Source organism: Triticum aestivum, chromosome 6B (genome assembly GCF_018294505.1).
Source record: "Triticum aestivum cultivar Chinese Spring chromosome 6B, IWGSC CS RefSeq v2.1, whole genome shotgun sequence".
In the NCBI taxonomy this organism is placed as follows: Eukaryota; Viridiplantae; Streptophyta; class Magnoliopsida; order Poales; family Poaceae; genus Triticum; species Triticum aestivum.
The window spans coordinates 387,165,443-387,237,531 of NC_057810.1; positions in this window are offsets into that span (position 1 = coordinate 387,165,443).

Sequence of the window (72,089 nt, forward strand, 5' to 3'; positions counted from 1 at the left end):
TCTACTTGTTTCCCTTGCGAATTTGTGAATCTCTTTCAACATTATTGACTCTTGCTAACATTTTGCATCAAATTTTTTATGCCACTATCCTCACCGAGCTCTACCATAAGCTTTACTTGATAGGTGTGAGTGAACAAGTCCGGTACCAATTCCACTATTCTTTCATCTCACATTGAGTGAAACGGGATACATCCTCAACTTTGGGAAAAGGTAACTTGGTATTGTTTATCTCATTTCCTACTCACCTTTACTCGAGTCTTGTGATGGATAGACAAGACATTTCACCTTAAGTCCACAACAACAACAACGAGTTCGATGCCATGAACAACTCCAACGACGCCAAGATGAAAGCTCAAATGGAGGAGATCAAAGCCCTCATCAAGTCCTACAAGCGATCTTCCTCATCTTTGAGAAGACGCTCAAGAGCACATGCTTCCGAGCTACTATCTCCGGCAAGATCACATCGGCATCGACACCATCACCACCAAGAACGTGAAGGTCAAGAGCTCAACACCAACAACCGCTCAACGACTTCACCATCTCCCTTGGCATCTTCGCCAAGTGACTTCAAGGCATCTTCGCCAAGCGACTTCAAGGCATCTTCGCCTACGGACATACGACATCTTCGCCAACAAGCACCCCAAGACTACGCTCAAGAGAAGCTCCCCAACCTGAAGTCCATGACTTCACTGAGCTACTACGACCTCGACATCGACCATGCGATTTCTTTCTATGGGACTCAAGAACCCGAGGAGTATCTCGAGTGGGAGCATTTGATGGACGACTACCTCAAGCTACATCAAGTTCATCCCGAAGATCAAGTGAAGTGCGCCACAAGAAACTTCCACGACTACGCATTGCCATGGTGGCTTCACACACCTTCGGAGTACTACGACATGGGTTGGCCCAAGACGAAGAGAGCATTGCGGCAAGAGTTTGTGCCTCCAACATACACGGAACAACTTCGACGCCAATTGGAGAACACCATCCAAGGATCCAAGTCCATCGACAAGTACTTCAAGGAGATGAAGATTGCCTTGCGACGAGCCACGTGGATGACCCCATGTCAATGAAGTTCCACTTCATGATGGGATTGAACAACGACATCTCCAAGACTATCTTCCTCGAGAACTACAAGTCCATTGACGACTACTACATTGGTGCTCTCAAGGCGGAACAAGAACTCATGAAGGCCAAGGCTTCTCGACCCCAAGCAAACTTCGCGGCGACCAAGCTCTATGACAAGCATGAGGCTAGTACCACCACGATGTGCAAGCCCGATGAGCTCCAAGACGATGCTCCCAAGTTTGACTTCACCGCCATCCCTCTTTGTGGCATTGATGGTGCTGAGTCTACTTTGACTCTTTTTCAAGACGGTGCGGCGACGAGTACAACTACGGAGACCTTCAATGACCAAGCTTTGGAGGCGAGCGACAAGGTGGCGCACACGGATGATGCTTCCATCTTAGGAGGTGAGAGTGATGATGTGCCATCTTTGGCCTTCATCCATGGCGACGATGATGAGATGATTGAGCATGGGATTTTCCCTTCGGTCATGGAGGAGAGATGATGTGCCATCTTCGGCCTTCATCCATGGCGACAGCGATGAGATGGTTGAGTATTTCACCTTGACCACGGCGATGTATGATGACTTGAGTGACTTGTGCCACCATATTGAGAGTGAGAGTGCCTTCACCACTAGCCCTATATATGATGTGTTGCCACAAATCCCATGTGAGGAGAGCCACAACCCCACCACTTGAGTGAGATGAGTGACTTCACCATACGTGAGTTTGAGTGCACCTATTTTGAGGGGTGAGTGAACCACCACATAGAGAGAGTGAGAGAGTTGATAGGTCATGTGAGGCCACTTTCAACACTAACGACTTGACCTCTACCTCAATTGTGTCTTCCCATTTGGTGCTAGGTCCCATTTATGATTGTGGGGACCCCGACTCATAAGTCGTGATCACCGAATCCACGTGTACAGTGATCCCAGAGATCAATGCAAACTGAACACACAGAAGCTGAATAACAAGAGTCTTACATCCATACATACCGTATTACACAAGTAAGACCATTATGGTCGAGTCTTGAGTATAACATCGCAGCGGAAATCTTCGTCGATAACTTGGACCCATGTCATCTGCCTTAACCCTACAGGCATTCTGACTGTGAAACGACCTAGCTCGCATGTTCGTCGCTGAAGTATTCATCATCATATCCTGTTCTTTCATGCCTGGCCAATAAAATAACTAGTGGCAAGCCAATGAGTACTTTGAATGTACTCGCAAGCAACCCATGCTTTGGTTCAAGATACAACAATGCATGATATAGGTAAATTTTTGCAGAAAGCTAGTTTTGAGTGCAATGACATGTTCAACAACTTGTAAGACATGCATCAAGAGAATTCAAGTAACCATGAGGATAGGTTACATGTATCAACATAAATAGAGTGGGCACCAACCCATCTCAATCACGTCAAGTCCTTTGACTTGACCCAAGTAGTTATCCAAACACACACACACTGGTTTGTAAACTCTGGACATAGTTTAAGCAGCACCGCCCAACTGTCCTTGACAGTGGACACGACAATTCGAATAGTTTTACACTCTGCAGAGGTTGCACACTGTACCCACAAGACCCGGGGAACTTCCATGTCATCCACGACCCGCGATACCTCAAGTACCCGGGGTAAGCACCCGATCACTACCTTTCCCTAGACGACACTAACATGGAGTCCACTCGTTGTTTCATATCCTCACGATGTACATCATACGAGACTCACTCGAGATCGTAACATCCGAGAGGGGACACAACGGTGTATCCGGTGCCCTGTAAAGACAGTCATGGCCACCCTACCTGGCACGACCCAGTCCCGAGAGAGAGCACCAACTCTTCCCCGTCAATAGTAATGCGGGCTCCAAGCTAGTATCGACCTAGGTAATCAATAATGCCCTTTCCCATATAAGGGTAGAGTGGTTGCGCATATAACGTTGGGACAGTCGACAAATCTTAAATCTAATCCGTTTTCGAAAACAACACACACTTTCCTTGGTACACCACTTCGTCATCAAGTGGTTACCCATCTCGTCATCTCCCTCGGGCATAAGTGGCACCCGACGGGGTTTTCGAAAAGTCCTTTGAAAATACTTTGTCTCCTTCATCATGCATATACTCGTCCCTTTTGCCTAGCATCTACTGTAGCATCCTATCTACTCCCACCGGCATAACCCTCATAAGAAGGTAGGGTCATGCATAATGCAAGTATCAACGAGGAAGTAACGGTGGCAACCATCAAAGTGGATACCACCTCATCATGATTCCATTGCAACAACAATATGGTGCTATATGACATGCATAAAAAGAGTTTCATAGACATGGTCAAAGGGCTGCTTGCCTGTTTTAACAAAGTCTTCGAGGTCTTCAAATATCTCTGGTCCAACTTCGGGCATTTCGTCTACTTCGTCAACTATCGTCGAAAACAACCATAATAAGCAACACGACAAGGGAAGAATAAAAGTGCTCTAAAAAATGTGAGTTGGACTTCTAGGATACCTCTGGTCATATGAGGATTGACCAAGGTGATTTCATTGGAAGTGGATCAATGGATATTTCTAAACATTTCAATATGATGGAATCAATGGATTTGATGGATCCACAAGTTGTACACAGAATGCCATTTTATAAAAATGAGTAAAAGTACCGATTAATTCAGGCATGATTTTAGAAACATTTAGAAATTGGTTTCACTGGATTTGGAGTTGAAATGAATATAATATGGATTTTTGAAGTGGACTCATGTGGATAAATGACCTTTTTAAATCCACTGGGGCCTATTAAATAGGACTTGATTTATGGAGTCTCTGGAAATTTGAATCATCAAATTTGGAGTTCATTTGATTTTTTTCTGGATTTTACAAATTTACAGAAAAAGAAAAAGAAAAAGGAAAGGGAAAGGGTTTTACCCTTATCCAGCGCACTGGGCGCAGTTTAGCAGTGGGCCGGCCCAGTGGCTCGGCTGGACGGGCAAAGGAGGCGACGTCGGAGGCGGGTTCACGGAGTGCGCCAACACTCGAGGAAAGCGAATCCGGCCGTAGCCGTCTCCACTTAAACGGGCGGGGCCCAGCCGCTGGGTCGCTGACGCACGGGGCCCACCTGTCGGGTTCATCCCCAACCTCCCGCTCGAACAGAGCAGAGGCAAGGGGCGGCGTCAGCGGCCACTTGCCGGCGCCACAGGGCGTCTCCGGCGATGCTCTGCCCACCGGCGTGCCCAGGGGACCCTACCACGTCCAATCGTGGGTGGCACGATCTCCCCGGGGCACCGGGCTGAGCAGGGTGTTGGCCGCGGCGGACGAGGCCGGCGGTGATGGTGGGCACGACACTAAGCCACCGGGAGAAGTAACCGGAGTGCGGGAAAGCTTCGGAGGGTCGTGGAAGATGGATTGGGATGCATAGGTGGAGGGGATGGTGCTCGGGCGTCGCGAATTTAGGCGATGGACGTCGGCTCGGCTTCGGCCTTGGAGGTGGATGGGGGGCACGGGAGGAAGAATGGCGCGGTCCAGGGGGTCCAGGGGAGGGACAGAGGGCAGTTGGAGACGAGATAGGGCTCGGGGGTGGCCTTTAAATAGCGGGCGACGGTCCACCGAGGGCTCGTGCACCGGCGAGCTCGTTGCCATCGCCACGGGTCACGGGAGCTCGTCGTGGTGTGTCTGGGGCATTCCTAGATTCGATCCAGAGCTAGGGGAGAGAATAGAGAGAGTAGGGGGGCCAGGGGCACCGCGCGTGTGAGTTTGCTCATTGGAGCTCTCGGGTGGCCGACGCGCGTGTGAGCAGAGGCAGCAGGAGGGAGAAGGAGGAGGGGGACCAGGCTGTGGCGTGTTGCGAACATCGTGGAGCATCGTCAGGCGTGCTGGGGAGGCCCGAGGTGGCCGGAGGTGCTTGGCAGGGGGCGGCTACAGTGCGGGAGCGCACTGTAGCATGCTCCAGAGCGTGCCTTTGGCTGCCATGGCATTGTTTAAGGGGCAGGGGCGTGCCCACTCATGTCTGGTAGCGCTAGGGAGAAGTAAACAAGTCGGGTGGGGCATTGGATGCCCTGGAGATCCACTGGAGTGAGGAGGGAGGTGAGGAAGGAGAAGAATGCTGCTGTCCAGGAAGGTAAATGGGGTGTTTCACCCCTCAATCATTGAGCAATGGCCAGGGGGAGGTTACTGGTGGGTAGAAGAGGTCTAGGTGGGGTTGTGGTAAAAAGTTGAGGCCATGGAGAAGAGTTGAAGTGGTCAAAACAGGGGTTTTAGTAAAATGGCAGAAGGTGTTTGTTGCTAGTTTGGGCAAGAAGATGAACTCCTATTGTCATGAGGCTTGACAGGGTCAAATGGCATGAGATAATAAGGGGTTTCACCAATATTGAGTTCATTTGGGCAAAGTTGCCAATGCAACTTTTGTAAACCCTAGAAATCAACAGAAATGGACTTGTGTAGAGCTAGTTGAGCAAATCACTTCTCCTTGATGCACCACTTGGTGTAGTGGCCTCATTTGGTCATGTGAATATGCTCACCAAAGTTGGGGTCAAGGAGAGAAAGTTGGTAGTACAAAGTTGTTCAAATTAGATTCTGGTCAGAGAGGGTTTTGGGGCACTTTGATCAATATAACATTTTCTCCAACTTGTGCCATTTGGTCTAGATGAATGATTAGACCATTTGAGCATGTTCACAAGGGTTGAGAACATTTGGACATGTTTGGCAATGTAAAGTTGCTCAAACTTCAAAATGGACAGAAATGGTTTTGAGGGGATTTCATGGGGTTATACTATTCTCCATGACATGATACTTGTCCATATCATCAAACATGTCATATGTGACATGCTAGAATTTTCTTGGAATTTTTGGAGAATATTTCCTTTGTAAATATTTCAAAAACTTGAAATATCCAGAAAGGGGTTTTGAGGGATGTGACCAATATTTTGAACATGACCATGTGTTGAAACTCTTATATATGGACAATATATGTCCACTGAGTTTCCCTAATTTTTGCAAATATTTTTAAAATAATAAAATAATTTTTCCCTATTAAAGACCATTTCTGGCCCTAAGAAATAGCTTTTAAATAAAATAGGAAAATAACTTCTAAAATTATATTTTTGTGGTTTATGGGAATCCTACATCTAATAGGATTCAAATATATTTTTGGAAAGATTTTTACTGCCCTTAATTAAGTACTTGCAGTGCAAATCTCAATTCAGGGGGTTTTGGAAAACTAAATTTTGAAAATACTATTTTGCCAAATTATTTTTGTAAGAAATTATTTTACGTCTTATACACATGGCATGATCATTGGTCAAGGTTTTTGGATCAAGGGGAAGGAGTATAAGGGTTGGAGAATTTATTTGATTTTTAGAGCACTTGCAAACAACAGTCAAACATTCAATCAAAGCAAAGACAAAACACTCAAAAGTTTTTGTCAAACCACATTTTATCATGATTTATCATCTTAAGTGTTGTGCCATGAAAATTAGGGTGTGACAGACCTACCCCCCTTAGAAGAATCTCGTCCCCGAGATTCCCAAACTAGGCGCGGAAAGGGATACATAAACTTGGATCTGGGGTAGCCTTCAAGTCCTCATGTTGCTTCTGCTTCCGTGTAGTGCTCCATTGAGCTTGAAGTACTTGATGGTGTGGCTTCGTGTATGGCGCTCTTCTTGATCCAGGTTGCTAATGTGTAGCTCGCGGTAGGTTAGATTGGGCTAGGGGTCGATGGCTCGGTGGTCAATGTCCTTATTAGTGCTCGGGCTAGCTAGGAAGTTGGAAACACTTCCGGGGTTGTGTCATGGGGAAACATTACACACAATGGGTAACTCAGGTGGTAACTCTAGCTGGTAACTGTCTTCTCTTCACCTTGTAGTGATCTCAGAGGGGGTTGTTAAACCTTGGAGTGATCTCGAAGGGGGCCGATGAATCTTGGTGTGGGTCTCCTTGTTATGGAAATGCTTGGTTCCTTAGAGAGGAGTGGCTTGCAGATACACATGGTCTTCGACGAGGAAGTTCAGTTCTTGACGATGGGGTTGGTATAGTTCTTCCTCCTTGACTTGGCGGTCTTCGGATGTTCCCTAACCAGCTGAATGGTTCTTCTTTGGTCTTCGGGTAGACAAGTGGGTCACCAATCCAAGTTCTTCGTGAAGTCTCCGTTCATGGGGTACATAAGGTAGGCTGAGGCATTGGTGGTGGTCACGGTTGAGTATTGGCCAAGGTCTTCTCGACCTAGAGCCAAGGCCCAGGGTCATGACCCAACCACGTTGTGGCTTGGTGGGTCTTAGGGGTTTCAAGGATTCTAGTGTGTGGGTGAACGTTTATCATCTTATCCTTAAGCACAGTTTCTGAGATGCCAATTGTTCTATCTAGTCTTCCAAACAATCACTTTATATCACCGAAAGCATCATCTCATATAGATAAACCCCAATCGCCACTCAGGTTATTCATGTCCTCCTGACCCTCGAGGAGGTAACAAAAATCATACGCGTCAACTGTCCCCAAACTCATGTGTGTGGCTACCCCTAAAAATCCATGGGTAGAGCATACAAGCTTCCAAGCTGGAATAAAACAGGACAATCCAAGTGCTCATCCTATTCTTCCAAGGTCCAAGATAGTGCATCTCTATCCTAAGGAAGCACGTCGTATGCCACTCCAGATCTTGTTTCCTTCCTATGAATCAACTCCAACAGCCCATTAATTTCCATCAATTACTACATAATCTATTAATTCCAAAAATCCAATGTCTATGGTGTTCCCCATGATCTCCTAATGTTCCTATAATCCCCAGATACTTGAAAGGGCTATTTTTGCTATAGTCAGTCCACTGATTCCCATTATTATGATCTAGTAATACTCCAAGGTCAAGCTCATAAAGATGCCTAAATAAACTCTGACAATTAGTCCAATCTCCTAGCTTATCGTCCACCGAGAAACATGGTATCATGATCGAGATCATCAGTCTAAATCCAATTTACTCCGAACCATGTAGACATACTCAACATCTATATTCAACTAGAATCAACTACTTAAATCCAAATCTCTTGTCCAACGAGAATTCCTACATGTTCCCCAAGTCATTTACGTAATATCAACTGTCTCCTAACAATATCCCATGGCTAAGTTAAATCCAAATACTTCCAAGAATTCTAGCTTGCGAACACAATTATCCTACTAAATCCAATTTACTCAGGGGTAATGAAAGTTATGCTAATCTATACTCATGGTCCCACCAAGTTCACCTACCAACATCAAAGCCTCATAATCCACCAAATAGTCTCGGACGATTCCTCAAAGTCATTGATATAAACTCACCAAGTCATTTGTCCACTGTTCCTATATCCTTAAATTGGTCTCCCCCATGGCATCGTCAGTTTTGGTGCTATCTTAGGATGATAATGTGCTCGTTCACTATGTCCACTAGTTTCCTAATGAACCCAGTGATAAGCAAGGTTACGGAGGCTTAACAGGTTCTCTTGCAATTCTGTGGGTTAAGCACATGGTTAAGGATTCGAGCTGGGGTATCTTATGAAGTCTCGAAGGGTCTAGGAATGGGTTTCTAATCTTGAGGTGTAAACATACGGGGTTGTACTTGGTCGAGGAGGTTGTAGCAAAAGTCTTCAGTGCTTGTTGGTCGCCGAGGTGGAATCCTTGGTGCATATTGTCTTGCTTGTCTTCAGTTGAGGAGAGAGATGAGAGGGAAAAGTAGCATAGAGGAGGCGGGATGCCTAAAGGGGGTTCTATAGTGCAAGTGCAAACAATCAGGTGCAAAAGGGGCCAAATACAAGCATTAAGATAAGGAAGGTGATATAGACGCGTACTTGCTGCCTAGGGCAAAAGTCCGACCTATATCAAAACCCAAACAAATAAAAACAAGCAACACACAATCATGGTTCTATTCGAACTATCATACGAACTCGATTGCACATAGGGGGTACATGACTCATCCTACCCTAGGGGTTCTCGGACTTAGTAGTCGTGCCTTGTGCCTCATGCAGTCTTCTGAGTTTTCCTCAGGTGTTGCTACGTCTCTTGTAGTTGTTCGATGAAACAATCTGGGTTGAGCCTGAAGAATCTTCAACAACTTCTCTCCTGATGAGGTGATGGGGTGAAGGTGGCTCCTCGTGGCTGGCATTGACTTGATCTTCTCTTGTCTTCTTAATCATGACGATCACTTTTGCCTTTTTAAGGTGTTGGCGGTTCCAGGTGGCACTCCTTTATGCAATGACATTAACAAGGCATAATAGAGGCCCAATCTGTCAGACACATTGTTGACAATATCGTCACAGAGAGCGGGGGATGAAGAGAACCGTTTTCCTGCTCACTATAGTGAGGCGGACCAAATGGCTAGGTTCTCATCCACCGGTGGTTGCCGATACAACAACGGCAGTGACAGGGTTACTCTATTAGCGATGTATATCATGATCTTGCATATCCTATGCCCTGATCATTGTAGGCTAAGGTTGCATCATCTTGGGGTAGTGTCAAGGGTGTCACCATATCCTGGGTCTTCAGGTCCTCATTCCTTGAGGATGTATCTTCTGTTGGTATCGTCTTGTTGTGATGTCGCCAATCTTGTGTTCAGGAGATGTGGGTGAACGTCTGGCAAGGCATCTTCCTTCTAATTATCCGCAAGGATTACAAGGAATCCAGTGGTCAGGGGCATAAGGGTTCTAGCGACCAAAGGTTTTGAAGGGGAAGAGATTAATAAGGAAAGTATACCTCAGTTTTCGAAAAACTGAGAAGGGAAGAGAAGTATAGATAGTTTTGAAAACCAGTAGTTGTTTTGGAAATAGTTTTACCCTAACTAACGACCATGCTAATTAAGGCTTCCTAAAGTCAGGATGGCTCTGATACCAGCTCTGTGGGGACCCCGACTCATAAGTCATGATCATCGAATGCATGTGTACAGTGATCCCAGAGATTAATGCTCACTGAACACACAGAAGCTGAATAACAAGAGTCTTACATCCATATATACCGTATTACACAAGTAAGACCATTATGGTCGAGTCTTGAGTATAACATCGCAGCGGAAATCTTCGTCGATAACTTGGACCCATGTCATCTGCCTTAACCCTACATGCATTCTGACTATGAAACGTCCTAGCTCGCATGTTCGTCGCTGAAGTATTCATCATCATATCCTGTTCTTTCATGCCTGGCCAATAAAATAACCAATGGCAAGATAATGAGTACTTTGAATGTACTTGCAAGCAACCCATGCTTTGGTTCAAGATACAACAATGCATGATATAGGTAAATTTTTGCAGAAAGCTAGTTTTCAGTGCAATGACATGTTTAACAACTTGTAAGACATGCATCAAGAGAATTCAAGTAACAATGAGGACAGGTTACAGGTATCAACATAAATAGAGTGGGCACCAACCCATCTCAATCACGTCAAGTCCTTTGACTTGACCCAAGTAGTTATCCAAACACACACTGGTTTGTAAACTCTGGACATAGTTTAAGCAGCACCGCCCAACTGTCCTTGACCGTGGACACAGCTATTCGAATAGTTTTACACTCAGCAGAGGTTGCACACTGTACCCACAAGACCCGGGGAACTTCCATGTCATCCACGACCGCGATACCTCAAGTACCCGGGGTAAGCACCCGATCACTACCTTTCCCTAGACAACACTAACATGGAGTCCACTCGTTGTTCCATATCCTCACGATGTACATCATACGAGACTCACTCGAGATCGTAACATCCGAGAGGGGACACAACGGTATATCCGGTGCCCTGTAAAGACAGTCATGGCCGCCCTACCTGGCACGACCCCGTCCCGAGAGAGAGCACCAACTCTCCCTCGTCACTAGTAATGCGGGCTCCAAGCTAGTATCGACCTAGGTAATCAATAATGCCCTTTCCCTTATAAGGGTAGAGTGGTTGCGCATGTAAGGTTGGGACAGTCGACAAATCTTAAATCTAATCCGTTTTCGAAAACAACACACACTTTCCTTGGTACACCACTTCGTCATCAAGTGGTTACCCATCTCGTCATCTCCCTCGGGCATAAGTGGCACCCGACGGGGTTTTCGAAAAGTCCTTTGAAAATACTTTGTCTCCTTCATCATGCATATACTCGTCCCTTTTGCGTAGCATCTACTGTAGCATCATATCTACTCCCACCGGCATAACCCTCATAAGAAGGTAGGGTCATGCATAATGCAAGTATCAATGAGGAAGTAACAGTGGCAACCATCAAAGTGGATACCACCTCATCATGATTCCGTTGTAACAACAATATGGTGCTATATGACATGCATAAAAAGGGTTTCATAGACATGGTCAAAGGGCTGCTTGCCCGTTTTAACAAAGTCTTCGAGGTCTTCAAATATCTCTGGTCCAACTTCGGGCATTTCGTCTACTTCGTCAACTATCGTCGAAAACAACCATAATAAGCAACACGACAAGGCAAGAATAAAAGTGCTCTAAAAATGTGAGTTGGACTTTTCTAGGATACCTCTGGTCATATGAGGAATGACCAAGGTGATTTCATTGGAAGTGGATCAATGGATATTTCTAAACATTTCAATATGATGGAATCAATGGATTTGATGGATCCACAAGTTGTACACAGAATGCCATTTTATAAAAATGAGTGAAAGTACCGATTAATTCAGGCATGATTTTAGAAACATTTAGAAATTGGTTTCACTGGATTTGGAGTTGAAATGAATATAATATGGATTTTTGAAGTGGACTGATGTGGATAAATGACCTTTTTAAAAGGTTCAGTGAAAACCAAGGACAACAAAAATGTCCACTGGGGCCTATTAAATAGGACTTGATTTATGGAGTCTCTGGAAATTGGAATCATCAAATTTGGAGTTCATTTGATTTTTTTGTGGATTTTACAAATTACAGAAAAAGAAAAAGAAAAAGGAAAGGGAAAGGGTTTTACCCTTATCCAGCGCACTGGCGCAGTTTAGGAGTGGGCCGGCCCAGTGGCTTGGCTGGACGGGCAGAGGAGGCGACGTCAGAGGCGGGTTCACGGAGTGCGCCAACGCTTGAGGAAAGCGGATCCGGCCGAAGCCGTCTCCACTTAAACAGGTGGGGCCCAGCCGCTGGGTCGCCGACGCGCGGGGCCCACCTGTCGGGTTCATCCCCAACCTCCCACTCGAATAGAGCAGAGGCAAGGGGCGGCGTCAGCGGTGACTTGCCGGCGCCACAGGGCGTCTCCGGTGATGCTCTGCCCACCGGCGTGCCCAGGGGACCCTGCCGCGTCCAACCGTGCGTGGCACGATCTCCCCGGGGCACCGGGCTGAGAAGGGTGTTGGCCGTGGCGGACGAGGCCGGCGGTGATGGTTGGCACGGCACTACAGCCACCGGGAGAAGTAACCGGAGTGCGGGGAAGCTTCGGGGGGTCGTGGAAGATGGATTGGGACGCATAGGTGGAGGGGATGGTGCTCGGGCGTCGCGAATTTAGGCGATGGACGGTGGCTCGACTTCGGCCTTGGAGGTGGATGGGGGGCACGGGAGGAAGAATGGCGCGGTCTGGGGGGTCCAGGGGAGGGAGAGAGGGCAGTTGGAGACGAGATAGGGCTCGGGGGTGGCCTTTAAATAGGTGGGCAACGGTCCACCGAGGGCTCGTGCGTCGGCGAGCTTGTTGCCGTCGCCACGGGTCATGGGAGCTCGTCGCGGTGTGTCTGGGGTGTTCCTGGATTCGGTCCAGAGCTAGGGGAGAGAATAGAGAGAGCAGGGGGGCCAGGGGCACCGCGCGTGTGAGTTTGCTCATTGGAGCTCTCGGGCGGCCGGCGCGCGTGTGAGCAGAGGTAGCAGGAGGGAGAAGGAGGAGGGGGACCAGGCTGTGGCGTGTTGCGGATGTCGAGGAGCATTGTCGGGCACGCTGGGGAGGCCCGAGGTGGCCGGAGGTGCTTGGCAGGGGGCGGCTACACACTCATGTCTGGTAGTTCTAGGGAGAAGTAAACAAGTGGGGAGGGGCATTGGATGCCCTGGAGATCCACTGGAGTGAGGAGGGAAGTGAGAAAGGAGAAGAATGATGTTGTCCAGGAAGGTAAATGGGGTGTTTCACCCCTCAATCATTGAGCAATGGCCAGGGGGAGGTTACTGGTGGGTAGAAGAGGTCTAGGTGGGGCTGTGGTAAAAAGTTGAGGCCATGGAGAAGAGTTGAAGTGGTCAAAACAGGGGTTTTAGTAAAATGGCAGAAGATGTTTGTTGCTGGTTTGGGCAAGAAGATGAACTCCTATTGTCATGAGGCTTGACAGGGTCAAATAGCAAGAGATAATAAGGGGTTTCACCAATATTGAGTTCATTTGGGCAAAGTTGCCAATGCAACTTTTGTAAACCCTAGAAATCAACAGAAATGGACTTGTGTTGATCTAGTTGAGCAAATCACTTCTCCTTGATGCACCACTTGGTGTAGTGGCCTCATTTGGTCATGTGAATATGCTCACCAAAGTTGGGGTCAAGGAGAGAAAGTTGGTAGTACAAAGTTGTTCAAATTAGATTCTGGTCAGAGAGGGTTTTGGGGCACTTTGATCAATATAACATTTTCTCCAACTTGTGCCATTTGGTCTAGATGAATGATTAGACCATTTGAGCATGTTCACAAGGGTTGAGAACATTTGGACATGTTTGGCGTCAATGTAAAGTTGCTCAAACTTCAAAATGGACAGAAATGGTTTTGAGGGGATTTCATGGGGTTATACTATTCTCCATGACATGATACTTGTCCAGATCATCAAACATGTCATATGTGACATGCTAGAATTTTCTTGAAATTTTTGGAGAATACTTCCTTTGTAAATATTTCAAAAGCTTGAAATATCCAGAAAGGGTTTTGAGGGATGTGACCAATATTTTGAACATGACCATGTGTTGAAACTCTTATATATGGACAATATATGTCCACTGAGTTTCCCTAATTCTTGCAAATATTTTTAAAACAATAAAATAATTTTCCCTATTAAAGACCATTTCTGGCCCTCAGAAATAGCTTTTAAATAAAATAGGAAAATAACTTTTAAAATTATATTTTTGTGGTTTATGGGAATCCTACATCTAATAGGATTCAAATATATTTTTGGAAAGATTTTTACTGCCCTTAATTAAGTACTTGCAGTGCAAATCTCAATTCAGGGGGTTTTGGAAAACTAAATTTTGAAAATACTATTTGGCCAAATTATTTTTGTAAGAAATTATTTTACGTCCTATACACATGGCATGATCATTGGTCAAGGTTTTTGGATCAAGGGGAAGGAGTATAAGGGTTGGAGAATTTATTTGATTTTTAGAGCACTTGCAAACAACAGTCAAACATTCAATCAAAGCAAAGACAAAACACTCAAAAGTTTTTGTCAAACCACATTTTATCATGATTTATCATCTTAAGTGTTGTGCCATGAAAATCAGGGTGTGACAATGATGACGCGCCGATCCTCGACGACTTCGTCCTCCCTTTGGACAAGACGATGGCCATGGTGGAATATGATGCACTCCCCACATGGTTCCATCAAGATGAAGATGACCACCATTTGGTCTTTCCCACCTCACCTGCACCACTTGAGTGGAATGACAAAGGTAACATAGGTGACGATGATGCTCTAGTCCCACTACTGGACATTCTTGACATTGCTTGCTTGCATGATGTTGATCCACCTAGTACCTTGCTTCATGCTACTATGATTTCCCCATGTGATGATTTGCCCATTTATGATGAATATGATGATTCTCATGTGGAGTCTATTAGTAGTGATGCCATGTTACATATGATTTCTTGTGACAATTCTTTAGGTCACATCATGTTTGATAATCCGCTTGACTTGTCATATGCTATGCATGAGATACACCGTATGTCTTATTTGCAATCTCTTCATAGTGACTATGCATATGCCATTAAAATAAACCCAATTTGCACATATGGCATAGATGACAAGCCCATGGTTATTGGCATTTGTTTTTCTTGTGATGATATTGATATGCTCCCTTCGCATCATTTATCTAATATGCCATGCCATGACCACCTAGCTTCGGATATGCATTGTTTTGGATGTTTTCCATTTTCTCCATATGATATTTTCGCTATTGCTCATGAGGAGGGCCCCATAGTTTCCTCGTACATTTTAGGAGATTTTGATCCATCCCATTCATTGCATGATCCCCATACTTGTGTGCACCATATGCTCCCCACGAAGAAACATGCTATTGATGTGCCATATACTTGCATTCTCAATTTGTGTCCCCATCGTGTCATACACAATAACTATTCTTTCATGATGGATGACATGTTCTTATACCATGCATCAAATTTCTTTGAGCGATGCTTATCTTGTGCTAACTCACATGTGCACATACACCTCATGATGGATGATGTGTACATTTACCACACGCACAATTTCTTTGGTTTGTGTCTCTTTTGTGTAGGTACCCATGAATACTTGTCAACCTCGCAATCCCACGAGTTGACAAAACGAGCTCTAGAGAGCAACGATGACTTGGGATCCCATGGATTGTGTTTCCCACCGCTCTCTTTGTGCAAAGACTTCACGCATTTCTTCTGCATGGCCCTCACTTGGCTATGGGTTGTTGTTCATTACATATTATATGCCCATCTTGCCATGTTCACTTTGCATGATATGCCCATTCCTATGCCTTTGCCATGCATTTGTGACCCATGCTTTGCTTTACACATGATGATTGACTCTAGTACTTGTATGTGTATTTGCAAGCTTGGTGGAGATATCACTTGTTATTGCCATGTTCTATTCATGACCCATTCCTATGATGATACTTTCATCTTGCTTTGTATCCGTGCTTGCGATATGTCATGTGCATTGTCTATGCCTAATATTTCCTCACATGACATGATTGCCATGATTTACTCTAGTGTGTTGCATCTTTGCTCCACTAGTTTGCACGACTTGATCTCTATGCTTGCTCATGTTGCATCACCCATGATTCATACTTGCTCATCTCATGCGGTTGATGACAAACATTTATATGCTTTGCACATGATTCATATTGCTTCTTGTCATATATCTCCATGCGTTGCCTCTCCCATGCTAAATGACTTGCCATGTATGGAGTGCAACAATGCTCTTAATATTGCTCATGAGATTGCCCCCATAGCATTCTCGCATATATTTGGAGATTTTGACATATTCCTTGTGAAGCATGCTTGTCTTCCCTCTTTGCACCATATACCTAGTGCCAGGAATATAGCCATTGTTGCATCATATTATTCATGCACTTGTGCTTCTAATGGTTATGTGCAAGAGAAGAGAACCATCATGATGGATGATGTGTTTATCTACCATGCGCATACGTTCTTTGCCTTGTTTTGTGCATGTGTAGGATACTTGGACTTCGTGTCGACTTCCACTTGACGTGAGTTGACCATTCGAGCTCTTGAGAGCGAGCCTCATACATTCTACCACGACTCGCTTCTACACCGCGTTTGCTTGCGCTTCGGCATTGTGAAGAATGCACAAGGACATGCCTTCAAGGTGACATCTTTCTTGAGCATGGATATTGCGGATCATACTACTTGTGTTGCTTGCACCGTGAGACTTATTGGTCATCTTGGACCACTTGATTGCGCACTTGCTAGAGATCTTGCTTTGACATGCCATTATCACATTCCCATGCATCATGATATATATGCCTTGTGTGTTGCATCCAATTCTTGGATTACTTGCCCCTATGACATGCTTGGTTGCACCAATGTCATTTCTTCACATATGCCATGTCCCATTGCTTGTCTCATGCTTGACTTGACTGCCTCACACATGATGAACATTCGCTCTTTCTATTGTGTTGAGTGCCACACTATATTCACTACACCCTATGCACGTTATGCTTGGATTGTCTTGCACTTGACCCATGTGTTTAGACACTTCATTTTATTTGGTGTTGTGAATCTTTCCTATGCCTACCATAGACCTTTCGTTGAGAAATTTGCGAATGCTTGCTATGACCTCAAGGTAGATGCTTATGCTCTTGTCACACATATTTGCATCTCTACTTCACATTTACATGCTTGTTCCCATGATATTTTTGCTTGTGCTTGATTGATATGCTTACATGCCATGTCACAATCCTTTGTCACACCCTATGCTATGCTTGATGACAACACTTGTTTGGTGAATCACCTCTTGAATGCTTGGTTTTGCACTAACACTAACCACATTTGTTTTTCCAGGTGTTTGCTCTATTTTCTCCTTTTGAAGGAATCACAAGATGGTGTGACATTAGAGAGTGCCCATTTCGAGCTTCAAGATGATGAGAACTTGGTGATTGACCACTCCTACACGGCGACGCCATCTCTTTCCCATGGTGATTTGGTTTTCGATCTGAGGTCGGATCTTTCCCAAGGGGGAGGGGATGATGCGGAGCATCCTACGAACATCACCATGTAAGGAGTTCGTTTGGCAAGTGACACGTGCGACCTCTACTTCTCATACATAAAGGTGAATCTTCTCCTTTACACGTGTTCACTTGACCCCTTCGAGGATGGTATACTACTTGACACTCCACTCGTGTGCATGCATAGGTATTGTCGGAGCTTAACGAATGACGAGGAGGAGTGTAAGCGCCAAGGAACGCCTACACCATCCGCGAGGGAAGCATGGAAGCGAAGACGGAAGAAGAAGGACCTGTCCAGTCCAAAAAGGGCGGTACTACCGCCCAAAGGAAGCGGTACTACCACTCAAGCGGTACTACTGCCTATGTGTCCGGTACTACTGTCCTGCCTGTGCACAGCCGCGGGCCTTTGGCCTTGTATCCCTCTCCCACTTACCCCTTCGTGGCTTAGACTATAAATAGACCACCTCCACCTCCTTTCTAGGGAAGCAAATATGATAGCTCATTCTTAGGTGAGCTTTGCTCCTACCTCTACTCTTGAGAGAGAGAGAGACTACCACTCCATTGGAGGCCAAGACCTCCATCTAGGAGAAGATCCCACGGGATATCATCAAGACCCCCTCGTGGGAAGATCCGTCTAGGATATCATCAAGACCTCCTCTTGGAGATGAACCTTACCTTGTATCTTTCCCTTTGTTGTTCATGTACCTTGTGATCTTGTGTGTTTGATTGTCTAGTGGATGTGTGATTAGACTTGTTCTTGAGTGTTACCCCTTGTGATTTCTCTCTGTTCTTCCCCACGTTCATCGTGTTCTTCGAGGGATCCCACTCCAAACGTGAAATATCGGCCTACACCGGGTTAGCCCCGTATCACTTCTTGAGCTAGTTCATCAAGCGACCAAGGCCGAGCGACAAGTGCAGGATGACTTCAAATACACCAAGTACTCGTCCAAGACCTACGGCTCCTACTCTCAAGCTCCCGCGACTTCGGCACCTCCTACATCAACTCGAGCATCACCAAATACCGGCAACAAGTCAAGTTCCAAGCAAGTGACACCTTCCTCGATTCGTCCTCCGGCAAGCACCTACAAATCCAAGACTCCTTCATCTTCGACGCCTCTTGATGATCCCATCAAGACAAGTTCAATCAAGTGCTTCACATGTGGCGGCCGAGGCCACAAGTCCTTCCAATGCACCAACAAGCGAACGATGATCTTCAACGATGACGGCACATATGACTCAATGAGTGAAGAAGAAATGGAAGCCATTGAGCACGTGGCCATGCACCGACGCGTGAATGAAGATGAATATGACCAAGTCTTTTGTGACAATGATTCAAGTCCCTCTCTCGTGGTCTCCAAGGTCTTGACGCTCCAACACCATCAAGAAGAAGACTAACGGTGCCACATCTTCCACACCAAGGCTGGCATAAATGGACGGTCCGTCAAGGTCATCATCGATGGAGGTAGTTGCCACAATTTGGCGAGTGAAGAACTATGCTCCAAGCTTCAATTGGTCAAGAGGAAGGAAGCATCCGCACCCTTACAAGGTTCAATGGCTAAGTGACTCCGGCACTATCTGAGTTGAGCATACGGTCCAAGTCTATTTCAAAATTGGTGCATATGAGGACACTTTGGAGTGTGATGTGGTCCCAATGACCGTTTGACACCTCCTTCTTGGTCGACCATGGCAATTCGACCGTGGTGTTATCCACAATGGGCGTACCAACCACTATAGTTTCAAGATGAAAGGAAAGGAATATGTGCTACGACCTATGTCTCCTAGTCAAGTGATAGCTAACAAGCAAGCCACCCACCATGGAGAGAAGAGTGAGAAAGTGAGCCACCCAAACGTGAGTGAGAGCCACAAGCCAAACTTGAGCGCCTCTTCGCCTAGAGAGAAAAACCTCATACTATTTGCCACAAAACGTGAGATGAGAGAAGTGTGTGAGAACCCATCGAGTGTGATGCACTTTGTCCTTGTGTGCAAGGATGGAGAACCAAATACTAACACCGCTCACGAGCTACCTTTGGTGTTTTCAATCTCTTTTGCAGGAATTTCAAGATGTTTTCCCCGATGAGCTACCTCTGGGTCTCCCTTCTCTTCGAGGCATTGCGCATCAAATCGACCTCATCCCCGGATCTCCTCTTCCAAACAAGGCTCCCTACTGCGTCAACCCCGAAGAGACAAAGGAGATTCAACGGCAAGTACAACAACTAATCGACAACGGTCATGTACATGAAAGCTTAAGCCCTTGTGCCGTTCCCGTTATACTTGTGCCCAAGCAAGATGGTAGTTTTCGCTTGTGTTCCGATTGTAGACCCATAAATGCTATTACCGTTCGCTATAGGCATCCCATTCCTCGCTTAGATGACATGCTTGATGAACTTAGTGGAGCCAACTTTTTCTCAAAAATTGATCTTAAAAGTGGCTATTATCAAATCCGTATACAAGAGGGTGATGAATGGAAAACTGCTTTCAAAACCAAATTTGGCTTATATCAATGGTTAGTCATGCCTATGGGTTTATCGGAAGCTCCCGGTACTTTCGTGCGTCTCATGCATCATGTACTTCGCCCTTATATTGGAGTCTTTGTTGTGGTTTACTTCGATGATATTCTTGTGTTTAGCAAAACCATGAAAGAGCATCTTAATCATGTTAGGGATGTTTTGCAAACACTTCGCAAGGAAAGTCTTTATGCCAACATGAAAAAGTGCACATCTGGTTCTGACAAAGTGGTTTTCTTGGGTTTTGTTGTCTCTTCCAAGGGTGTCCATGTTGATGAAACTAAAATTGAAGCAATTAAAAATTGGCCCCAACCCACCAATTTGCAACAAGTGCGAAGTTTTCTTGGTCTTGCGGGTTTTTATCGCTGCTTTGTGAAAGATTTTAGCACTATCGCCGCTCCTTTGCACGCTTTGAGCAAGAAGAATGCTCCTTTTGTTTGGGGACCTTTGCAATCAACCGCTTTTGATGAGCTCAAATCTTTGCTTACACATGCTCCGATTCTTGCTTTACCCAACTTTGACAAAACTTTTGAGGTTCATTGCGATGCAAGTGGTACCGGAATTGGTGGAGTTTTGATGCAAGAAAAACGAGCTATTGCTTACTTTAGTGAAAAACTTTCTGGTGCTCAACTTAACTATCCAATATATGACAAAGAATTGTTTGCATTAGTGCGCATGTTACATGTGTGGGAGCATTACCTTAGACCGCATGAGTTTGTCATACATACCGATCATGAAACACTTAAATACCTCAAAGGTCAAACCAAGTTGAACAAAAGGCATGCTAAATGGAGTGAATTCATTGAATCTTTTCCCTATGTGATAAAGTACATTAAGGGCAAAGAAAACGTGGTGGTGGATGCCCTTTCCCGCAAATGCATGTTACTTACTCAACTTGAATTGAATGTCATAGGATTTGATCATATCAAAGATTTGTATGAGAGTGATGTGACTTTTTCTACTCCTTACGCTAAGTGTGTGACGCATACTTCTTGGGAACGATACTATATCAAAGATGGTTACCTTATGAGAGCTAACAAACTATGCATTCCCAAGTCCTCTTTTCGTTTAGTCCTTTTGCAAGAGGCTCATGGAGGTGGACTCATGGGACACTTTGGACGCGACAAGACTTTCACCACGCTCTCCAAGAACTATTATTGGCCAAAGATGTTTCGCGATGTTGCCCGTTTCACCAACCGGTGCTCTACATGTTGCAAAGCTAAGTCACACTCTCAATCCCATGGTTTACATATGCCTTTACCAATCCCACATCAACCTTGGGAAGACATTAGCATGGATTTTGTGCTTGGATTACCTAGAACTCAAAATGGAAAGGATTCGGTTTTTGTTGTTGTGGACCGTTTCTCTAAAATGACTCATTTTATCCCATGCAATAAGATAGACGATGCTTCACATGTTGCAAATCTCTTTTGTAGGGAAATCTTGAGGTTGCACGGTGTACCAAAGACAATTGTGTCGGATCGAGACGTCAAGTTCTTAAGCTACTTTTGGAAGACACTATGCACCAAGCTCGGGATCAAGCTACTATTCTCCACGGCATATCATCCTCAAACCGATGGCCAAACGGAAGTCACCAACCGGACGCTTGCGACTCTACTACGTGTGTTGATCAAGAAGAACATCAAGGAGTGGGAGGAGTGCCTACCAATTGCCGAGTACGCCTACAATCGTGCAAGACACTCTACAACCAGCAAGTCCCCCTTCGAGGTCCCCTTTGTCGCCATTGGACATCCTTCCTCTACCGCTTCAAGAACGAGCAAACATGGACGCAAGTACAAGAGCTGCCTACCTCAAGAAGATGCATGAAGAAACACGTTCCACGATCGAGCGCCACGTGCAACGCCTCTCCTCCAAGCTCAACATCAACAAGTCTCCGATGGTGTTCCAATCGGGTGATCAAGTATGGATACATCTCCGCAAAGACCGCTTCCCCAACGAACGCAAGTCCAAGCTACTACCATGAGCCGACGGCCCATTCAAGGTGATCGCACGATACAACGACAACGCCTACAAGGTCGACATCCCATGCGACAAGTACAACATGAGCGACATCTTCAATGTCAAAGACTTGGCCAAGTACCATGGTGATGAAGAGCACGATCCGTGGATGGATCTCTCCCAAGGGGGGGAAGATGATGCGGAGCATCCTTCAACTACTCGCATCGACACTCCATCACCAACGCAAGCTCCAAGTGGACCAATGACACGAGCACGTGCACGCACCATCGAAAACGAGGTTGATTCTCTCCTCTTCGAGTTTCGCTCGGTTTCACATGAGAGTTGGATTGTACTATCATCAGAAACATTGTGCATGCTTAGGTACCAAGAAAACAATGGTGAGAAGGAGAAGATGGAGACTCAAGTGATCTCGAGGCAAGGGAAGGAAGAGAAGGAAGAAGAGGACGAGAAGGAGAAGACCGAGGAGAAGAAGAGGCTGCAGCCCCTGGACTCCCCGGGTGCCCGGCTGCCAAGGCCCCGGGTGCCCGGCCACAGCCTGGGAGGCGACCCAGCCGGCCCCGAGTGCCCGGCCCCAAGGCCCCGGGTGCCCGGCCTACCTCCAGGGCCACGCCAGCTGTCAGGACCCCGACTCGATGTCACATCGATCTAGCCGGTAACACCTCATATCACTTTGCGGCCTCACGCACGGTATCCCCACGGGTGTCGTCTTACCTTTGCCCGGGACCGTTTGCGCCTTTTGGCTCACGTATATGATAGTGTCGCTAGCATCCATATGATAAGGAGCCCGGGCTGACATGACTAGTCGTAAACCCAAAGTGGCACAGACTTACAGGGACAGGCATCCATGACCCAGCTTCGAACGTGTCGGTCATCAGCAAGTGGGTCCGGGCTGTAGCACTGGGCTAGCAGGACTCCGGTAAACCGGGCTGTAGCGGGCTAACAGGACTCCGGTACTCAAAGCGTGACATTTCCCCGAAGGGACAGACACAGGAACGAAGAAGGACACATGCCGGCCAGCCTAAGTGTTCCAGAGCAGTAGCAAGCTACCATGGCTCAGCGGTAACACTAGGAGACATTTCCCGGTAAGAGAGGCTACTAAAGATAAACAACTAGATAGTCAGATCCCACACATACCAAGCATTTCAATCATACACACAATATGCTCGATATGTGCAAATACAATGAAGCATCACAACATGACTCTATGACACAAGTACTTTATTTAGGGCTCAGGGAGCCATACATAACATACACAAAGGTACGGGTCTCACGACCCAACATACAAGTCATACAGTCATACAAACCAACAGCGGAAGTAACTTGTCTGAGTACAGACAACTAGTAAAATAAAAGAGGCTTGGAAAGCCTAACTATACTACGTGGTCCTCCACAAGCTCAGGGTCACCACCTGGGTCTTTAGCCTACTCGTTGATGTCAACGTCTACATAGAACCCATCAGAAGGGGTTGCAGCGTCTTCTGTAAAAATGTAGATTATAGCAACATGAGTACAAAGGTACTCAGCAAGACTTACATCAGATCCTACATACATGCATATTATCAAAAAGGGTTGGTGGAGTTATTGCAGCAAGCCAGCTTTGACTCTTGGCTAGACTATCCTACGATACTCCAACTTGAAATGGTTTTGCGCACACGAGTCCACTATTCACCACTTCAATACACTACCGAGGATCCACCTCCGTCTTCCTACGGAAGAGCCATCCTCGGCACTCACACTTATCTTGAGGCTTTTAGTAGTTTCCATTTACTTGTCTATGAACTGTATAGGCAACCAAGTAGTCCTTTACCGCGGACGCGGCTATTCGAATAGATCATGATAACCCTGCAGGGGTGTACTTCTTCATACATGTTTCCACCACTTAGCGTCTGCACACGACATGTGCTCGGCAGACTTCAAGCGAAAGCCGACGTGGGTGTAGACCACGACCTACCTAAACACTTAAGCCTCTAGTCCAGGTTTATCGCCTATTCAGGTTCCATCCGCAGGGAGTCCGGCCGAGGTTTCCCATACGGCCCCGAACGATGTGAACAGGGTTCCCGAGATACCTAACGGGTATTCGGTACACCCGGCCACGTACCTACCGCATCACAGCCCACCCCTACGGTCAGCGCTGTCCACGGCCTCCAGTAGGCTACAAACACCAGAAACTACTTGCAACTCCTGGACAGAGAGCTAGGGTGAATAAGAAGTCGAGCGGGGTCATATTTCAGGGCCCAATGTATGGTAGTAGCTGATTCTTAAATCACACATACAGATCTCAGTGCTTAAGGTCGGCTTCAATGAAACAACCCACCATGTACTCCTACATGGCCTCTCATCGATACCTTTACCAAATCGTGTTCACCACACCACTCTCATTACCGACATAATCATTTCACTCTAGCCCATCACCCAGATGAACCAGACCTGACACGACTCTAAGCATAGCAGGCATAGCAAGGTAGGAACAACACATACATATGGCTCAATCAACTCCTACACATGCTAGTGGGTTTCATCTAGTTACTGTGGCAATGACAGGTCATGCAGAGGAAATGGGTTCAACTACCGTGGCACACAGCAGTTTGAAACGCGTTGTCTTAATGCAGTAAAAGAGAGCAGGAGCGAGAACATGGGATTGTATCGATATGATCAAATGGTTGGTTGCTTGCCTGATGGTTCGATGCACGGATACGGTTCTTCGTTAGGGTAATCACGGTACTCCTCGGGGACAGAACCTGTCGCAAAGGACATCGATACACAAGCATCACCAAACAATGTGCAACAATATGATGCATGCATGAAACATGGCAATATGAGTGTGTTGGGCTAATGCAACTAAAGCCAGAAGGGTTTGAACAAATTTGAATCAAAGATTCAAATTCCAAATTCAAATATGGCCTTTTAAAGTGCCTTTTCTTGTTCTGCTTAAAACATCAATTTAACTTGTTTGATCATGCATGAAAATAGTACAGATGGATAGATTGGATTTTTCTGATCATTTTTCATATATAATTTGTCCAATTTGGAGTTACAGAATAAAAGTTATGAATTTTTGAAGTTTAAATAATATTCTGGAATTTCCTGATTTAATTTAAATCCAGAAAATCAATTACTGCGTCAGCCTGACGTCAGTGTGACGTCAGTGGTCAACTGAACAGGTCTGGGTCAAACCTGACAGTGGGTCCCGCATGTCAGGGTGATTATTTTAATTAAAATTTAATTAAAACTAATCCTGTTTAATTAACAGGGCTGGGCCCCACCTGTCATTGACTCAGGGGAGTCAACCAGGGCCCACCCGTGGTCAAGGTCAAAGTCGGCTGCCGGCGTTTAGTCGCCGGCGAGCCCGACGCGGCGGCGGAAGTGGTTTTGGCCATTTCGGCCACCAAATGGGTCGCGGAGACCACCGGAGTGGAGCTGAGGACAACCCGCAGCTCTTGGCGGAGTCCGTTGGGGTCGGGGTGGCCGGAGTCGACGGCGGCGAGCTCGGCTGCGGCCGCCGGGGTTCGGTCGTGCACGGAAACGGGGTTGGAGCTTGAAGTCGAGTGAAGCGAGGCGCTAGGGATGCTCTACGGGGTCTTGCGAACTCGTTGGACTCGCCGGGGTGACCAAATGGTCACCGGAGCTGCGTCGACGGCGAGCTCGGCGACGGCGGAGGTTCGGCCGTGGTGGGGAGGAGGCTACGGTGGGGGAACGAGGGGGAGAAGAGGGGGAAACGGTGGCGTAGCTCACCGCGGTTGCAGTGGGCGTCGAAGCGGGCTCGGGGACGCGCTGGAGACGACGAATTCGACGGCGACGATGGTCGGAGCCCGAAGAGGGGAACGGCGACGTGGCGGCGATGCAGGGCTTCCGGGGAGCTGTGGAGCGGTGGGGAGGAAGAGGGAGTCGAGGCGGAGCTTCTGAGCTGGTCGGGGGAGCGAGGGGTGGCTGGAGACGGCTGCTGTGGCGAACGGCGGCGACGATGGTGTTCGGCCGTGTGAGAGAGAGAGCGAGGGAGAGGAGAGGAGAGCCGGGGAAGAGTGAGAGAGAGCAGGGGGAGAGGCGTGGCGTCGTCCAGGGCATCGAGCGAGGAGGGGAGGGCAGGCAAGCAGGCGAGCAGGTGGCGTGGCGCGGTGGCGCGCGCGCGCCGGCCACACTCCCCTCCCTCTGTCGGGACGAAGACGACAGAGGAGGGAGGTGGGCTGGGCCGGCTGCTGGCTGGGCCAGCCAGCTGGCTGGGCCGCACAGTGGAGGAGCCCAGGTAAGCTCCTCCTGTTATATATTTTCTGTTTTTTAATTTCTGACATTTGTTTTGATTTAAATAATATATTAAATCATTTATTTAACTTATGCCAATTTTTGCAGGAGCCATATATATTATTCCAAAGCTCTTTTATAAATGGCATAATATTTGGGCATATATTAATATATATAATTAATATAATTCCAATGCAAATACTTATGCATTAATTCCAAATGCCCAAAATAAATGTCCATGAGCCACTAAAAATATTGGTTTGATTTTTATCTCTGTCCAATATTTTCAGAGAGCAACATGAGCATTTTCTTGGACCCTTTTGGAGAAATTTTTATTTGGGTCATTTTCAAAATGATTCTGAGGGTTTCACAGATCCCCATTTCAAGTTTCTGATGAAAGAGTAAACATGATGCAACACTCTAATGCCTGACTAGCTAGGATGTGACAACTCACCCCCACTCAAAAGAATCTCGTCCCGAGATTTGGGTTCCTCCAGGAAAAAGGCGGGATATTCAAGTCGAAGACGATCCTCCCTTTCCCAAGTTGCTTCATCCTCAGAATGGTGCGACCATTGAACCTTGAGAAACTTGATGTTATGACGTCGCGTGGTACGTTCGGCTTGATCGAGGATACGAATGGGGTACTCTCTATATGTAAGATTATCTTGGAGATCAAGCGTTTCGTGGTCCACTTCACGGATAGGATCCGAGAAGCAACGCCTGAGTTGAGAAACGTGGAAGACATCGTGAACTCTAGAGAGGTGCGGAGGTAGTTCCAACTGGTAGGCAACTTCTCCTCGTTTGGCGAGAATGCGAAAAGGTCCAATGTAACGAGGAGCCAATTTGCCTTTGATACCGAAACGATGGGTTCCCTTCAGAGGGGTGACCCGAAGATAAGCCTTCTCGTCAACCTCGAAAGTCATAGCCTTATGCTTTCGGTCATATTGACTCTTTTGACGGGATTGGGCTGTTTTCAACTTTTCACGAACGATACGAACTTGTTCTTCTGCTTCCTGAATCATATCCGGGCCAAAGAATTGTCTTTCCCCGGTCTCTGACCAGTTAAGGGGTGTTCGACATCGTCGTCCATAGAGAACTTCAAAAGGGGCTTTACCCAAGCTAGATTGATAGCTGTTGTTGTAAGCGAATTCGGCAAATGGAAGGCACTTCTCCCAGTCCATTCCGAATGAGATAACAGAGGCTCGAAGCATGTCTTCTAGAATCTGGTTGACGCGTTCCACTTGACCACTTGACTGAGGGTGGAAAGCGGTGCTAAAGGAGAGACGAGTTCCCATAGCATTTTGGAAACTTTCCCAAAATCGAGAGGTGAAAAGACTTCCTCGATCCGAGTTAATTTCCAAAGGAACACCATGGAGAGACACTATTCGGGAGATGTACAAATCTGCCAGTTGACTAGCGGTTATACTCTCACGAACAGGTAGGAAATGGGCTACCTTGGAAAGACGATCGACCACGACGAAAATAGCATTATTCCCTCTCTTGGTCCTGGGAAAACCGGTAATGAAATCCATACCAATTTTATCCCATTTCCATTCAGGAATAGCTAAGGGTTGAAGGGTGCCAGCAGGCCGTTGATGCTCTGCTTTTACACGACGACAGACGTCGCAATTAGCAATATACTGAGCAATTTCTCTCTTCATCCTAGTCCACCAGAACCTCTGGCGTAGGTCCTGATACATTTTAGTACTACCGGGATGAATGGTGAGAGGAGATTCATGAGCCTCCTTAAGGATCAACTGCCGTAGATGCTGGTTCTTGGGAACCACTAGACGGTTCTCAAAGTACACAACACCATGATCATTTGTAGAGAAACAACTAGCACCTCCGCTAGCAATGTTCTCTTTGATTTTAGATATTCCCTTATCTCGCTTTTGGGCAGCGATGATTTGATCCGTAAGAGTAGGTTTTGCTACCAAGGTGGCAAGAAAACCTTGAGGTACAATGTGAAGGTTAAGCTTCCGAAATTCCTCATGGAGAAGCGGTTGACTTTGTTGTAACATCAGGTTGTTACAATAAGATTTACGACTTAGCGCATCAGCCATGACGTTGGCTTTCCCTGGGGTATAGGTTATTCCTAAGTCGAAGTCTGTGATCAATTCAACCCAACGTCTCTGCCTGAGATTCAAATCCGGTTGGGTGAAAATGTACTTCAGACTTTGGTGATCAGTGAATATTTCGCAACGATTACCGAGGAGGTAATGTCGCCAGGTCTTAAGTGCATAGACTACGGCTGCAAGCTCTAGATCATGAGTAGGATAATTCTCCTCATGTGGGTGCAATTGCCGTGAAGCGTAAGCAATTACGTGTCGATCTTGCATGAGAATGCAACCTAGTCCTTGTCGCGAGGCGTCGCAGTAGATAACAAAGTCCTTGGAGAAGTCTGGCGGTACCAGTACGGGAGCAGAGGTCAGGCGTCTTTTCAGTTCCTGAAAGCTGTGCTCACATTGTGGAGTCCATTCGAACTTCTTATCTTTCTTGAGGAGTTCGGTTAGAGGTTTAGCAACTTTGGAGAAGTTCTCGACAAAGCGACGGCAATAGCTCGCTAAGCCTAGAAAACTCCGAACTTGCTTGACCGATTCAGGTGGAGTCCAATTAAGGACGGCTTGAACTCGCTCAGGGTTAACAGCAATACCTTTACCAGATATTACATGACCCAGATAGGTCACTTCTGACAACCAGAATTCACATTTCGAAAATTTGGCATAAAGGCGATGCTCTCGAAGTTTCTTCAACACTAGCCTTAGATGTTCGGCATGTTCTTCCTCGTTCTTGGAGTAGATGAGTATATCATCGAGATAAACTACGACGAATTTATCCAAATACTCCATGAAGATTGAGTTCATTAACCGAGAAAAGGTGGCTGGAGCGTTGGTTAAACCGAAGGACATGACGGTGTACTCGTATTGGCCATAACGAGTAACAAAGGCCGTTTTAGGAATGTCCCCGTTTCTGATTTTGATTTGATGGTATCCCAACCTCAAATCCATCTTGGAGAAGACTGAGGATCCAGCGAGCTGATCATACAGGTCGTTGATCCTGGGAAGCGGATATTTGTTCTTGATTGTGACCAAGTTGACAGGTCGGTAATCTACAACCATCCGGTCCGTACCATCCTTCTTCTTGACGAATAGGACGGGGCAAGCCCACGGAGATGAACTAGGGCGGATGAAACCCTTTTTCAAGGATTCATCGAGTTGTTTCTTAAGCTCGGCTAGTTCTAGTGGTGCCATCTTATAAGGTCTTCTAGCAATCGGAACGGTTCCTGGAATGAGGTCTATTACGAACTCAACATCCCTGTCAGGTGGAACACCTGGCAATTCCTCTGGAAAGACATCCGGGAAGTCACGGACTACCGGAACGTCCTCAAGGTCTGGCAAAGGGCTGGCGTTAAGAGAATATAATTGTCGCTTGGCTATTCGGGTCAAGACATTGACTATCTTCCCCGAAGGATGGGTGAGTTGAACAGTCCTAGAGAAGCAATCAATTTGGGCATGATGAGCTGACATCCAGTCCATACCCAGAATGATATTAATATCTGAAGATTTAAGGGCTATCAAAGACGCAAGGAAAACAAGTCTGTCGACTTGGATCTCATTTCCATAACTTACCCTAGAGGTCTGCCATCTAGACCCGGGAGTAGAAATTTCCATAGTGGATGGCAAGTCACAGAATGCAACGTTATGCAAACGAGCATAATTTTCAGATATAAAAGAATGAGAGGCTCCTGTATCGAAAAGAACAGATGCCGGGTGGCAATTAACAAGAAGCGTACCGAGAACGACGTTGGGATCCTCTTGAGCTTCTTCGGCAGAGATACAGTTGACATGGCCACGTGAAGCGGTGACCGGTTTAGCATGGAAACACTTTCCCTGTCGGCTTGCCACGGCCAACAGCTTTAGCAGATTGATTGGGGTTGGTCTGGGGACACTCACGCATATAGTGACCAGATTCCCCACACTTGAAACAAGTCACGGAACTGGTACGTGGAGGAGCATTATTGGTTGGACCCCCATAGGGCTTGGCTGGAGCAGACTGTTGAACAGGGCGAGGCGCCTGGAAAGATGGCCTCGGTGTGAATCTAGGTGGCAGGGCGGTGTTGGGTACCCACACGCGGCGCTTCTGAGGACCAGCACCGGATGAGGAACCCATGTCACGTCCATGCTTGCGTGTTGCGTCATAGTCAGTCTGACCAGTTTCAGCACTGATGGCTTTGTTGACAAGTTTCGAAAAAGATGTGCACTCATGCAGACGGAGGTCGCAGGCGAAGCTCAGGACTAAGGCCCTTACGGAACCTTGCTTGCTTCTTGGCGTCAGTAGACACTTCCTCAGTTGCATATCGGGCGAGATTACCAAACTCCCTGCTATAGGCATCCACAGAAAGTCGGCCTTGGGTGAAACTGCAAAATTCTTCACGTTTACGGTCCATGAGACCCTCCGGAATGTGATGTTCACGGAAAGCCTCGCTGAATTCAGCCCAAGTAGTGACATGGCCCGCTGGGCGCATAGCTCCATAATTCTCCCACCATAGACTGGCGGGGCCTTCAAGATGATATGCAGCAAAGGTGACCTTGTCAGCCTCCGCTACCAGCGCAGAACGCAGTTTGTGAGAGATACTGCGAAGCCAGTCATCAGCGTCGAGAGGCTCGGCGGAGTGGTGGAACGTGGGTGGATGCAATTTGATAAAATCACTGAGTGACACCACGTTAGCCCTCTGATGGTGTGCTGTATTCTGTTCAATACGCTCCAACAAACGGTTGTCTCCCGCTTGTTTCTCTCAGCTTCCATCATAACCTCGGCTAGCGAAGGAGGATGAGGCAGATTTGCATCCCTGGCTTCACTGCCTTCGGCCTGCTCTTGGGAAGCAGGGTTAGCGCGCGTGTTGACCATCCTAGGTAAACAAGACAATGATTTAGTCAGGATGATAAAATTCCGACATAGGATACATAATGTAAGGAATAACTCGGAATGCAAGATGATCATCCGTATGACATGGTAGATACAGAAACTGCTTCTTTATTCCATCGTCATACACACCATACAGGGTTTAGTACAAGACCAAACAAAGTACTATTATGGTGAAAAGAGGATTACATCTCATCGGAGGCATCCCAAGCTCCTATACATTATTTTTCTACACCTCCGGAAAGAGTACAAACTAGGTCATATCCCACGAGTCACGTGGGACGATAGACGACACAGCTAGTGCGAACTAGTGATACTACCACTAACTCAGACCGATCCGTAGTAGTCCTCATAGAAGTCACCTCCATAGCCTGGAAGTTCAACATGATCATCCGGAAACAGACGATCTCGCGGAGCTTGTGGACCATAGGGGCTAGGATGAGGCCTTGGACCAACAGACGGTGGCCTGCGGGGACCGCGAGGTGGGGTGATGCCTCCTACATCACGCCAAACCATCACGTCCGGCAGAGCAGATCTCACAGGATAGAGATCGCGCATATCTGAATATCCAGCTTGCACCGCCGGTGCGAACCGAGTCAACGTGGCCCAGTGGTCAGCACGGGTATTGAAGAGCTCTAACCTTAAGGCCCGATTTTCACGGTCCTTATCCTCGAGCATCTCAGCAGTGGTGCGAGTCCGTGAATCCTCCTGAGTGGGGTCAGCATAGATAGCCTGGAGATACCCTTGTGCTCCCGGAAGTGATCCTGGCATATACCGGAAATCAGAGTCCCGAAATAGACCAGATCTGACTCGCATAATGGTCATCATAGAGTAGGTGGCGTCCTGCACAGCCATCTCAATAGTAACCCCGAGTCCATAGGAGCAGTGAAGAGGCTCGGTGGATCCAGGATACGATGGAAATATCCTGACAGTGCAGAGATACTGGCTTTGATTGAAGTCCCGGAATTGCTCTTCGACCATGTACTCAGGATACCAGCGGTATCCAGCCTCAGTCATTACCCTGACCAACTTTACGCAGTATGGCCGGGTACATCTAGGCATCGAGTCAGGCGAACCACTTGATTGAGGTCGCGAGTGGCCATCTGAAAGCACATTGATAATGCAAAGGCATTAGAACTTCTAGCAAAATTTCAGCAGCATAACAGCTGTAAATGCTCAAAAAGGATATTGAGACATTTGACAAAGGATTTCGTACATACTCAACATCATCATATCAAAGTTCTGAAACCATTCTAACAACATAATGTGGTAGTAGAACTGAACTAGGCTGGTAACCATCAAACTTATAAGGTACTACTGATTAGTAACTCGTGATCCTGATAGAGAGAACAGATCCTAATTCCTTAACCCCCGGTGGAAGAATGGACTGACTCAGATCAGAAAGTCATAAGGTATAAGGAGTAAAAAGAGCCTTACGTTCCAACCCACAAACAATTCCCCTACATATAACTAAAGAATTTCTAGACTCAACATCGACCAGTTTGGCTTGGAGAACCTACAGGCAGTCCGGCTCTGATGCCAACGCTGTCATGACCCCGACTCGATGTCACATCGATCTAGCCGGTAACACCTCATATCACTTTGCGGCCTCACGCACGGTATCCCCACGGGTGTCGTCTTACCTTTGCCCGGGACCGTTTGCGCCTTTTGGCTCACGTATATGATAGTGTCGCTAGCATCCATATGATAAGGAGCCCGGGCTGACATGACTAGTCGTAAACCCAAAGTGGCACAGACTTACAGGGACAGGCATCCATGACCCAGCTTCGAACGTGTCGGTCATCAGCAAGTGGGTCCGGGTTGTAGCACTGGGCTAGCAGGACTCCGGTAAACCGGGCTGTAGCGGGCTAATAGGACTCCGGTACTCAAAGCGTGACGTTTCCCCGAAGGGACAGACACAGGAACGAAGAAGGACACATGCCGGCCAGCCTAAGTGTTCCAGAGCAGTAGCAAGCTACCATGGCTCAGCGGTAACACTAGGAGACATTTCCCAGTAAGAGAGGCTACTAAAGATAAACAACTAGATAGTCAGATCCCACACATACCAAGCATTTCAATCATACACACAATATGCTCGATATGTGCAAATACAACGGAGCATCACAACATGACTCTACGACACAAGTACTTTATTTAAGGCTCAGTGAGCCATACATAACATACACAAAGGTACGGGTCTCACGACCCAACATACAAGTCATACAGTCATACAAACCAACAGCGGAAGTAACTTGTCTGAGTACAGACAACTAGTAAAATAAAAGAGGCTTGGAAAGCCTAGCTATACTACGTGGTCCTTCACAAGCTCAGGGTCACCACCTGGGTCTTTAGCCTACTCGTTGATGTCAACGTCTACATAGAACCCATCAGAAGGGGTTGCAGCGTCTTCTGTAAAAATGTAGATTATAGCAACATGAGTACAAAGGTACTCAGCAAGACTTACATCAGATCCTACATACATGCATAGTATCAAGAAGGGTTGGTGGAGTTATTGCAGCAAGCCAGCTTTGACTCTTGGCTAGGCTATCCTACGATACTCCAACTTGAAATGGTTTTGCGCACACGAGTCCACTACTCACCACTTCAATACACTACCGAGGATCCACCTCCGTCTTCCTACGGAAGAGCCATCCTCGGCACTCACACTTATCTTGAGGCTTTTAGTAGTTTCCATTTACTTGTCTATGAACTGTATAGGCAACCAAGTAGTCCTTTACCGCGGACGCGGCTATTCGAATAGATCATGTTAACCCTGCAGGGGTGTACTTCCTCATACATGTTTCCACCACTTAGCGTCTGCACACGACATGTGCTCGGCAGACTTCAAGCGAAAGCCGACGTGGGTGTAGACCACGACCTACCTAAACACTTAAGCCTCTAGTCCAGGTTTATCACCTATTCAGGTTCCATCCGCAGGGAGTCCGGCCGAGGTTTCCCATACGGCCCCGAACGATGTGAACAGGGTTCCCGAGATACCTAACGGGTATTCGGTACACCCGGCCACGTACCTACCGCATCACAGCCCACCCCTACGGTCAGCGCTGTCCACGGCCTCCAGTAGGCTACAAACACCAGAAACTACTTGCAACTCCTGGACAGAGAGCTAGGGTGAATAAGAAGTCGAGCGGGGTCATATTTCAGGGCCCAATGTATGGTAGTAGCTGATTCTTAAATCACACATACAGATCTCAGTGCTTAAGGTCGGCTTCAATGAAACAACCCACCATGTACTCCTACATGGCCTCTCATCGATACCTTTACCAAATCGTGTTCACCACACCACTCCCATTACCGACGTAATCATTTCACTCTAGCCCATCACCCAGATGAACCAGACCTGACACGACTCTAAGCATAGCAGGCATAGCAAGGTAGGAACAACACATACATATGGCTCAATCAACTCCTACACATGCTAGTGGGTTTCATCTAGTTACTGTGGCAATGACAGGTCATGCAGAGGAAATGGGTTCAACTACCGTGGCACACAGCAGTTTGAAACGCGTTGTCTTAATGCAGTAAAAGAGAGCAGGAGCGAGAACATGGGATTGTATCGATATGATCAAATGGTTGGTTGCTTGCCTGATGGTTCGATGCACGGATACGGTTCTTCGTTAGGGTAATCACGGTACTCCTCGGGGACAGAACCTGTCGCAAAGGACATCGATACACAAGCATCACCAAACAATGTGCAACAATATGATGCATGCATGAAACATGGCAATATGAGTGTGTTGGGCTAATGCAACTAAAGCCAGAAGGGTTTGAACAAATTTGAATCAAAGATTCAAATTCCAAATTCAAATATGGCGTTTTAAAGTGCCTTTTCTTGTTCTGCTTAAAACATCAATTTAACTTGTTTGATCATGCATGAAAATAGTACAGATGGATAGATTGGATTTTTCTGATCATTTTTCATATATAATTTGTCCAATTTGGAGTTACAGAATAAAAGTTATGAATTTTTGAAGTTTAAATAATATTCTGGAATTTCCTGATTTAATTTAAATCCAGAAAATCAATTACTGCGTCAGCCTGACGTCAGTGTGACGTCAGTGGTCAACTGAACAGGTCTGGGTCAAACCTGACAGTGGGTCCCGCATGTCAGGGTGATTATTTTAATTAAAATTTAATTAAAACTAATCCTGTTTAATTAACAGGGCTGGGCCCCACCTGTCATTGACTCAGGGGAGTCAACCAGGGCCCACCCGTGGTCAAGGTCAAAGTCGGCTGCCGGCGTTTAGTCGCCGGCGAGCCCGACGCGGCGGCGGAAGTGGTTTTGGCCATTTCGGCCACCAAATGGGTCGCGGAGACCACCGGAGTGGAGCTGAGGACAACCCGCAGCTCTTGGCGGAGTCCGTTGGGGTCGGGGTGGCCGGAGTCGACGGCGGCGAGCTCGGCTGCGGCCGCCGGGGTTCGGTCGTGCACGGAAACGGGGTTGGAGCTTGAAGTCGAGTGAAGCGAGGCGCTAGGGATGCTCTACGGGGTCTTGCGAACTCGTTGGACTCGCCGGGGTGACCAAATGGTCACCGGAGCTGCGTCGACGGCGAGCTCGGCGACGGCGGAGGTTCGGCCGTGGTGGGGAGGAGGCTACGGTGGGGGAACGAGGGGGAGAAGAGGGGGAAACGGTGGCGTAGCTCACCGCGGTTGCAGTGGGCGTCGAAGCGGGCTCGGGGACGCGCTGGAGACGACGAATTCGACGGCGACGATGGTCGGAGCCCGAAGAGGGGAACGGCGACGTGGCGGCGATGCAGGGCTTCCGGGGAGCTGTGGAGCGGTGGGGAGGAAGAGGGAGTCGAGGCGGAGCTTCTGAGCTGGTCGGGGGAGCGAGGGGTGGCTGGAGACGGCTGCTGTGGCGAACGGCGGCGACGATGGTGTTCGGCCGTGTGAGAGAGAGAGCGAGGGAGAGGAGAGGAGAGCCGGGGAAGAGTGAGAGAGAGCAGGGGGAGAGGCGTGGCGTCGTCCAGGGCATCGAGCGAGGAGGGGAGGGCAGGCAAGCAGGCGAGCAGGTGGCGTGGCGCGGTGGCGCGCGCGCGCCGGCCACACTCCCCTCCCTCTGTCGGGACGAAGACGACAGAGGAGGGAGGTGGGCTGGGCCGGCTGCTGGCTGGGCCAGCCAGCTGGCTGGGCCGCACAGTGGAGGAGCCCAGGTAAGCTCCTCCTGTTATATATTTTCTGTTTTTTAATTTCTGACATTTGTTTTGATTTAAATAATATATTAAATCATTTATTTAACTTATGCCAATTTTTGCAGGAGCCATATATATTATTCCAAAGCTCTTTTATAAATGGCATAATATTTGGGCATATATTAATATATATAATTAATATAATTCCAATGCAAATACTTATGCATTAATTCCAAATGCCCAAAATAAATGTCCATGAGCCACTAAAAATATTGGTTTGATTTTTATCTCTGTCCAATATTTTCAGAGAGCAACATGAGCATTTTCTTGGACCCTTTTGGAGAAATTTTTATTTGGGTCATTTTCAAAATGATTCTGAGGGTTTCACAGATCCCCATTTCAAGTTTCTGATGAAAGAGTAAACATGATGCAACACTCTAATGCCTGACTAGCTAGGATGTGACACCAGCCCACCCCGGGTGCCCGGCCAGCTGGCCCCGGGTGCCCAGCCTGGCCTGGGCCGCGTCCAGCCCACACCCCGGGTGCCCGGGCCATCACCCCCGGGTGCCCGGCCGGCCCCACCCAGCCTCCTGCCACCGCCCCGGGTGCCCGGGCTTTGGACCCCGGGTGCCCGGGCTTTGGACCCCGGGTGCCCGGTCTACTGCCAGCCGGCTCCCCTGACCGGTCCGGGTGCCCGGACCCTTCCTCCGTGGCCACATGTTTTGATCTTTTTGGGCCTGGTATGCACCTCCCTTCATGTATTTCATCCCTAGACTATATAAGTGCACCCCCTAGGTCCTTTGGAAGGTTAGCAAAGATTAGACTAAACATTTGTGAGCCTTTGCTCCTTGTATCCCCTCCTCTAAGGAGCTCAAGCCCCCACCTTGGGAAGAATCCATAGGATTATCAAGGCCTCCTCTTGGAGAAGATCATCAAGACCTCACATAGTGGGAAGAATTTTACCAAGTGCTACTCTCCTTGTATTGATCTTGTTAACTTGTGGATCTTATGTGTGCCCCTCTAGTGGATGTGATACTTGGGTTTGCCTGAGTGAATTGTTCTTGGTGTTCTTGGTGTTCTTGAGTTTTTCCTCCTTTTCCCCCTCCAAGAGTGAAAAGATCCTTCCTAGGGTTTGACCCTACAACACACGTCCTCGAATGAAAATAATGCCTCTTTGCACACAAAAGCATAGCAAATAGATTTTCTAAAATCTAGCTCATCAATATCAGATTTAGTGGCAAGTAAACATGCACTTTTCAATTTTATTTCAGAAGCAACACTAGATGGTTTATTATTAGGCTTCATTTGTAGCTCAAATTCTTTTGCCACAATCTGATTTTCACTCTTATTCTTCTCCTGTTTTGCTTTATTAGCTCTATTAATATCATCTTTCAAAATGGAATCAGGAGTCATAGGAAGCAAAGTAATATTTTTATCCTTATGAACAAGAGTATACTGATTGTTTCTACCATGGTGGACAGAATTTTTATCAAATTGCCATGGTCGACCAAGTAATAAGGAACATGCTTGCATAGGTACCACATCAAAATCAACATAATCAACATATGTAGAGATACTAAAATGCACACGAACAGTACATGTTACCTTAACCTTGCCGTTGTTGTTGAACCATTGGATGTAGTAAGGATGTGGATGTGGTCTTGTGGTGAGAGAGAGCTTCTCCACCATCTCCATGCTAGCCAAGTTGTTCCAGCTCCCTCCGTCTATGATGACGCGCACAGAACGTTCCTTCACAACTCCCTTTGTATGGAACAAATTATGCCTCTGATTTTGCTCAGCTTGTGTGACCCGCACACTCAAAACACGTTGAGCAACTAAACATTCATACCTGTTAGCGTCTTTAGGAGCCAAGTATTGCGTCTCATGATCAGAATCATCTCCACCGTGTTCTTCACGTGTAATAAGAGCCAACGTCTCCTCATCAGAGTCACTAGCGGACTCATACCCACCATCCTCAGTAGCAACCATCACACGCTGAGATTTGCATTCTCTCGCATAATGACCTCTTCCCTTACAACGATGACAAATAATATTACTTGTGTGCCCAGTTGATGCCATGGAAGAAGAAGAGCTCTGTGTAGGCCCGGCAGGTGCGCTCTTGGCAGATAGTGGTGGTTGTGCCTGCTTTCTGGTATCACGGCTGGAGGTGGCACCTAATGGAGGTGCTGGTGCAGTGGAAGTAGAAGATGCACGCGGTGTCCATGATGAAGGTCGACCTGTAGAAAAGTTAGTTCGCGCCAATGCTTGTCGATCCTGCACTTCACGTTCAACATTACAAGCAAGATGGAATAAACGAGTGATATTAGGATACTCCTTATACTCTAGAATGGTCTAAATATCTCTATTTAATCCACCCATAAAACGTGCAAGCATAGGTTCATTCTCCTCAACAATACTACATCTAATCATGCCAGTTTGTAATTCCTGATAATATTCTTCTACAGAATTTTTTCCTTGTCTCAAACGCTGCAATTTTTGAAGCAATTCACGTTGATAATATGGTGGAACCCAACGAGTAGCTGGAATAGGATATAATCTACAATGTTCAGACCACCAAACACATGCAAAGATAGTGAAAGCACAAACAGCAGCAGGAACACGTCTCTCCTCAGGATATTATAAACATGTAAATCGTTGTTCAGTTTCTAACTCCCAAGTAAGATATATATCAGGAACATATCTACCCTCAAATGGTGGAATATTAAATTTCAGTTTAGGAAGATGGTCATGATCTCATACCTGAGGGAGAGCCCTACCATTGTGATTATTTGCATGTGGACGACCTGGTGGTTGTGGTGCTGGTGGTTGCATGTAGTTCTGATTTTGATCAACCTCATCCTCGTAGTCTCCCGCATAATCATCCTCCGCATCAGCAGCAGGAGCCACAGAAGTATCAATAGCAGCACCAACAGTTTGGCCAGGCTGAAGAAGGACACGACTCGCTCGGTGGAGGGCTGTTTCGCGACGTGGAGGTAGTTGTTGTTGTTGTTGTTGTTGCAGAGGTGCGACAGGTGCAATCGGTGGAAGACGCGCAAGCAGTTCATTAAATCTGTTATCGAGCTTTGTTTCGAACGTCTTCTGATGAAGAGCATCCTACGGTCATCACCATGTCAAGAGTTCGTTTTGCAAGTGACACGTGTGACCTCTACTTCACATACACAAAGGTGAATCTTCTCCTTTACACGTGCTCACTTGACCCCTTTGAGGATGGTGTACTACTTGACACTTCTCCCGTGTGCATGCATAGGTATTGTCGGAGCTTCACGGATGTCAAGGAGGAGTGCAAGCGCCAAGGAACGACTACACCATCCGCGAGGGAAGCGTGGAAGAGAAGACGGAAGAAAGGAGAAGAAGACGGAGCGGCTACAGGAGCCAGGCCGGACATCCGGACCGCCGTCCGGGTCATCTGGGCTCAGCCGGATCATCCGGGTCCCCCTCTGGATCATCCGGATAAATGCGTCCGAAGGCATCCGAAGGCCTCATGTGAAGCCAGATCATCCGGGCCCCCTCCCGGATCATCCGGACGATGGCCGGATCATCCGGACCCCCATCCGGATCATCCGGGCCTTGCCTGCGTGCAACGTTTCGGGCCGAGGCCCATGTACCCATTCGCCCCCTCACTTACCCCTTCGCCCACTAGACTATAAATAGACATCCTCCTCGCCATTTTTAGGGTTAGCAAATATGATAGCTCATTCTTAGGTGAGCTTTGCTCCTACCTCTACTCTTGAGAGAGAGAGAGAGACTACCACTCCCATGGAGTTCAAGACCTCCATGTGAGAAGATCCTTCTAGGATTCAAGCCCTCATCTCCTTCATAGGATTTGGGATGAACTCTACCTTGTATCTTTCTCTTTGTTGTTCATGTACCTTGTGATCTTATGTGTTTGATTGTCTAGTGGATGTGTGATTGGACTTGTTCTTGAATGTTTTCCCTTGTGATTTCTCTCCGTTCTTTCCCGTGTTCATCGTGTTCTTCGAGGGATCCCACTCCAAACGTGAAAGATCGTCGCTATAGGGTTCCACCCTACATCATATGGTATCAGAGCCACGTTGATCACGTTTTTGGAGCCCCTACCCCTCTTTTTCTAGCTTGATTTGTTGTTTTCGTCCTAAATCCGAAAATCCCCACCAAAAATAGCCCCAAATTTTTTTGTGATTTGTTGGTTTGATGATGTTCTGTTGATTTTGATCCGTGGATTTGCTTGATTTCAAGTGGATCTAGCATTTCCCCAAGTTTCCCCACCTTCCATCCATGAAATCCCTCAAATTTCCCCCCCGAAAATCATCCATTTCCGCCCAAAAATTCGTCCCCGAGAGGAAATCCCGAGCAGTTTGACCTGCCCGGATCATCCGGACATCTCCCGGATCAGCTGGACCCTCTCCCGGACGTCCGGATACCCCACGCACCCAGAAAACAGAACCGGAGCTGACGAACCCGGATCATCCGGATGTACACCCGGATCATCGGGACCTAGCCCGGATCATCCGGACCTCCTCCCGGATGTCCGGTTAACCCTGACACTGCTTCGGCTGAAATCTTGTTTTGGCCGTAACTAATTCATCCGAACTCCGATTTTGACGTTCTTTAGCTCGATTTGAAGCTATTGACATCCCCCATCCCACAAAAATACCACCAACATCATTTGACTCAATCATATTTTCTGAAATTTGGCAAGTTTGCCTAGGCCCTCCACCATATCATCCGCATTACCACCTCCGACTTCCGCAACCTAACCCATTTTGTTCCCCATAGCATTAGTGGTTGCTTGAGTAGTGATTCGAGTCTCCTAAGGTGTTTCGGCTACTTAGGGACGATTGCTTCTTCATCAACCACCACCACCACTTCCACATAACCCTGCCCATCATACACTTCCACCAACCCAACTTAACCCAATTGTCGTTTGAGCTTGTTCGAGTTGTGGCTTGTGTCTCCTAAGGTGTTTCGGCTACTTAGGGAGGCAACTTCAACTTTGACACGTGTATAGCCCGTCATCCCACCTCCGCATTGCCTAGTGCACACCACCACCGCTTTCCGCTACCACCATTTGACATTTCTCATTTGAGATTTTGAGTTTGCGGTTTTTCTGTTTCCTAAGGTGTTTCGGCTACTTAGGGACGAGTCTCCATCATCTTGGTATCTACACCAAGAACACCGCCACTCATCATCGCAAAGGACGGTAACCTCGACGACACCTTTGTATATTCCCTTGCAATTGCATTGTTAACCCCTAGCCCATTTTGCGTTACTTGCCTATCGAGACTAGCCATTTGAGTATTGCCGGCAACGTGACTTGTGCACATTAGTAGTCTACACCATCCATTGCATACATACCATATCATCTTGGTATCATATCATCCATTGTGCCTCAAGTTTGTTCCCGCATATAAACAATTGCTATCTTGGTTTGTGCATTGTGCAAAAGTGGCCATAGAAAAAAAAAGAGAAAATAAAGCTTTTAAGCAAAAGAAAGAGAGCAAAGAGCTTGTAAGCAATATCCATAGCATCACAATATATCATACGGTATCATATTTGATCATCTTGGATCATTTTGTGAGAAACACCGGGAACCATACATATATAGCATACTTGGGATAGAAAGTTTATCCATTTTGCATCTTATAGGTTGTGCACAAGTGTCGTATCCGCCTATTGAGCAATCGTGCTAGCGTCTCTCTTGAGTTGTGCAACACGAGCGTTTTCCGTGGATTCCACATTTTGTGCTCATTCCTTGGTTGCACGACCCCATTTATCTATCCGTGTGTGTGTTTCCGTGAGCCACATATTGCTATTGGTCTACTTGTTTCGCTTGCGAATTTGTGAATCTCTTTCAACATTATTGACTCTTGCTAACATTTTGCATCAAATTTTTGTGCCACTATCCTCACCGAGCTCTACCATAAGCTTTACTTGATAGGTGTGAGTGAACAAGTCCGGTACCAATTCCACTATTCTTTCATCTCACATTGAGTGACACGGGATACATCCTCAACTTTGGGAAAAGGTAAATTGGTATTGTTTATCTCATTTCCTACTCACCTCTACTCGAGTCTTGTGATGGATAGGCAAGGCATTTCATCTTCGGTCTACAACAACAAAGACGAGTTCGATGCCATGAACAACAACTCCGACGCCAAGATGCAAGCTAAAATGGAGGAGATCAAAGCCCTCATCAAGTCCTACAAGCGATCTTCCTCATCTTCGAGAAGACGCTCAAGAGCACATGCTTCCGAGCTACCATCTCCGGCAAGATCACATCGGCATCGACACCATCACCAACAAGAACGTGAAGGTCAAGAGCCCTACATCAACAACCGCTCAATGACTTCACCATCTCCCTTGGCATCTTCGCCAAGCGACTTCAAGGCATCTTCGCCTACGGACATACGGCATCTTCGCCAACAAGAACCCCAAGACTACGCTCAAGAGAAGCTCCCCAAGCTCAAGTCCGCGACTTCCACGAGCTACTACGACCTCGACATCGACCACATGATTCCTTTCTATGGGACTCAAGAACCCGAGGAGTACCTCGAGTGGGAGCGTTTGATGGACGACTACCTCAAGCTACATCAAGTTCGTCCTGAAGATCAAGTGAAGTGCGCCACAAGAAACTTCCACGACTACGCCTCGATATGGTGGCTTCACACACCTTCGGAGAGCTACGAGATGAGTTGGCCCAAGACGAAGAGAGCTTTACGGCGAGAGTTTGTGCCTCCAACCTACACGGAACAACTTCGACGCCAATTGGAGAACACCATCCAAGGATCCAAGTCCATCGACAAGTACTTCAAGGAGATGATGATTGCCTTGCGACGAGCCGGCATGGACGACCCCATTTCGATGAAGTTCCACTTCATGATGGGATTACACAACAACATCTCAAAAACCATCTTCCTCGAGAACTACAAGTCCATCGATGACTACTACATTGGTGCTCTCAAGGCGGAACAAGAACTCATGAAGGCCAAGGATTCTCCACCCCAAGCAAACTTCGCGGCGACCAAGCTCTACGACAAGCATGAGGCTAGTACCACCAAGATGTCCAAGCCCGACGAGCTCCAAGACGATGCTTCCAAGTTTGACTTCACCGCCATCCCTCTTTGTGGCATTGATGGTGCCGAGTCTACTTCGACTCTTTTTCAAGACGGTGCGGTGATGAGTACGACTACGGAGACCCTCAAGGACCAAGCTTTGGAGGCGAGCGACAAGGTGGCGAGCAAGGATGATGCTTCCATCTTTGGATGCGAGAGTGATGATATGCCATCTTCGGCCTTCATCTATGGCGACGGTGACGAGATGATCGAGCATGGGATTTTCCCTTCGGTCATGGAGGAGAGTGATGATGTGCCATCTTCGGCCTTCATCCACGGCGACGACGACGAGATGGTTGAGCATGGGATCTTCCCTTCGACCACGGCGACCCATGATGACTTCAGTGACTTGTGCCACCATATTGAGAGTGAGAGTGACTTCACCACTAGCCCCATATATGATGAGTTGCCACAATTCCCATGTGAGGAGAGCCACAACCCCCACCACTTGAGTGAGATGAGTGACTCCACCATACGTGAGTTTGAGTGCACCTATTTTGAGGGAGTGAGTGAACCACCACATAGAGAGAGTGAGATAGTTGATAGGTCTTGTGAGGCCATTTGCATTTCTAACAACTTGACCTCTACCTCTATTGTGTCTTCTCGTTTGGTGCTAGGTCCCATTTATGATGACGCGCCGATCCTCGACGACTTCGTCCTCCCTTTGGACAAGACGATGGCCATGGTGGATTATGATGCACCGCCCACATGGTTCCATCAAGATGATGATGATGACCACCATTTGGTCTTTCCCACCTCACCTACACCACTTGAGTGGAATGACAAAGGTAACATAGGTGAAGGTGATGCTCTAGTCCCACTAGTGGACATTCTTGACATTGATTGCTTGCATGATGTTGATCCACCTATTGCCATGCTTCATGCTAGTATGATTTTCCCATGCGATGATTTGCCCATTTATGATGAGTATGATGATTCTATTGTGGAGTCTATTAGTTGTGATGCCATGTTACATAGGATTTCTTGTGACAATTCTTTAGGTCACATCATGTTTGATAATCCGCTTTACTTGTCATATGCTAAGCATGAGATCAACCATATGTCTTTTTTGCAGCCTCTTCATAGTGACTATGCATATGCCATTAAAATAAACCCAATTTGCACATATGGCATAGATGACAAGCCCATGGTTATTGGCATTTGTTTTTCTTGTGATGATATTGATATACTCCCTTTGCATCACATATCTCATATGCCATGCCATGACCACCTAGCATCGGATATGCATTGTTTTGGATGTTGTCCATTTTCTCCATGTGATGTTTCCGATAGTGCTCATGAGGAGACCCCCATAGTTTCCTCATACATTTTAGGAGATTCTGATCCATCCCATCCATTGCATGATCCCAATATGTGTGTGCACCATATGCTCCCCATGAATAAACATGCTTTTGATGTGCCTTATACTTGTTTGCTCAATTTGTGTCCCCATCATGTCATACATAATACCTATTCTTTCATGATGGATGACATGTTCTTATACCATGCATCAAATTTCTTTGAGCGATGCTTATCTTGTGCTAACTCACACGTGCACATACACATCATGATGGATGATGTGTACATTTACCACGCGCACAATGTCTTTGGATTGTGTCTCTTTTGTGTAGGTACCCACGAATACTTGTCAACCTCGCAATCCCATGAGTTGACAAAACGAGCTCTAGAGAGCAACGATGATTTGGGATCCCATGGATGGTCTTTTTCACCGCTCTCTTCGCGCAAATACTTCGCGCATTCATTCTACATGGCCCTCACTTGGCTATGGGTTATTGTTCATTACATATCATGTGCCCATCTTGCCATGTTCACTTTGCATGATATACTCATTCCTATGCCTTTGACATGCATTTGTGACCCATGCTTTACATTACACATGATGATTGATTCTAGTACTTGTATGTGTATTTGCAAGCTTGGTGGAGATATCGCTTGTTCTTGCCATGCTCCTTTTGTGCACCATTCCTATGATGATACTTTCATCTTGCTTTGTGTTCGTGCTTGCGATATGTCATGTGCATTCCCTATGCCTAATATTTGCTCACATGACATGATTGCCATGATTTCCTCTAGTATGTTGCATCTTTGCACTACTAGCTTGCACAACTTGATTGCTATGATTGCTTGCTATGTTGCATCACCCATGTTCCACTACTTGCTTTCTTGGGTTGATGAAATATATGCTCATGCCTCTCACATGATATATCTTGATCATTGTATCTTGTGTCATACTTGCTCATCTCATGCGGTTGATGACAACCATCTATATGCTTTGCACATGATTCATATTGCTTCTTGTCATATATCTCCATGTGTTGCCTCTCTCATGCTAGATGATTTGCCATGTATTGAGTGCAACAATGATTCTCTTCTTGCTCATGAGATTGCCCCCATAGCATTCTCACACATGTTTGGAGATTTTGACATATTACTTGTGAAGCATGCTTGTCTTACTCCTTTGCACCATATAACTAGTGCCATGAATATTGCCATTGTTGCATCATATTATTCATGCACTTTTACTTCTAACGGTTATGTGCAAAAGATGAGAACCATCATGATGGATGATGTGTTTATCTACCATGTGCATACACTCTTTGTTTTGTTTTGTGCATGTGTAGGATACTTGGACTTTGTGTCGACTTCCACTTCACGTGAGTTGACCATTCGAGCTCTTGAGAGCGAGCCTCTTACATTCTACCACGAATCGTTTGTACACCACATTTCCTACCACTTCGGCATTGTGAAGAATGCACAAGGACACGCTTTCAAGGTGACATCCTTCTTGAGCTTGGATATTGTGGATCATACTTCATGTGTTGCTTGCACCATTTGCACGCATGTTCAAGATATTGCTTTCACCCATGATTGCCACATTTCCATGCTCCATGACATATATACCTTGTGTGTTGCATCCAATTCTTGGACTACTTGCTACTATCATATGGTTGGTTGCACCAATATCATTTCTTCACATATGCCATGTCCCTTTGCTTGTCACATGATTCACTTGATTGCCTCACACATGATTATCAATTGCTATTTCTATTGTATTGAGTGCCACTCCATCTTCGCTACACCTTATGCACATTATGCTTGGATTGTCTTGCACTTGACCCATGTGTTTAGACACTTCATTTTATTCGGTGTTGTGAATGATTCTTCTGCCTACCATAGACCTTTCATTGAGCAATTTGTGAATGCTTGCTATGACCTTGAGGTAGATGCTTATGCTCTTATCATACATATTTGCATCTCTATCTCACATTTACATGCTTGTTTCCATGATGACCTTGATTTTTCTCAATTCATATGCTTACATGCCATGTCACAATCCTTTGCCACACCCTATGCTATGCTTGATGACAACACTTGTTCGGTGAATCACCTCTTGAATGCTTGGTTTTGCACTAACGCTAACCACATTTGTTTTTCCAAGTGTTTGTTCTATTTACTCCTTTTGAAGGGATCACAAGACGGTGCGACATTGGAGAGTGCCTATTTCGAGCTTCAAGATGATTTGTGCTTGGCGATCGGCCGCTTCGACACGGCAATGCCATCTCTTTCCCATGGTGATTTGGTTTTCGATCCGAGGTCGGATCTTTTCCAAGGGGGAGGGGATGATGCGGAGCATCCTACGGTCATCACCATGTCAAGATTCCGTTTGGCAAGTGACACGTGCGACCTCTACTTCACATACACAAAGGTGAATCTTCTCCTTTACACGTGCTCACTTGACCCCTTTGAGGATGGTGTACTACTTGACACTTCTCCCGTGTGCATGCATAGGTATTGTCGGAGCTTCACGGATGTCAAGGAGGAGTGGAAGTGCCAAGGAACGACTACACCATCCACGAGGGAAGCATGGAAGAGAAGACGGAAGAAAGGAGAAGAAGACGGAGCGGCTGCAGGAGCCAGGCCGGACATCCGGACCGCCGTCCGGATCATCCGGGCTCAGCCGGATCGTCCGGGTCCCCCTCCGGATCATCCGGATAAATGCGTCCGAAGGCACCCGAAGGCCTCATGTGAAGCCGGATCATTCGGGCCCCCTCCCGGATCATCCGAACGATGGCCGGATCATCCGGACCCCCATCCGGATCATCCGGGCCTTGCCTGCGTGCAACGTTTCGGGCCGAGGCCCATGTACCCATTCGCCCCCTCACTTACCCCTTCGCCCACTAGACTATAAATAGACATCCTCCTCCCCATTTTTAGGGTTAGCAAACATGATAGCTCATTCTTAGGTGAGCTTTGCTCCTACCTCTACTCTTGAGAGAGAGAGAGAGACTACCACTCCCATGGAGTTCAAGACCTCCATGTGAGAAGATCCTTCTAGGATTCAAGCCCTCATCTCCTTCATAGGATTTGGGATGAACTCTACCTTGTATCTTTCTCTTTGTTGTTCATGTACCTTGTGATCTTATGTGTTTGATTGTCTAGTGGATGTGTGATTGGACTTGTTCTTGAATGTTTCCCCTTGTGATTTCTCTCCGTTCTTTCCCGTGTTCATCGTGTTCTTCGAGGGATCCCACTCCAAACATGAAAGATCGTCGCTATAGGGTTCCACCCTACATCATCTTCTCAAGGCCAGTGATCTTCTCCATGGCCTCTTCAAAATTGTTCAACACATCTTGCACCTGTTCAGTCATCATTTGCTGAAACTTATCATGAAGCTTCTTGTTCGTTAAGTTCTCCCAGTCAATCTCATCGGCTTGTGATCCTGGCATGGTTCGCAGCAATAGAAACACACAAGAATATGATCCTACAGACTACTAACAAGTGGTGGTGGTGGGTGTCACAAATCCGTCAAGCAAAACTCAAATTCTTACCAGTTCTTACCCAACAGCAGGCGGTGATCGGCAACCGTTGTAGTCAAAACTCTCAAAGCTTGGATAGAGCGATTACCAGGGAGAGTCAAACACACGACGTAGATGTATGTGGAGCTGGGAAGGCTTATAATATGGTAGCAAAAAGGATCAGCAAAAATCAATTCTGAGATGCAAAGTTGAATAAATGCTCAATGACGGTACTGTGCTGGTCCAAGGCTAGACCGTGCTAGAGACGCGAGCCTAGAACACTAACAAAATCACAGGGCTGCACTTAAACAAGGGGAAAAGCACACTCTGGAACCTTTTTCGCTTTTTTTTGCGCTGCTCTTTTTTTTGCGTTGCTCTTTTTTTTTGCGAAAAATCAATATAATGGCGAGTGTCTCAAAACTCTTCCCACGTCAAACTGACAAGATGGGCACGAAATTTTTTGACAATTTTTTTCGGAAATCAGGGCAGCAACGACGAAAAAGTGCGACAAAAAATCACTATGATGGCGAATGTCTCAAAACACTCCTAGGGACCTAAAAATAGGATAGGGAAAAAATATTTTTGGTCGCCGAAATTTTGGCCTAAAAACTGCCCGGGGGTCTTTTTTTTCTGAAACCTACTCAGGCAAGGAAACACGAATCGGAAATTAGATGGATCTCAGAAACAAACCTACTACGAAAAGAACTCGGATTGGTGGTGGATATACGGTGGTAGGATATGGCAGGGGTGGTGGTATATGATAGCGGTGGTGGTATATGGATATGGATCGGTGGTATATGACAACATTGGTGGGATATGGCAGCGGTGGTGGTATATGGCAGCGGTGGTGGTATAAGGCAACGTTGGTGGGATATGGCAGCGGTGGTGGTATATGGCAACAACGATGAAGATGGTGCGGCGGCGGCATGACAAACTGTGACAGAACTCGAAACTCTAAAGGACTAGACGCTAAGACCAGCAACTAGACACGATGATGCAACCGCAAATTCAACAAAGCAAAACCCAAAAAAGATTATGCAAAGGCTCAGATTGGTTCGGATATGATGAACTAACCCTAATTTTTTTGTGGCTTTTTCGTGGACTGTAGGTATGAAGAACCGACTCGATCTAAACTACGAAAAACTGTAAAATTCTCACCGAGCAACCTGGAAATCTGATACCACTTGATAGAGGCAAAGGTGTCCCGTCTTTCGATGAGATGATGGATATCGCTTTGGTGGAAGTCGACTTTGACGATCCGACTACGAACATGTGAGGATGTCGCTCCTTAGCAATCGCTAAACCAACTCCGAGAGGTTATTGACCACGCCGGAGCACGATCAACCTGACCACGAGGGTCTGTTTCCTGCGAGCAAACGAAGAACAAGCAAGAAACTGAGATTGCAATCTGGATATTGCGAATATAAGATGAAATATTTATTGATCAAGGTGGGGTTCTGTGACGCCTTTGTCTGGTCATTGAACACAAACGAAGTACCCGAAGTTGCAGCTATGGCGAACTTTTAATCTAAACAAAACCCAAAGTCTAAACGGTGCCCTAAGGGCTGTATATATGGAGAAGAGGGGGGGGGGGATTTCATGGCCCTTGGTGGAGGGGTCCGAAATCAACCCTATCTCTTGTTTCCCCACACATACGGACTCTAAAAATAGCCTATACTTATGTATTTCGAAATTACATGGGACTGGCCCAATAATAAGGTGACGCAACACCTAGAATAGCCTCGGGATGAAATTTATGAAGTGGCATCTTATATATTTCATCCAAGGTTTCATGCACCCATTTTGGTGGCTTCAAAGTCCTGAAATCATCACTTGTAACTCCGTTCTTGTTCCCCTTGTGCATGCCATCATCTCCATGCTTGTTCTTGCTCCAATGTTCATCCTTCTCCAAGCTAGGCCCTTCATTAATAAGCAAAACAAATGTATCCAATTTAGGCAGCAACATATTCTCATGAACATTAGAATCATTACCAAGAAACGAAAGTACATGATAATTTAATTGGCATGCGCGAGCTCTAGTAATTGGTCCAGTATATGTAGCAGTAGGGGTTGTGGGTGTAACAATGGTATTGATGTCCTCATCACTTTGGGGTTTATGGAGTTTGGATGCACAAGCAGTATTCCCGCTTAGTACATGTGAAGGCTAGCAAAAGACTGGGAAGCGACCAACTGAGAGAGCGACAACAGTCATGAACATGCATTAAAATTAATTCACACCGAGTACAAGCATGAGTAGGATATAATCTACCATGAACATAAATATCATGAAGGCTATGTTGATTTGTTTCAACTACATACGTGAACATGTGCCAAGTCGAGTCACTCAATTCATTCAAAGGAGGATACCATCCCATCATACCACATCATAATCATTTTAATAGCATGTTGCACGCAAGGTAAACCATTATAACTCATAGCTAATCAAGCATGGCACAAGCAACTATAATCTCTAAATGTCATTGCAAATATGTTTACTTCATAATAAGCTGAATCAGGAATGATGAACTCATCATATTTACAAAAACAAAAAGGTCGAGTTCATACCAACTTTTCTCATCTCAATCGTCCATCATATATCGTCATTATTGCCTTTCACTTGCACGACCGAACGATGTGTATAATAATAATAGTGCACGTGCATAGGACTAAGCTGGAATCTGCAAGCATTCAACTCAAGAGAGAAGACAAAGTAATATGAGCTCTAAGTTAAATAAACAATCATGCATGTGAGAGCCACTAAACATTTTTAATATGGTCTTCTACTCTCGACCCCCAAAGGAAAGAAAAGAAAATAAAACTATTTACACGAGAAAGCTCCCAACAAGTAAAAGAAGAACGAGAAATCTTTTTGGGTTTTCATTTTAATTACTACTACAAGCATGGAAATTAAACTGACTAATTTTTTGGTTTTTCTTAAGGTTTATCAAACGCACAAGAAGAAATCTAGAAAAGAAAATTAAACTAGCATGGATAGTACAATGAAAGAGTATGAGCACCGACAGCTAGAATAGTGTGTGAACATGAATGTAAAATCGGTGAGAAATACGTACTCCCCCAAGCTTAGGCTTTTGGCCTAAGTTGGTGTATTGCCACGGGCCGCGGCTACTCTCCCCGGTGTACTGAGGGGTGTAATCAGGATACCACTGGCTGGCCATCTCCTCCGGATCCCACTGGTAAGATGATGCACGATAAGGGTCCAGTGAAGGTTCCGGTTCAGGCTCAGGTTCTGGAGTGGATGATTGGCCTCGATGATCATACACCGCTTCTGGCGTGACAAGATAATTAACTACAGTCAAATCAAACAACAGAGGTGCAGGCAAAATAGTAGTCTCATTGTGTTTCTTATTAAATCTCAAGTTATACAGGAGCATCTTATCTTTGTTGTCAACAATAAACTCATGCGGTACCATGCTCCTGTAATCTAAAATGTAAGGAGGCAATATTGTCTCCTCTTCGTGGTGCCTAATAGGTATCTAAAATATTTAGCAGGACGTGCAGCATAGATACCTCCAAAGATGGGGCCTTTCGTACGGTTCAGGCTTAGACGTTTAGCAATAATGGCACCCATACAAAAACTATTATCACCAAACAAGGCATGGAGAAGAAAAATAATATCAGGAACATTGAAGTTTCCACTATTTCCACGACCAATTAAGCATCAACTAGCAAATATGGAAAAGTAGCGTAAAACAGGAAAGTGTATGCTAGAGATTCTCGCATCGGACCCCTTCTTTGGATCCCCTACAGTAACGGTGTTGACAAAGCCATCCACATCTTTACGATGTGGTTCCTCTAATTTACCCTCAAAGGGTATTTTACATAGCGCGCAAAAATTACGTAAATACATTTCCCTGAATTCATCATATAAATGAAATGATACTGAAGGCGGTGACTTCTTAGGATAATAATAAAAGTTTTGCATGAAAGTATTGGTGAGTAAGAGATACTGATTGATCCGGTCGTGGAGGAAATCGGTGAGGCGTGCATTCTCAGTCAAAGAATAAAAGTCTTCATAAATCCCGTCTTCTCTCAAGAAATTGTCACAGGGCCATTCACACGGCTGTACTTCCGCTACGCGAGGAAGATTATACTTGGCCTTTTCCTTCTCTTTAGCTTGTTTTTCCTGGGAGCCTTGGCTAGAAGAGCCCTTCAAAAATCTCCTTAACATTTTCTGAAAATTTCTAAATTTTAGTAACTTCAAAATAGAAGTGAATAAAACTAAACAAGATTGGTAGAAACTACTCCTACAAGTTTATATCATGCATTAGAATTGCTTGGGACCTCATAAATTTAACATGCAAGCTCAAGAACAGGGTCACCTATGCAGCAAAAATTTGCAATGAGTAAAGCACTAGAACAAAAACTAATTGGACCAATGGAGGAGTCACATACCAAGCAACAATCTCCCAAAGCAGTTTTGTGAATGGAGCTGATGCGGAACATCCCATGTTCATCCCCATGTACGCTCCGACTACTCTCCAAACCCCAAGAGGGAATATGACGAGACCTCGAACATACGCCATTGGACACAAGGTGAGCTCGCTCCTCCCTGAACCTTCACTTTCTACATGTGAGACATGGCTACTACCTCCAACGTGTGTGCTATGCATGATCAGGTACTTAGAGGAAAGCCACGGAGCCACCACATCCAACGGACGAGCTAGCGAGGACTCCAAGTACAAGGATGAAGAGAAGAAGCTGCTCGAAGTCTTGAGCCACCGGACAACCGGACAACGTCGGACGTCCGACGCCTAGGCACTCACCCAGCCAGAAGGGCTAGCCAATGGAAGCTACAGCGGCCGGACGACCGGCAAGTACCGGACGTCCGACACCCCCCAGGCCCCGGACGACCGTGCGCCACCAGACGACCGGCACCATCACACCCGATCTGAATTAGCGGAAGTCCGGAGACTACCGGACGTCCGGACGCCCACGAGCCACCGGACGATTGGAACCCACCGGACGTCCGACGCCTGTCTGCGCATAGTGTATCGGGCCCGAGGCCCATGTACCCCTCTCCCACTTACCCCTTCGTGGACCTAGACTATATATACTCCTCCTCCTCCTCCTAGAGAGGTTTAGCCAAGGATTAGCTCATTTGAGATAGAGCTTTGTTCATCCATACAGATCTCCTCCTCGTGAGAGACTGCGGCCTCTTCGGAGAAGATCCACCATGGATTCAAGACCCCTTTTCGGGAAGATCCCTCGTGGATTCAAGAACTCCTCTCGGAGATGAGCTACTGCCACTTGTATCGTCCTTTGTTGGATTTGGACCGTGTATCTCTTTGTGTTTCTTGGATCTAGCACATGTGTGATCATATTCATGTTGGTTGAGTGTTTTCTCTTGTTTTCCCCCGTGATTTCCCTCGTGTTATTCTGCGCATTCTTCGTGTTCCTCGTAGGGATCCTCTCGAAACATGAAAGATCGGCCCCTAGGGTTCCGTCCTACATCATCTTGGTATCATGAGCCACGTTGATCATGTTTTTGGAGCCCCTACCCCTCTTTTTCTAGCTTGATTTTGTTGTGTTCTTCCCCAATTTCAAAAATCCCCACCAAAAATAGCCCCAATTTTTTTGTGATTTGTTGGTTTGATGATGTTTTGTTGATTTGGATCCATGGATTTGCTTGGTTTCCAGTGGATCTAGCATCTCCCCAAGTTTCCCCATCTTTCCTCCACGAAATCTCGTCAATTTTGAGCCCGAAATCTCCATTTTCCGCTCAAAATCGCGCCCCGGATCTCGGATTTCGCGTTGACCCTGACCCACTGGACGACCGGCATTTTACGGACGTCTGGAGCCCCAGGAACGACCGGACGTCCGACCTTTCCCGGACGACCGGAACCCCTAACCCAAACCGAATTTACGGATTTCCGACCCGACCGGACATCCGGCGACCGGGCATCCGTCCATTTACGGACGTCCGTAACCTGTAGATATTGACTTCGGCTGATTCTTGTTTCGCCCCATAACTAATTCATCCAAACTCCGATTTTGACGTTCTTTAGCTCATTTTGAAGCTATTGACATCCCCTATCCCACAAAAATACTACCAACACCATTTGACTCCATCAAATTTTCCAAAATTTGGCAAGTTTGCATAGGCCCTCCACCATATCATCCGCTACTCCACCATCGACTTCCGCAACCTAACCCATTTTGTTCACCATAGAATTAGTGGTTGCTTGAGTAGTGATTCGAGTCTCCTAAGGTGTTTCGGCTACTTAGGGACGATTACTTCTTCATCAACCACCACCACCACCTCCGCATAACCTTGCCCACCATACATTTCGCCAACCCAACTTAACCCAATTGTTGTTTGAGCTTGTTTGAGTTGTGGCTTGTGTCTCCTAAGGCGTTTCGGCTACTTAGGGACGACAACTTTAACTCCAACACGTGTGTAGCCCATCATTCCACTTCCGCATTGCCAAGTGCAAACCACCACCGCTTTCCGTTACCACCATTTAACTTTTGTCCTTGAGATTTTGAGTTCGTGGTTTTTCCGTTTCCTAAGGTGTTTCGGCTACTTAGGGACGAGTCTCCATCATCTTGGTATCTACATCAAGAACACCGCCACTCATCATGGCAAAGGACGGTAACCTCGACGACACCATTGTACATTCCCCTTGCAAATTGCGTTGATAATCCCTATCCCATTTTGCGTTACTTGCCTATCGAGACTTGCCATTTGAGTATTGCCGGCAATGTTACTTGTGCACATTAGTTATCATACTTCCCATAGCATACATACCATATCATTGTGGTGCATATATTGGTATCATATCTTGTGTCACAAGTTTGTTCCCGCATGTACACAATTGCTATCTTGGTTTGTGCATTGTGCAAAAGTGGCCATAGAAAAAAAGGAAATAAAGCTTTTAAGCAAAAGAAAGAGAGCAAAGAAGCTTGTAAGCAAGTGCCATAGCATCATACCACATTGCACATAAGATTGTCATATCCGATCATCTTGGATCATCTTGAGAGAACACCGTGGTGTAGGGTGGAACCCTATGGGGAGATCTTTCACGAATTGGAGGGGGAATCCCCAAGAACAAGATGAACAAAAGAGGGAAAACAAGAGGATCACTCAAGAACAAGTCAAATCACACATCCACTAGACAATCAAACACACAAGATCCACAAGGTACATGAACAACAAAGGGAAATAAGATACATTGTAGAGTTCATCCCAAATTCTAAGAAGGAGATGAGGGCTTGATGATCCTATGATTGGGATCCTTCCTCAAGGAGGAGGTCTTGATGTTTGGTTACTCCAAGAGGAGGTCTTGATCTCCTAGTGGAGTGGATCCATGGAGCAAAGCTCACAAATGTCCATCAACTACTTTGCCTACCCTAACATACGGTCTAGGTACGGAATATATAGGCATGGGGACGAAGTGGATGAAGAGGAGGCCCAAACAGCAATCACGACGGTCCATCTTATAGGGCCCGTGCGCACGGGGTAAGTTGGGCCCGTGCGCATGGGGGTCCCGTGGGCATGGTACATGCCCGTGCGCACGGGGTGCTCCAGCGCCAACTTCCTGAGTAGTCCGTGCGCAAGGGGTCTTCGAGGCCCGTGGGCACGGGGTCGCCTGGGAGGTGTAGTGTTGATCCTGTTGCACTCCTTCCTCCTTGTGGCCTTGTGGTCCTTCTCCAACTCCTTTGGGGTGTCCCTCACCAGCTTGTGGTCGTCGGTCTTCGTACCTAAGGACACATAGAGCACTTTGGTGAGGTAGCAAGCAAGTCCAATGGATATTCATGATGTTCTCGAAGAAGAGTGGGTTCACCTTAATTCCAATGGCGTATGTTCAAGGTCTCGTCATATGTCCTCTTGGGGTATGGAGAGTAATCGGAGTGTACATGGGGATGACCGTGGGATGCTCCGCATCATCTCCCCCCCTTGGGAAAGATCCGACCTCGGATCGTGATCCTCATCACCATGGAAACGGTTGTCGTAGACGGACTTGTAGTTGGACGAAGTTGAAGACATGGCGTAATCCAAGTAGTCCAAGGTGTCACCGGAGTGATAGACATGCAAAAAGAGCAAACACAAGCAACACTCGGAAATACAATGGTTAGCGCACACAAAGTGTCCATCATGTAAGAATGAGTCCGTGCGACAATATTGGTCGTGACAAAGCGCATGAAGCTTATCAAGATGATGTAGAATGAGATGCAAAGCATTCATGGGAGGACATGCAATCATTGTGCACACAAATGTGTTGTAAATATGATCAATGCAACCACGGTGCAAAATGATGTCATAGCGAGACGGTTTATCAATAGCATGAATATGGCAATGGATGCTCAACATGTTTATGTTATCATGCAATTGATGGTGGACAATATGATCATGATGTATGAATATGCCATCAAGGTAGATCACAACAAATTTGCTAAGGAAGTGCACAAGCTCATATATCATAGATGACATGGAAATAGATGCAACAAGACAAGCATAATGTGAGTCAATCCATGCATGGTGTGCAAACCTGTAGTGAGTATGATATGTCCATCGAGCATGACATGTATGAGCACAATCAACAAATATGGAGGTGTTGGTGTACCAAAGCTCGATGTCGAGGCATGAGTGGAGTTCCGAAGGTGCATCCAATAAGTACGAGCGCTCCTCAATGTGAAGGTCCATGTAGCCAATCTCCAATGTCGCTCCTCCGTTCACGAGATGTATCATGTAGACAACAAGAAGTAAAAAACAATGAAAGAGTGACCCATCCAATATGCGTACTTGAGGATGGCTCAAAGGGAAGGAGTTCACCTTATGAATGTTCCGGAAGATGTTGAAGTTGCACATCATGTATGCCTTCACATAACTAATATGTCGCATAACGACACCGCCTTGTGAATCCTACAAAATGAAAGAACATGACAAACACTCGGAAAAACAAATGAGGTTAGCGGAAATGCAAAATCTATCATTCAAGTGGTAAGATACCCAACAAGACTATGCATCATGCTCATCATAAGAAGGTACAAGGGAGCATTTCTTAGTGTGGAGGCATATGATGCAAGAACAACCAAATACAAGAGGCTCAAGGAAAGAAGTATGTATCACAAGTAAGGTGTCAAAGTCTCCAAGATCAATAAGCATAGTATGGTTGCACTCAATACAAGTGGATATGAAAGAGGCAACTAATAGACACATGAGACAATGATCAAGATATATCATGTGAGAGGCATGAGCATATATGTCATCAACCCAAGAAAGCAAGTAATAGTGGAACATGGGTGATGCAACATAGCAAGCAATCATAGCAATCAAGTCAAGCAAGCTAGTAGTGCGAAGATGCAACATACTAGGAGGAATCATGGCAAGCATGTCATGTGTGCAAATAGTGGGCATGAATAATGCACATGACATATCACAAGCATGTAAGCAAAATATGAGTAAAATAGCATGAGGCACGTGATAAACATGACAAAAGCAACAAGGATCTCCACCAAGCATGCAAATACACATAGGAATATCATAATGGTGAAGTATGGGTAGATGCAAACAAGGGTCACAATTGCATGGCAAAGGCATAGGAATAAGCATATCATGCAAAGTGAACATGGCAAGATGGGCATATAATATGTAATGGACAACAACCCATAGCCAAGTGAGGGCCATGTAGAAGAAATGCGCTAAGTCTTTGCGCGAAGAGAGCGGTGGGAAAGACAATCCATGGGATCCCAAGTCATCATTGCTCTCAAGAGCTCGCTTCGTCAACTCTTGGGATTGAGAGGTTGACGAGTATTCATGGGTACCTACACAAAAGAGACACAAACGAAAGAAATTGTGTGTGTGGTAAATGTACACATCATCCACCATGATGTGTACGTGCACGTGTGAGTTAGCACAAGATAAGCAATGCTCAAAGAAATTTGAGGCATGGTATATGAACATGTCATCCGTCAAGCAATGATAGTTATTGTGTTCAACATGATTAGGATGCAATTTATAGCAAGTGTGAAGCACAACAATAGCATTTTTATTCATGGGGAGCATATGGTGCACACAAGTATTGGGATCATGCAATGGATGGGATGGATCAAAATCTCCTAAAATGTATGAGGAAACTATGGGGGTCTCCTCATGAGAAATATCGGAAACATCATATGGAGAAAATGGACAACATCCAAAACAATGCATATCCGAAGCTAGGTGGTCATGGCATGGCATATGAGATAAATGATGCAAAGGGAGCATATCAATATCATCACAAGAGAAACAAATGCCAATAACCATGGGCTTGTCATCTATGCCAAAAGTGCAAATGGGATTTATTTTAATGGGGCCTGCATAGTTACTATGTTGAGATTGAAATGATGCAATATTGGAGATCTCACTCATAGCATATGACAAGTTCAATGGATTGTCAAACATGATGTGACCAATAGAATTTTCACACGATATCCTATGGAGCATAGCATCACAACTAGGCAACTCAACATTCTCATCATCATATTCATCATAAATAGGTAAGTCAACACATGAAGAAGTTTCACTAGCATGAAGCATGGTAATAGGTGGGTCAACATCATGGGAGCAATCATTATCAAGAGAGTCCACTAGTGTGACAAGAGAAGCACCATCACCTATGTTACCTTTGGAGCGCCGCTCATGTGTTGTAGGTGAGGTGTTGAAGATCGTCTCATTGTCATCTTCATGTTGATGGAACCATGTGGGAGGTGCATCATCGTCCACCATGGCCATCATATTGTCCATTGGAGGATGGACTCATCGAGGATAGGCATGTCGTCATGTAGGAGACGTAGCACGAAAGAAGAAAACACACTAGGAGTAGAGGTTAAGTCGTTAGAAATCATAGTGGCCTCACATGCCGTGTCAACTACCTCACTCACTAAGTGTTGTGGCTCACTCACTCCCTCAAGGATGCTCTCACTCATATGGTTGATGGAGTCACTCAAATGGCGCTCAACCTCACATAGGATGTGTGGCATGCTCTCATGTATGGGGCTAGTGGTGGTCACACTCATCCTCTCATAGGAAATGCTCTCAATGTCACATATGGTGGAGTCACTCATGTCACTCATGTGGTGATGGCTCTCCTCACATGGCAAATGGGGCATCTCGACATATGTGGGTGTCGGAGAGATGTAGGTGCAGATGTCTCGATGCTCAACTCCTATCACCGCGGTCGAAGGGGATGGCCCTTGCTCGACCTTCTTGTCGCCGTCTTGGTGTTAGAGGCCCATATGATGTGGCACCTCATAGCTCATCTCCATGACCGAAGGGAGTTTCCCATGCTCGGCCATCGTCCTTGAGGGGCTTCCTAAGATGGAAGTGCCACCCTCGCTCGTAGGTCGTCGCCTTGGAATTGAGGAAGTCGTTGTAGGCGTACTCGTGGGAAGTAGGTGAAGATGCAGTACATCCCAAGGCGAAGATGCCTTGATAGCACTTGGCGAAGATGCCAAAGTGGTTGGTGTAGCCGTAGCGCCGTCTTGGTGCTGGTCGTCTCGCGGTCTTCTTTTGTGCTCTTGAAGCTTGGACTTGGCATGAAGTAGGGCTTGTTGGGACTTGTGCATTTGCGCTTGTGGAGCATATTCATGATGATGATGTCGTTGTCGTGCTTGAGCTCGTAGTAGATGTCATTTGTCGTCGTCGTGCACATGATGCTTGGATGTGACTTGCCCTTCATGACGATGTTGATCACGACCGTGATGGTGGTCGCCATGTAGATGTGGACGAGGACGATTTGCACTTGCATCGTGGCCGCGCTCCGAAGACTTGTGGCTTGAATGTCGCCGCCTTGAAGATGACGAAGGGGAAGAAGACTTGATCAAGGTTCTAATCTCCTCCATCCTTGCATCTTGCTCCTCTTTATTTGCGGAAAGCTTCTTGTCGATGTAGTCCCTTTTCCTTGCTTCGGAGTGACGAATGTCGATGGAGGTGTTCTTGATGCGCTCTCGCAATCTTGATTGTGCGCCTTGCATTTGTCGTTGTAGATCGAGGATGGATGCTCTGGTAATGTAGTTGTTCACGCCGTCGTGGTTGTCGAAGACCGGAGAGGAAATGCCTTGCCTATCCATCACAAGACTCGAGCAAATATGAGTGGGAGAAAGAGAAGAACTATACCAAGCTACCTTTTCCCAAAGTTGAGGATGTATCTTGTATCACTCAATGTGAAATGAAAGAATAGTGGAATTGGTACCAGACTTGTTCACTCACACCTATCAAGTAAAGCTTATGGTAGAGCTCGGTGAGGATAGTGGCACAAAAAATTGATGCAAAATGTTAGCAAGAGTCAATAATGTTGGAAAAGATTTACAAATTCACAAGTGAAACAAGTAGACCAATAGCAAATGTGGTACACGGAAACACACACATGGATAGATAAATGGGGTCGTGCAACCAAGGAATGAGCACAAAATGTGGAGTCCACGGAAAACGCTCGTGTTGCACAACTCAAGAGAGGCGCTAGCACGATTGCTCAATAGGCGGATACGACACTTGTGCACAACCTATAAGATGCAAAATGGATAAACTTTCTATCCCAAGTATGCTATCTATGTATGGTTCCCGGTGTTTCTCTCAAGATGATCCAAGATGATCGGATATGACAATCTTATGTGCAATGGGGTATGATGCTATGGCACTTTCTTACAAGCTTTTTTGCTCTCTTTCTTTTGCTTAAAAGCTTATTCTTTTTTTTTCTATGGCCAATTTGCACAATGCACAAACCAAGATAGCAATTGAGTATATGCGGGAACAAACTTGTGACACGAGATATGATACCAATATATGCACCACGATGATACGGTATGTATGCGATGGGAAGTATGATCACTAATGTGCACAAGTAACGTTGCTGGCAATACTCAAATGGCTAGTCTCGATAGGCAAGTAACGCAAAATGGGCTAGGGGTTAACAATGCAATTGCAAGGGGAATATACAATGGTGTCGTCGAGGTTACCATCCTTTGCGATGACGAGTGGCGGTGTTCTTGATGTAGATACCAAGATGATGTCGACCCGTCCCTAAGTAGCCGAAACACCTTAGGAAACGGTAAAAACCGCAAACTCAAAATCTCAAATGACAAATGTCAAATGGTGGTAGTGGAAATGGTAATGTGGAAGTGGTGGTGGTTTGTGAAGAAGCAATCGTTCCTAAGTAGCCGAAACACCTTAGGAGGCTCAAATCACTACTCAAGCAACCACTAATGCTAAATGGAGCAAACTGGGTTAGGTTGCGGAAGGTTTTGGTGGTTTTGCGGATGATATGGTGGAATGCCTAGGAAAAGATGCTAAAATGTCAAAATTTTGATGGAGTCAAATGGTGATGGAGCCTATCTAGGTGGATGGGGAATGTCAATAGCTACTCAACGAGCTAAAGAACGCAAAAATCCGACTCCGGATGTGGAATTTATGGGCAAAATGGTGAACTGCACGCGGCTGACCTGGGGGGTCGTGCGCACGGGGGTAGGAGCCCATGGGCACGGGGTCCCGTGCACACGGTACACACACCGAGGGCACGGGTTCACCTGGGACTCGCGGGTTTGGAGGATTTCTTGGTGATTTGGGCTCCAAATGGATGGATCTCGTGGATGGGGTGTAGCTGGGGGTTTGGGGGTGGTATGGGGTGGGTGGGAGGTCGAAGGAACAGCGGCCGAAGCGCACTGGAAGGGCCGTGCGCACGGGGTCTGGCTTGCCCGTGTGCACGGGGGCCCGTGGGCACGGGGTCCCGATGGCCCGTGTGCACGGGGTCCTCTGAGAGCGGACGAACTGCTCCGGATCCGTGGGGAAACTCGAATTTGAGGTCAAAAAACGAAAGGTGAAAGGAAGGGGAAGATGGTAGAGGGGTGGATCTACTTGCTAAACACCAAATCCATGGATCAAATCCAACAAAATCTCATCAAACCAACAAATCACAAAAAAAATTGGGGCTATTTTTGGTGGGGAATTTTCGAATTTAGGACGAAATCACACAAAACTAGGCTAGAAAACAAAGAGGGGGCTCCAATTTCGTGAGAAACCATGGCTCATGATACCAAGATGGTGTAGGGTGGAACCCTATGGGGAGATCTTTCACGAATTGGAGGGGGAATCCCCAAGAACAAGATGAATAAAAGAGGGAAAACAAGAGGATCACTCAAGAACAAGTCAAATCACACATCCACTAGACAATCAAACACACAAGATCCACAAGGTACATGAACAACAAAGGGAAATAAGATACATGGTATAGTTCATCCCAAATCCTAAGAAGGAGATGAGGGCTTGATGATCCTATGATTGGGATCCTTCCCCAAGGAGGAGGTCTTGATGTTTGGTCACTCCAAAAGGAGGTCTTGGTCTCCTAGTGGAGTGGATCCATGGAGCAAAGCTCACAAATGTCTATCAACTACTTTGCTTACCCTAACATATGGTCTAGGTACGGAATATATAGCCACGGGGACGAAGTGGATGAAGAGGAGGCCCAAAGAGCAATCACAGCCTTCCATCCTGTAGGGCCCGTGTGCACGGGGTAAGTTGGGCCCATGCGCACGGGGGTCCCGTGGGCACGGTACAGGCCCGTGCGCACGGGGTGCTCCAGCGCCAACTTCCTGAGTAGTCCATGCGCACGGGGTCTTCGAGGCCCGTGGGCATGGGGTCGCCTGGGAGGTGCAGTGTTGATCCTGTTGCACTCCTTCTTCCTCCTTGTGGCCTTGTGGTCCTTCTCCAACTCCTTTGGGGTGTCCCTCACCAGCTTGTGGTCGTCGGTCTTCGTACCTAAGGACACATAGAGCACTTTGGTGAGGTAGCAAGCAAGTCCAATGGATATTCATGATGTTCTCGAAGAAGAGCGGGTTCACCTTAATTCCAATGGCGTATGTTCGAGGTCTCGTCATATGTCCTCTTGTTATGGAGAGTAATCGGAGTGTACATGGGGATGACCGTGGGATGCTCCGCATCACACCGGGAACCATACATACATAGCATACTTGGGATAAAAGTCCATATATTTTGCATCTTATAGGTTGTGCACAAGTGTCGTATCCGCCTATTGAGAAATCGTGCTAGCGTCTCTCTTGAGTTGTGCAACACGAGTGTTTTCGTGGATTCCACATTTTGTGCTCATTCCTTGGTTGCACGACCCCATTTATCTATCCGTGTGTGTGTTTCCGTGTGCCATCCATATTGCTATTGGTCCATTTGTTTCACTTGCGAATTTGTGAATCTCTTTCAACATTATTGACTCTTGCTAACATTTTGCATAAATTTTTTGTGCCACTATCCTCACCGAGCTCCACCATAAGCCTTACTTGTATAGGTGTGAGAACTGACAAGAATTGGTACCAATTGTGCTATTTCCTTGTTACACATTTGAGTGATCATTGTTCCATCTTCAACATTGGTCAAGGTACATTTGGTATAGTTATTCTCTTTCTCCCACTCATATTTGCTCGAGTCTTGTGATGGATAGGCAAGGCATTTCCTCTCCGGTCTTCAACAACCATGATGGCGTGAACAACTACATTACCAGAGCATCCATCTTCGATCTACAACGACAAATGCAAGGCGCACAATCAAGATTGCGAGAGGGCATCGAGAACATCTGATGCGGAGCATCCTTTGGTCATCCCCATGGACCTTCCATAATCTCACCAAGCACCAAGAGGACCCATGACTATAGCACGAGCTAGAGCTCTCGAGACCGAGGTGACTTCTCTCCTTAGTGATATATCACATGATCCTCTCGAGACATGGTTACTACCCAATCTGGAATGTTGTGCATGATTAGGTACCAAGAGGACCTTCCCGAGGATGCATATGAAGATGGTCAAGACCCCAAGTCCATGGAAGAAGAGAACTAATGGAAGAAGGCAAGAACAGTCTCCAGGCACCGGACATCCGGCCACGACCCCGGACATCCGGCCCCTGGAGATCTACACGGCCAGCCCTCTGCAAAAGAAACTACACATCCGCCGTCCAGCCCGGACATCCGGCCCCCACCGGAAATCCGGCCAAAATCCCGAACATCCGGCACCGGCGTCCAGGGAGCACAGAAGCTTGCCCCGCCAGCCCAGACATCCGGCGATCGCCCCGGACATCCGGCGCCTCCCGAGGCAGTGGACATCTGGCCCCTCCGGGCGGACATCCGGCGTCGCCCATCCAGAGAGAAGAACAACCATCTGCGCCAACCTGGACATCCGGCCCCTCAGCCCGGACATCCGGCCCCTCGTGAGCCATCGGACATCAGGCCCGATGCCCGGACGTCCGGCCTTCCTAGCGCCTGCGCGCGCATGTTGGGCTGAGCCCATGTACCCCTTTGCCCCTAGACTATATATACTCCATCCCCACCTACGTTTTAGGGTTAGCATTGTGATAGCTCATTTAGAGATAGAACTCTGTTCATCCATACCGAATCTACTCCACGTGAGGGATCATGCCTCTTAGGAGAAGATCCATTCGGATTCAAGGCCTCCATCCAGAGAAGACAATCAAGACCTCCTCATGGAGAAGAACGGTTCCCTTTGTATCCTTCCTTTGTTTATTTTCGATCATGTGTTACCTTATGCTTTCGGTGATCTAGCCCTTGTGTGATCGATTACTTGTCGATTGAGTGATTCTCTCGTTTCTCCCCGTGTTTTCCCTTGTGTTTTCCCCGCATTCCTCGTGTTCCCCCATAGGATCCTCTCCAAACGTGAAAGATCGGCCCCCTAGGGTTCCTCCCTACATCATCTTGGTATTAGAGCCACGTTGATCACGTTTTTGGAGCCCCTACCCCGTGTTTTCTAGCTTGATTTTGTTGTTTTCGTCCTAAATCCAAAAATCCCCACCAAAAATAGCCCCAAATTTTTTTTGTGATTTGTTGGTGTGATGAACTTTTGTTGGATTTGATCCATAGATCTGCTTTGCATCGAGTTGATCTAGCTTTTCCCCATATCTCCCGCGATTTCCATCCACCAATTCATCCGAATTTTGCCCCTGGAGTTGCAATTTTTCCTGTGGAGTTCATCGTGTTCGTCCCCGACCCAGAGCCCGGACATCCGCCCCGTGTCTACCAGACATCTGGCGTCCCGGACATCCGGCCGCTGGCCCGGACATCCGACCCCTGGGAGCAGCAACTCCATTCCCCGCGCCCATTTCCGCATACTTTTGCCCAAGTTTGCCCCGGTGCCCACGCTTACTTCCGCATACCCCCACCGCTTTCCACAAACACCACCACCGCTCACCGCTACCTCCTATGTCGATTTTGACACGTTTTGGTCTTTGAGATTTTGGGTTGTGGTTCCTGTGTCCTATTGTGTTTCGGCTATATAGGTATGGTTCGACGTCACCATCACCACCGCTCATCTCCATCGACTACTCATCATCGCCAAGGATGGTAACCTCGACGACATCTTGGTCATACCTTGTAATTGCATTGATACCCCACATATCCTTACTTTTGCGTAGCTTACCCATTGAGACTAGCCATTGAGTATTGCCGGCAACGTGACTTGTGCACATTAGTGATCATACTCCGTAGCATACATACCATACCACCGTGGTGCATATCTTGGCATCAACTTGTGTGTCACAAAGTTGTCATCGCATACACAATTGCTATCTTGGTTCGTGAAGTTTTGCATGAGAAAAGAGCTCAAAAGTGAAAGAGCCACCAAAGCTTTTAAGCAAAGAGGAAAGATAAGCAAAGAGCTTATAAGCAAGAACCATAGCATCATACTACATTAAGATTGTCATACTCGATCATCTTGGATCATAGCACCGAAATACCATACATATAGCATACTTGGGATAGAGGTCGTTGCATTTTTGCCTAGTAGGTTGTGCACAAGTTCCGTATCCGCCTATTGTGCAATCGTGCTAGCGTCTCTCTAGTATTGTGCAACAAGAGCATTTTTGTGGATTCCACATTCTGGCTCACTTTTGGTTTGCACAATCCCATTTATCTATTTTCGTGTGTGTTTTCGTGTACCCCTACTTGCTTGGTCTACTTGTTGCATTTGCAAATTTGTGAATCTTTTCCAACATTATTGAATCTCACTTTCAATTGCATCAAATTTTGTGCCACCATCCTAACCAAGCTCCACCATAAGCTTTTACTTGTGTAGGTGTGAGAACCGACAAGAATTGGGACCAATAGTGCTATTTCATTGTCCGCATTTGAGTGAACTTGATTCATCATCAACATCGGTCAAGGTACATTGGTATAAGTTCTTCTCCTTCTACCACTCACATTTTGCTTGGAATGATGGATAGGCCGAGTACTTCTACCAACCCACTCTTCATCGAGCAAGACGATGAAATGTCATCATACGTCACCAAGAGCCACCTCTTTGGTGCACAACGAGCATTGCATCAAGAGCAACAAGCAATGAATGACCGCATCGACAACCTCGCCACCGACTTGCGACTCTCCGAGCAATGTACAAGAGACTACTTCGACAACAAGCTCGACGCGCACAAGCAAGAGAACGATGCAAGAATGGACGAGATCCACGCCTTGTTGGTGAACCGGCCTCCTTATACATCGTCATACTCAAGACGGAGCTACTCAAGTCGACACTCCGACGACTCCTTCTCCGGCTCAAGTACACCATCATCAAACACACTATGACGAGCCGCACATCAAGACCATCATGCATCTCGCAACCCGCTACACGACAAGCAGTCCTAAGAGCAAGCCGACGAGCAAGTCCCTCGTCCTCAATCAAACCAAGTCGCTTTATCTCAAGCTCAAGAACGACAACATCTTCGTCGCTAAGAAGAAGAATGAGCGCGTCTACACCAAGAGGAACAAGACGCCGAGGCTCAACGTCTTCAACAACAACAACGAAAAGTGCAAGCTCTTGAGGCGCAACGTGCCCTTCAAGAATCAAGTCGAGCTATCGCCAACCGCAATCGCGAACGGCGCAATCAAGAGGAAGCCCTTCGAGAAGAAATCCAAGAGAGGAACTACCAACCGCGTGTGCAACGTCAAGCTCCACAAGCTCCTTCACAAGCTCGTCAAGCTCCACCTCAACCTCAAGTTCAACAAGAGCAAGTTGATCATGGACTTCGTCCACGCCAAGAGCAACATGAGGATGATTTCCCTCACCGTCAAGGGCGTCATCATCACCATCACCAACAACACAATGAAGAGCAACGCTATGGCAAGATCAAATTCACAATGCCCAAGTTCAATGGAAGCAATGATCCGAAAGAGTACCTCTCATGGGCATTGAAGGTCGACAAAATCTTTCGTTTGCACAACTATGAGGAAGAGAAGAAGATCGCTATGGCATCACTTGAGTTCCAAGACTATGTGCTCACATGGTGAGAACAAGTCCTTGAGCGCCGACAAGCAAGAGGTGGACTTCCAATCACCACTTGGGCTCAAATGAAGGATGTCATGCGAGCATGTTTTGTGCCAACCTACTAAAACCGTGATCTCTTCAAGAAGCTACAACTCCTCAAGCAAGGAACAAAGAGTGTTGAAGAATACTACAAGGAAATGGAGATTGCCATGATTCAAGCCAATGTCATGGAGGATGATGAGCAAACTATGGCACGATTCTTGAATGGACTCAATCATCCCATCAAGAAGATCGCCGACTTCCAACCCTACTCCAACCTCATTGAGCTCGTGCATCAGGCGACCAAGGCGGAACGTCAAGTGCAAGATGACTTCAAGTACGCCAAGTACTCATCCAAGACCTACGGCTTCTCCAACAATCAAGCTTCAACAACTCCTCCAACATCTACATCAACCAAGCCTTCTCCAAGCAACGACGACAAGTCAAGTTACAAGAAAACTTCGGCAAGTTCAAGTCGTCTTCCTCCTACTACAAGCAACTTCAAGCCGCATGCTTCTTCATCTACTCCGACTGATGAGACCGTCAAGACAAGCTCCTTCAAGTGTTTCACTTGCGGCGGCTGAGGCCAAGTCCTATGAATGCACAAACAAGCGAACCATGATCCTCAACGACGATGGCACCTATGATTCAATGAGTGATGAGGAGATGGAAGCTCTTGAGCAAGTAGCCATGCACCGGCGTGTGAATGAGGATGAAGATGATCAAGTCTTTTGTGATGAGGATTCGAGCCCCGCTCTCGTTGTCTCCAAGGTCTTGACTCTTGAACATCAACAAGAAGAAGACCAACGATGCCACATCTTCCACACAAAGGCCGACATCAATGGAAGGTCCGTCAAGGTCATCATTGATGGAGGTAGTTGCCACAACTTGGCAAGTGAAGAATTATGCTACAAGCTTCAATTGGTCAAGAGGAAGCATCCGCACCCCTACGAGGTTCAATGGCTAAGTGACTCCGGCACTATATGAGTTGAGCATACGGTCCAAGTCTCCTTCAAAGTTGGTGCATATGAAGACACTTTGGAGTGTGATGTGGTCCCCATGACAGTTTGCCACCTCCTTCTTGGTAGGCCATGGCAATTCGACCGTGGTGTCATCCACAACGGGCGCACCAATCACTATAGCTTCAAGATGAAAGGGAAGGAATATGTGCTACGACCTATGTCTCCTAGTCAAGTGATAGCCGACAAGCAAGCCACCCATCGTGGAGAGAAGAGTGAGAAAGTGATCCACCCAAAAGTGAGTGAGAGCCACAAGCCAAACTTGAGCGCCTCTTCGCGTAGAGAGAAAAACTTAGTCCTATTTGCCACAATAAGTGAGATGAGAGAAGTCGTGAGAACCCATCGAGTGTTATGCACTTTGTCCTTGTGTGCAAGGATGGGGAACCAAAAACTAACACCTCCCACGAACTACCTTTAGTGTTTCAATCTCTTTTGCAGGAATTCCAAGATGTTTTCCCCGATGAGCTACCTCCGGGTCTACCTCCTTTACGAGGCATTGAGCATCGAATCGACCTCATCCCCGGAGCGCCCCTACCAAACAAAGCTCCATACCGCGTCAACCCGGAAGAAACTAAGGAGATCCAACGGCAAGTACAACAACTAATCAACAACGGTCATGTACGTGGAAGCCTAAACCCTTGTGCCGTTCTGGTTATACTTGTGCCTAAGCCAGATGGAAGTTTCCGCTTGTGTTCTGATTGCAGACCTATAAATGCTATTACCGTTTGCTATAGGCATCCCATTCCTCGCTTAGATAATATGCTTGATGAGCTTAGCTGAGCCAACTTTTTCTCAAAAATTGATCTTAAAAGTGTCTATTATTAAATCCACATTCAAGAGGGTGATGAATGGAAAACTGCTTTCAAAACCAAATTTGGCTTATATGAGTGGTTAGTTATGCCTATGGGTTTATCGGAGGCACCCGGTACTTTCGTGCGTCTCATGCATTATGTGCTTCGCCCTTATATTGGAGTCTTTGTTGTGGTTTACTTCGATGATATTCTTGTGTTTAGCAAAACCATGAAAGAGCATCTTAATCATGTTAGGGCTGTTTTGCAAACCCTTCGCAAGGAACGTCTTTATGCCAACATGAAAAAGTGCACATTTGGTGTTGATAAAGTGGTTTTCTTGGATTTTGTTGTATCTTCCAAGGGTGTCCATGTTGATGAATCTAAAATTGAAGCAATCAAAACTTGGCCCCAACCCACCAATTTGCAACAAGTGCGTAGTTTTCTTGGTCTAGCAGGTTTTTACCGCCGCTTTGTGAAAGATTTTAGCACTATTGCCGCTCCTTTGCATGCTTTGAGTAAGAAGAATGCTCCTTTCGTTTGGGGATCTTTGCAATCCACCACTTTTGATGAGCTCAAGTCTTTGCTTACTCATGCTCCGATTCTTGCTTTGCACAACTTTGACAAAACTTTTGAGGTTCATTGTGATGCAAGTGGTACCGGAATTGACGGGGTTTTGATGCAAGAAAAATGATCCATTGCATATTTTAGTGAAAAACTCTTCGGTGCTCAACTTAACTATCCCATCTATGACAAAGAATTGTATGCTTTAGTGCGTGTGCTACATGTTTGGGAACATTATCTTAGACCTCATGAGTTTGTCATCAATACCGATCATGAAACGTAAAGTACTTAAAAGGTCAAACTAAGTTGAACAAGCATCATGCCAAATGGAGTGAATTTATTGAATCTTTTCTGATGCGGAGCATCCCATGATCATCCCCATGGACGCATCTACATCCTCTACAACACCACTTGGACCTATGACTCGAGCACGTGCAAGAGCTCTCGAAACCGAGGTGACATCTCTCCTCTCTCAATTCCCTTTCGATTCACATGAGACATGGTTACTACCTCAAATGGAAACTCTATGCATACTCAGGTACCAAGGACTTCACTGTGAAGAAGCTAGGGAGCAAGGAGAACCGGAAGCGGAAGACATACGTGAAGACGGAGAGGAAAAGCGCCAAGGACCAGACTGGCCGGACGATCCGAACGGCGGCCCGGATGATCCGGACAGAGCCCGGACGATCCGGACCCCCATCCGGACGATCCGGCTAATTCGACCGAAGACTACAGAAGCCTCCCCCCTGAAGCCGGATCATCCGGACCCTGTCCCGGATCATCCGGACCCTGCCCGGACGTCCGGACCGCCAGCCGGACATCCGGCCCTGCGCCTCCACCAGCCGAGTCTCCGGATCATCCGGGCCTCCACCCAGACCATCCGGACCAGCCCGGATCATCCAGCTTCGGACCCGGATCATCTGGCCAGCGCCTGTGTGCGCGTGTTGGGCTGAGCCCGTGTACCCCTTCGCCCCCTAGCCTATAAATAGGACTCCTCCTCCTCCTTTTGAGACTTAGAGTTGATTTAGCTCAAGTTAGAGATAGAGCCTCGCTCATCCATCGGATCTCCTCCTCATGAGAGACCGCGGCCTCTTCGGAGTAGATCCTATTGGATTCAAGACCCCCTCGTGGGAAGATCCCTTTGTGGATTCAAGGCCTCCTCACGGAGAAGATCGGTTACCTTTGTATCCTTACCTTTGTTGACTTTGGATCTCGTGTATCTCTTTGTGTTCTTTGATCTAGCACTTGTGTGACCGATTCCTTGTTGGTTGAGTGTTTTCCCTCGTTCCTCCTCGTGATTTCCTCGTGTTCTTCCGCTCGTTCTTCGTGTCTCCCCGTAGGATCCACTCCGAACATGAAAGATCGATGCTATAGGGTTCCACCCTACATCATCATGGTATCATGAGCCACGTTGATCACGTTTTGGAGCCCCTACCCCTCTTTTTCTAGCTTGATTTTGTTGTTTTCGTCCTAAATCCGAAAATCCCCACCAAAAATAGCCCCAATTTTTTTTTGTGATTTGTTGGTTTGATGATGTTTTGTTGATTTTGATCCGTCGATTTGCTTGGTTTCAAGTGGATCTATGATTTCCCCAAGTTTCCCCACCTTCCATCCACGAAATCCCTCAAATTTTGCCCCAAAAATCATCCATTTCCGCCCAAAAATTCGTCCCCGAGAGGAAATACCGAGCAATTTGACCTGCCCGGATGATCCGGACCTTCTCCCGGATCATCCGGACATCCCCCGGATCAGCTGGACGCCCCCCGCGGACGTCCGGATACCCCACGCACCCAGAAAACAGAACCGGAGCTGACGAACCTGGATCATCCGGCTGTACACCCCGATCATCCGGACCTAGCCCGGATCATCCGGACCTCCTCCCGGATGTCCGGTTAACCCTGACACTGCTTCGGCTGAAATCTTGTTTTGGCCGTAACTAATTCATCCGAACTCCGATTTTGACGTTCTTTAGCTCGTTTTGAAGCTATTGACATCCCCCATCCTACAAAAATACCACCAACATCATTTGACTCCATCATATTTTCTGAAATTTGGCAAGTTTGCCTAGGCCCTCCACCATATCATCCGCATTACCACCTCCGACTTCCGCAACCTAACCCATTTTGTTCCCCATAGCATTAGTGGTTGCTTGAGTAGTGATTCGAGTCTCCTAAGGTGTTTCGGCTACTTAGGGACGATTATTTCTTCATCAACCACCACCACCACTTCCACATAACCTTGCCCATCATACACTTCCACCAACCCAACCTAACCCAATTTTGTTTGAGCTTGTTTGAGTTGTGGCTTGTGTCTCCTAAGGTGTTTCGG